This window comes from Macrotis lagotis, chromosome 1 (assembly GCF_037893015.1).
Source record: "Macrotis lagotis isolate mMagLag1 chromosome 1, bilby.v1.9.chrom.fasta, whole genome shotgun sequence".
NCBI classification, from domain to species: domain Eukaryota; kingdom Metazoa; phylum Chordata; class Mammalia; order Peramelemorphia; family Peramelidae; genus Macrotis; species Macrotis lagotis.
Window position 1 is genome coordinate 855554274 of NC_133658.1, and position 70989 is coordinate 855625262.

Sequence of the window (70989 nt, forward strand, 5' to 3'; positions counted from 1 at the left end):
GCTCTTTGTTTACCCATCTCTGTTCTGGTTACTGGAATTACAAAGAAATCTTAAAAGTTTTTTGCCTGAATCTGTGACACAATGAAAAGAACACCAGCTTTGGATTTAGAGATATAGACTTGCATCTTTCATCTGTCATTCACCACCTCTGTGACTTTGGCCAAGTCACTACTCTTCTCTGGGCGTCAGTTTCCTTTTCTGTAAAATGAGGGGTTTGTACTAGATGCCCTCTGACATTTCTTCCAGTTCACACTCTAGGATTCCATGGATCCTAAAGCACCATCTCTGCCTTCAAAGGACTTACACACCCCTGCCTTGAAGAATTTTGGATTTAGAAAAGAAGTACCCAAGTCCTTGATCCTTTTACATAAAGAAGAGGAAAGGAAGTTATATAGCCACAGTCAGGGCTGGGACTGGCAGAGGGCCTGGAATGCACTGACGGTATGAGACTCAGGCCTTGTGCCTATAAGGCAAGAGGTCATTGTTTGTCCTCCAAGAAGAACAACATGATAGCAGGGAGGCGATGCCACAGCATAGAAGTGAGTTGGATTTAAGGGAGGGGCTGAGTGCTCTGCAGAGTCACCAGCCTCACTCTTTCTTCCAGAACCATCTGGGACCAGTGGCCAGATATACATCAGGAAGACTGGGGATGGCTTTGATTGCAGTGGGAGGCCTTGGCTTTTTAAACTAAGGTCTTTCTCAGAACACAGTCTGACTGAAGCAACAACATTCAATTGGTCATTAAGGTTAGATAAAAGAGATGAGGCAATGAGGTCAAGAATGATCAGTCCAGGGGTGGCTAGGTGGCGTAGTGGATAAAGCACTGACCCTGGAGTCAGGAGTACCTGGGTTCAAATCCAGCCTCAGACACTTAATAATTACCTAGCTGTATGGCCATGGACAAGCCACTTAACCCCATTGCCTTGCAAAAACCTTAAAAAAAAATGATCAGTCCAAACAAAGGAGAAAAAATTGTTAGGAAGTTAAGACTCTAAAGGTATCTCAGTGGTTTAAGGTAAGTGAGAAAGGGAAAAAAAACCCAAGAGCCTCTTTTTGCATATAGTCAAAAAAAAAATCAAACACTGACCAAGTGGGCTTAGCCTAAGATCAATTGCTGGCCGAGCAAGGAGAGCCAGAGTGATTTGGAGCTTCTAAATCCCAAGAAATGTTACTAGGCCTTTGGATAGAGCACCCACAATTATAAGAAGATAAAGGAAGGAAGGGAGAAAAAGAAAGGAGAAAAGACAAGAAAAAGAAAGAAAGAGAAAAAATAGGAGCTATATAACACAACTTTTCAGCTTTGAGTTTGCTCCTATTATTCATGGAGGAACCATATTGCTCCAAGGGTCCAGAGATGGATGAGGATGACTGGAGATGTCCCTGGATACAGTAGGAGACCCTCACCTTTTAAGAGCTAGGTCTTTCCCAGGTCACAGTTTAACTGAAACCATACCCAATCAGTCATTAAGATTAGGTAAGAGAGAGATGAAGCAAAAAAAAAAAAATGGCAAGAGGCAAGGGGATTATATGGATCTTAGGTCTGCAAGAGATTCAAAAGCCATCTAGCACAGAATATTGGAAACATCAATGGATGGGTGAACTTGGATTTGAATTCTGGTTCTGCTGCTTACTGGGTGACCTTGGGAAAGTAATTTGTCTTCTGGGCCTCAGTTTTCTCAAGTATAAAATAAATGATTGAAGTATGATCGTGGATCCCTCTCATAGGGAATCCTAAGATTCCTGTATAATGTGATAAGATACAGTATCTCAGAGAGGAGAGAAATCTCTCTCGCTGGGGTATGTGGGAAAAACAATGCCAAGGAGGTGGATTGGATCTGGGTCCTAAAGGGAGAGATGAGCAGCAAATCGGCGCCGGGAAGCCTTCCTCCTCCCACATCACCTATCATTCAGGATACCCGGGCCATTCCTTCTTCAGCCTTGGGCCCTGCGGGCCAGCTAGCGGCCTTTGTGACCAGTTTGCCCGGCGGGATCCCAGCGCTCCGGGACCAGCGGATGCCACCCGGGGACTGTGGAGGGCCGAGGTCCAGGAGCCAGGAGCGGTGCTGGATAGGGACGATGCTGAGGTGTATGTCGGGGGGCAGGGTGTGGCCCGGGGACGAATGCTTTGTGTCGGAATCGACCAATAGGCTGGCGATGCCCTGTTGCCAGGGTTACGGGAGAGAGTCAGAGGAGGCGGGGCGAGGGGGGTCGTGGGGGGTGGGGGTTGGGGTATATAAGGGGAGAGGCTGGCGGGAGGCGGGGTGTGGAATCAGTCGCTGCTGCGGGCGGGCGGGGCGCAGGCCGCAGGGCCGGGCCGGAGCCGCGGGGGGAGCGGAGGCGCCGGTATCCGATTCACTCGCTGGGGAGACCTATGGGCAGAAGCCGTGTAAATGCGTTTTAAGGTGAGTGGGAGGAGGAAGGGGCTATTTCCCAGGGGATGGGGATAGATCGGGCCATCTCACCTCTCTTCCCTCTAGACGGGGCTTTCCCTCTCTTTCCCCCAATCTTGGACAAGTCCCTTACACTCTTTGGGGCCTCAGTTTTGTCATCTGTCAAATGGGAGGTTTGGACCAGACGGTCCCCTTCCTTCTTATTCCCTCTCCCCTTCACCCTACCCTGATTGGTTGCCCCCCTTTTTCCCCTTCCCCCCTTTCTCCGGAAGCAGGGGCCTCAGCTCCCCAGCAGCAGCTACTCCTCGGGGTGTTGCACAAGTTCTGAGCTCACCTGCGAGCCCCCCTAGCATCGCACCCGGCTCTGCCCCCCCCCAAGGAGGACGGGGCTCGGTAAGTGGGTACCCATACCTAGGGGAAAGAACACGTCAGGGAAGGAGGGGAGCACTCCAACCTGGTGACTTAGGTGTCACTAGACAGAATAGGGAGCCTGAGGCCCAGAGAGAAGGCAATGGAGGCAGAATGGTGACCAGGGCTCAGGTCACCAGATCTTCCCAGTTTCAGGGAGATGGGGGGAGGAAGTTATCTGACACTCATCATCCCTCCTGTACTGTGACAATATCCAGAACACTCAGATCTGGGCCCCTGAGGATTTAGTGGCTGAAGCCCAGACCGTTGCCTGCAATGGCGAGACCTATTCCTACTCTTCCCCAATGCATCCTATATTCCAAAGTATAGGCTGGGGTCTAGGGATGCTGAGGTCCCTGTGTGAGCTTATGGCTCCTGGGCCTCCTCCTGGGGCCTTCTCTTTTGGTCTTTCTCTCAAATCTGGCAGTGTGTTGCATACTTTCTACGGCGGAGGGAGCCAGTCCACCTAGCATTCCCTGTGGCTCCCAAGCATGGCTGGCTACCTGAGTGAATCAGACTTTGTGATGGTGGAGGAGGGCTTCACCACCAGAGACCTGCTGGAGGAACTGACCCTGGGGGGCTCACAGGTAGGAAAAGAGAAGGGCATTAAGCTGGTGCAAGATCCAGAGACTAGCTTGGAAAGTGGTTTGGAGTAGGGGGAGGGGTTAAGGCCTTGGTGATGAGGTTAACTGCAATATTATACTTTGACTTTGTGTAATAGACAGCAAACAACTGAATTCTATGTCTTTCTGAGGTAGACTGTCAAATCTAGTGCCTTAGCCATGCTGACCTTGTGAAGAGTAGACTAGAGAAAAAAATTATGTTATTCCCATACGAAGAGCTTTTCCAACACCTCTGAGAAACTTCCTTGAAGAAGACCATGACATCAGGGAGGTGATGCCATGACAAGTACACGAATTGGATCTGAGTGAGGGGGGAACTGTGCTAAGTCACCAGCCTCACTTTCTCGGCCAGTCATCTCAATACATTGACCAGACATCATTGCCATCATCATCATCATTATCATCATTTAGTTAGATGATACAGTGCTTAGAGTGTCAGGCCTGGAGTCAGGAAGACACATTCTCCTGAGTTCAAATCTGGCCTCAGACATTAACTGTGTGTCCATGGGCAAGTCACTTAATGTTGTTTGCCTCAGTTTCCTCATCTGTAAAGTGAACTAGTGAGGGAAATGGCAAACCATGCTAGTATCTTCACTAAGAAAATCCCAAATGGGCTCACAGTCAGACATGACCTATCTAGGCAGAGGATAAACAAGCTGGAGTGGAAGGCAGGAAGATCTCTAAATCTTTAGCGCTCTCTAAAGAGAAGAACTTCATTTGGTCCATGGATATAAAGTCTAATTACAAGAATATGAAGAAGAAACCTATCTGTTATTGGTTATGTTGGACAATTAACTCCATTGCCCTGGGACTTCACTTTTCTCACCTGTCAAAGAAGATTGAGTTTGATAATTTCTAAAATTTCCTTTCTCTAAATCCCATGTTCTTAAGACTATTCTCATTTTTTAGGTGGAGGAAATGAGCTCCAGGGAGGGCAAGCTTAAGCATTCTAGCCTTGCACAACTATTAGCCCAGTAATTATTTTAGGAATAATTAAATAGATGACCTCAGGACCTAGCAGTGATTGCTTTCCATTCTGGAAGGAGTGGGGGTAGTGATGCAATGTTAGGAAGTTTCTTGTTTGGATGGGGGGAGGGATGTGAGGAAGGGCAGAGAGCCCAGGGTCTCAAATGCTGGTTCACTCCTGCTCTCTGTGTAGGATGAAGGTGTCTCCTTCTTTGTGGCCGACCTGGGAGATGTGGTGAAGAAGCACCTTCGTTTTCTGAAGAACCTGCCCCGTGTCAGACCCTTCTATGTTGTCAAGTGCAATAGCAGCCCTGGGGTGCTGAGAGCCCTGGCAGAGCTGGGGCTGGGTTTCAGTTGTGCTAATAAGGTAAAGAGATACTCTCCCTTTCCCTTCTCTAACTCACTGTTAGAGTCCTATTTCATTGTAAGAGTTTGAAGCATACATTGTCAGAGATGGGAGGTGATCCCATAGGTTATTAAGCTGGAAAAAAACAGGACAAGGAGCCTTAAAATATCAGCTGATCACCTTTATTACTGTTATCATTTCAGTCCTGTCCAGCTCTTTGTGACCCCTCTTGGGGTTTTCTTGGCAAAAACACTAGAGGGATTTGTCATTTCCTTCTCCAGATCATTTTACAGATAAAGAAAATGAGGCAAACAAGGTTAAGTGACTTACCCAGGATCATACAGGTAGTAACTGTTTAAGACTGGATTTGAATTCAAGTCTTCCAGATTCCAGACTTGGTCTTCTATCCACTGCATCATCTAGCTGCTGACTTTCCAGAATGTTAGCTCTTAATGGTGCTGGGGATGCAAAGAAAGATAAATCTTTATCTTCAAGAAGGGTCAGTTAGGTAGTGCTATAGAGCACAGAGCAGCAGGCCTGGAGGCAAGAAGACTCATCTTTCTGAGTTCGAATCCAGTTTCAGTTACTTACTAGCTGTGTGACCCTAGGAAAGTCACTTAACTCTGTTTGCCTCAGTTTCTTCATCTGGAGAAGGAAAAAGTATGCTCACAAAGAGTTGGACATATCTGAAATGATTGAACAACACCAATGAAAGCCAAATGTATACAGGATAAATAGGAAATAAACAACAGAGGATTAAGAACAGCTTCCTGTAGAAGGTGAGATTTTTGCTTGTACTTAAAGGAAGTCAGAAAAAACTGAGTATTTCTGGCAATGGGAGACAGCCAATGAAAATACATGCAGACTGGGGGAATGGAGTAGCCTGTCCAAGGAATAAGAAGGATGGGATTGAAGAATACATTGGTGGAAAGGGATATAAGAATATTGGAAAGGCAGGTGGACCCTAGGTTATATGAATGCCAAACAGAGGATTTTTGTAAATTGATTTTGGAGGCAATGGTAGACCACTGGAGTTTATTTTGATCAGGGGAAATGACATAGTCAGATCTGTGCTAATTTAGGAAAAACCACTTTGATAACTAAATGAGGATATTGTTGTGGGGGGGGGGGAGATCTGAGACAGGCAGATCCACCAACAGCTACTGCAATAGGCCAGGCATAAGGTGATGAGGACCTGTACTAGAATCTTGGCAATGGCAGAGACCAGAAAGTGGGGTAGGATTGTATTCAAAAGAAGCTGCAAAGGTGAATCTGAAAAACTTTGGCAATAGATGGTAGTTTGGAGGGAAGGGAGATGAGAGATAACAATGTAGTTCATCCTCCTCCTTCCTCCTCTTACAATTGCAGGAGGCTGCAATCCAGAGAGAAAGAAAGTTAATGATACCCAATGTCAGTAGTGACACACGGGACTTGCCCATATCTAGGGCTTTTTACCAAGACTAAAATATGCCTTCTAGTTATTCAATCATTTTATTAAGAATCCGTTGTGTTATTAAACATTCTGGGCTAAAGATATGCATTAAAAGGGGAGCCAAGAAGTCTTAAGATTGAGTTGAAGTGTTTTTTGTTCTTGAGTCGTTTTGGTCATATCTTAATCTTCCTGAATCCATTTGGGATTTTCTTGGCAAAAATACTGGATTGGTTTGCCATTTCCTTTTCCAGTTCATTTTTAGAGATGAGGAAACTGAAACCAACAAACAAGGTTGTTATTTGTCTAAGGTCACGCACTTAGTAAATTGGTACTCTACTGTATCAGCTAGCTGCCCTTAAATGATATGAAGTGGAAGAAACTATAACTCCTCTCCACTCCCCAAAAAGACTCAGCACTCAGATTCAGGAAAGTTGAGGTTCAAGTTTTAAATTCATGTCATTTTCTAACTGTGGTCACCACACTCCAAGCCTCACTTAGCTGTTAAATGGGGATTAATGTTGTAAATATTGACTTCACAGGACTATTGTAAAGAAAGGTTCTTGCAAACCTTAAAAAAAATCATAGAATGGGAACTAAAATGTGAAAAGATGCCTATGCATAAAGCATCTGTTACTATAAGAACAATAAATATTTAATGCGCCCAACCATAAGACTTTAGAGGAGACAACTGGTGTATGGTGGACAGACATTTGGAGTCTGGAAAGCTGGTTGATACTATCTATTGCTCACTAGTTGTGTCCTTGAGTCCTTCATCTCTCTAAGTCTCAGTTTCCTCATCTGTAAAATAAGGGGATTGGATTAGATGATTCCTTAAGGTTCCTTATAGCATTTTAAAAACTGGAAAGGGATTTTTATTTTCAATTTTACTGATAATATTCATTTATAGAAACTTTGAGTTCCAGATTGTCTTCCTCCTCCAGCCCCTCTCCTACCCATTGAGAGAAGACAAGCACTAAGATACCAAATATATATGTGAAATCATACAAAATGCATTTTCATATTAGTAGTGTGTTGCAAAAAAGAAAAATAGAGTGAAAAATAATATACTTCTATTTGCATTCAGATACATCAGTTCTCTCTGAAAGCAGAAGGCATTTTTTCAATATAAGTCCTTTGAAACTTTGGATCTTTGTCTTGATAAGAGTAACTAAGTTTTTCACATTTGATCATGGTTATAATGTTGCTGTTACTATGTACAATGTTTTTCTGATTCTGCTCATTTCTCTTTTGAATCAGTTCATATTAAGTCTCCCCAGGTCTTTTTCTGAAGCCATCTACCTCATCATTTCTTGGGTTATAACAACATTCATTATTATCTCTTTGAATCAGTGAAGACTTAATGGAGAATCTTGAGGAGTGGATAGGATTTGGACCAGCCCAGGGGAACAGGGATGGAAAGATGAATCCAGATTGTGGGATACATTGAAGGAGATAAGACTTGGATGATGCTGAGTTTGGAGGTGAAATCTGGCCTTACTTGAACTATTGTAATAAACCTCCTTTGGAGAGCATTTTATTATTACTGTTCAGCCCAGAGTTGTCTTAGTTCTTTTTTTTTTAGGTTTTTGCAAGGCAAATGGGGTTAAGTGGCTTGCCCAAAGCCACACAGCTAGGTAATTATTAAGTGTCTGAGACTGGACTTGAACCCAGGTACTCCTGACTCCGGATCTGGTGCTTTATCCACTGCGCCACCTAGCTGCCCCAAGTTGTCTTAATTCTTACTTGCTTGCCTACTCTCTCTCCCTTGGCTGACTGAAGAAAATCCTCCTGGGGATTTTAGATTTTTGGACTCCTTCAGGACCCATTTTCTGGGTGGTGGAAGGGGAATTACAGGGTCCTGGACTTGACCCACTGGGTCACTGGCTTTATTCTTGGAGGTTTGTGGAAGGGTGGAGGGAAGTGAAGACCAGGGTTGGGAGTCTCTACTCTCTTTACATCAATGTTCCCACCTAAAACTCCACTTTCTAGTCAGAGCTAGATGAAGTGAATTTAGGAGCTCAATTACAGGAAATTCTGTGATAGCACCCAGTTTAGAAGCTCTATCTAGACTCCTGGTCTAGATAATAGAGAATGCCCCCTTGTGGCTATTCCTGGAGAACCATAGATATTCTTTAAAGAAAACTGATAGATTACCTTACTAATCAGTCAGTCAATAAGTATTTATTAAGCTCGGGTAGCTAGGTGGCACAGTGGATAGAGCACAGGCCCTGGAGTCAGGAGGACCAGAGTTCAAATTTGCCCTTAAATACTTGATATTTACTGTGTGACCTTGAGTAAGTCACTTAACCCTGACTGCTTCTCATCTAGAGTCATCTCCTATTGTTCTTGGACCCAGATAACTCTGGAGGAGAAAGTGAGACGGGTACCTTATCACAGTACCCCCTCACTCAAATTCAATTCACATGCTAGTCATAGCATCACCCATCTAATGTCATGTCTTCTTTGAGAACAAAGGACAAACATCATCATTATCAAGCTCCTATTGTGTATTCTGGGGTATACAAAGAAAGGCAAAAGACAGTACATGTCTCCAATACAGTTGAAGGGGACAACAACATGAAAATAATTTAACTGTACAAGCAAGATATATAATAGGTAAATTGGAGATGAATGGAGGAGAAAGGGTTCAGGAAAGATTTCTTGTAGAAGGAAGAATTTAAATTGAAACTTTAGGTGGAGGTGAGGAGGGAGAGCATTCCAGGCTTAATGAATATAGTCTGGAGATAGTGTGTCCTTGCTTATTTAAGGAACAACATGTCAAAGATATGGGATGGGGAAGTAATAATGTGTAATAAACTGGAAGGGTGGGGGAGGCAGATTGAGAAAGGGCTTTGAATGACAATAGATGATTAGATATTTGTTCCTAGGTGATAGGTTGATTGAGTAGTGATAGTGGTGGTGGTGGTGAGTAGTAGTGATGTGTGTGTTTAAGTGTGTGAGATCTGCACATTAGAAAGATTGATTTTGCAGCTGAGTAGAGGAGACTGGAATGGAGAGAGATTTTAGGAAGGGTTACAAACCAGCAAACTATTTGTAATGGTTCATCAAGGAGATGATGAGGGTTTTCACTGGGATAGTACTGGTGTTGCGAGAGAGAAAAGAGGTGTGTAAGAGAGATTTTATAAAGGTAAAATCTACAGGACTTGGCAACACATTGGATGAGGGGTGCTGAGAGAGTGAAGAGTTGAAAATGTTGCACCTAGTTTTGGCCATGGTGACTGGGAGGATGGTAGTGTCCTTGGTCATGATAGGGAAATTTGGAAGGGCTTATGGGGAAAGAAATAAGTTGCATTTTGGACATGCTTAATTTAATATATACCTTCCAGGATATTTAGTTTTAAATATCTAATAGATAGTTAGAAATGGAGAGTACAAGAGATCTACAGATTAAGAGGACTGGATAAATTATATCTAAGAATCACCAGCATAAAGATGATAATTGAAATGTTTCATGGGACCTGATAAGAGATCACCAAATGAAATAGTACAGAGGAGAGAAGAGGGCTTGATTGGACTACTAGACATACCCCTTTAGTAGGTGAGACCCAGATAAAAGATTTAGCAAAGGGGATTTAGGAGTAAAGGATAAGAGCAGATTCAGTATAAAGTAGTGTCATGGAAACCTAAAGAAAGGAAGATAAGAAGAAGATAGGTGAACAACATTGTCAAAAGATGCAGAGAAGTTAAGGATGAGGATAAGGTTTGAAAAAAGATCATTAAGCTTGATAATTAAGAGATCATCAGTAACTTTGGAGAGGGCAATTTTGTTTGAATGATGAACTCAGAAGCCAGACTGTAGAAACCTAAAAAGAGAGTGAAAAAAAGTATTGGCATTGATTATAGTTGACCTTTTCAAGGAGTTCAGCCATAAAAGGGAGAAAAGATACAGAATGATAACTGATGGGGATCTAAAATATGACTCCTATATTTATTAATAACTACTTTTATATAGATCTTAGGTACTAGGATATCTCTGAGTCTCTAGTCTGTACCATGAAGTTCTGAACCAAAGGCAAGTGGACTTTGCAGAGTGTAGGAAAGGTGAGAGATTGAGAGATGATACAGAATCATAATTGACAAGATCTGGCAACTGATTGGTTCTGGGAGGTGAGGGAGGAGTAAGACCTGAGGTTCTGAACAGCTGAGGATGGATATGAGGTTGTGAACCCAGGATATTGGAAGATTTGGGATCACTGCCTTCCACGACATCAAGAAGTGTTTGACAATGAGCTCCTTGACACTGGAGCAATTCATGTGCAATGTTGGGGGACCATTTGTTAGAGTTGTTGTAGGGAGTGGCTAGGTGGTGCAGTGGATAAAGCACTGGCCCTGGAGTCAGGAGTACCTGGGTTCAAAACCAGTCTCAGACACTCAATAATTACCTAGCTGTGTGGTCTTGGGCAAGCCACTTAACCCCAATTGCCTTGCAAAAACCTAAAAAAAATAAAAAAAAATAGAGTTGTTGTAATAAGGATTCAAGTGCTGATATAATGTTCCCCATCCTCCTCAAAGGCTTGGAGTTTCTAGAATTGTGTGACATTTTGCAACCTCAATTCCTGTTCCAAGTCAAAGTCTTGCATATACTTCTGTCTCCACCATGTCAAGTAGGTGCTGAATGAATGTCAACTAATAATCTTTAAACAATCACAGGGAGCAGAGTATTATTATAGATCTTTGCCTGAGTTGTTCAGATTTCTCTTTTGCTCAGATTCTTTGATTCTCCTTTGTTCAGAATTTAAAGTCCTGTATTTCTGCTGCCTGTACCTGCTTTCTTTTTTAATTTTTAAAATTTAAAAAATCAATTCATTTCATTTTATTTTTCAACTTTTCTTTTTAGCCTCATCTCATACTACTCTTCACCTGTTCTGAGCTATATCCTACCTGGACTCTATCCCCTACAAACATCCTTCACTTTCTCTTACTATGGTTCCTTATATCTGTAATCCTCCTCTCCCTTTCTTCCTCCCTTCTTTCTCTTCTCCTTCCTTTCCTTCCCTTCTCTCTCCCTTTCCTCTTCCTTCCTTCTTCCTTCCCTCCTTTTTTCTTCCTCTCTCCCTTCTTTCTTACCTCTCTCTGTCCATCCTTTTCCTTGATTCCTTCCTTCCTTCTTCCCTCCCTCCCTTCCTTCTTTCCTTCCTTTCTTCCCTCCCTCTAGGAGATTCTTGATGTGGAAACACCTTTTTTTTCCATACTGAGGCACTCAGCCTAGTCTTAGAGAGTTGACCTACGGGGCATCAAGAGAGTTAAGTGACTTGTCTAGGGTTAGATAGCCAGTATTATGCCTTAGAAGGTATTAGAACCTAGCTGAGTCTTCCTGATTCTGAGATTGGCTATCCATTAGGCTAAATTGTCTTTCATTGAATTCTTATCCAAAATGTAAGGTCTTAACTCAAATGCCAACTCCTCCAGGAAGCCCAAGAAAGACCCCAATTAGCCCAAGGGATGGTAATGGACCAGCTTGCTGGGGTATTACTGGTTTGGGGGCTCAGGATGAGCAAGGACAGCACTTATCTCTTACTCTCCTTGTAGGCAGAGATGGAGCTGCTGAGGCACATTGGGGTCCCAGCCCACAAGATCATCTATACTAGCCCATGCAAGCAGGCTGCCCAGGTGAAGCAGGCTGCCAGGCTTGGCATTCGAGTGCTCAGCTTTGACAACGAGGTAGAGCTGGCGAAGGTGGCAAGGTCCCACCCCACTGCCAGGTAGGCTGATCGTAAGAAAACTTTCCCAAAGAGTCATTCAGAGAGGCTGGGCTCCCTTAGGGAGGCAGGGATTCCCTAATACCAAATGTCTTTAAGAGGAAGCTGGTTGAGCATTCATGATGAGAATTCAGAGTATCATAGGCCCAGAACTTCAGAATTGGGATTGGGTCCAAATTTCAGATTAAGAATTGAAAGGGACCTTTTTAAAGATCATCTAATCTAACTCTCCTCACTTTTTCAATGTGAAGAAACTGATGTCTCAGCAAGATTAGTCTACTGGTCCAAGATCATACAAAGAGAAACTTGCAGAGCTGCATCAGGTTTGGAGAATTCTATGATACAGGCTGTTGTAGAGGTGTATTTCTGGGATTCTGAAACCTGGAGATGAGACCTGGCTCTGCATGCTAATAGTTGTGTGTGACCTTGGTGTAGTTATTTCCCCAGGCTGAGTCTCAGTACCCTCAGAAAATGAAAGTGTTGGATTGTCTTTAATGTTATTAGTAAACTTTCTTGATTCTATAACTAGATTATGAATTTTATTAAGAGGCAGGATAGATAGAGGACTGGACTTGGAGCCAGGAACCAGAAGCCTCAACAAAAAGGTTTAAATTATTATTATTTTTTTTTTAGTTTTTATAAGGCAATGGGGTTAAGGGGCTTGCCCAAGGCCACACAGCTAGGTAATTATTAAGTGTCTGAGACCAGATTTGAACCCAGGTACTCCTGACTCCATGGCTGGTGCTTTATCTACTGCGCCACCCAGCTGCCCCTAGCCTGTGTTCTTTAAAAGCATATATATATATAATATATATATATATATATATATATATATATATATACACACATATATATATACATCAACAATTAGAACAATAAATACTGGTTTACTCCTATGGACTCCATTTAGAATAAAGAGTTTATTTTGAACCTAGAAACTTGGGGCCAGATGGTGGAGAGTCAGGAAACATCAGGGGTGGGGGAAGAGTGTGGAGTGGTTTTTGAAGGGCAATGGGGAACCATTGAAGATTTTTGAGCAAGAGAGAGTGATGAGTTGAAGGTAGCCAATGAAGAAAGAAAACATATATTACTATCATCTTGTCATTAGTAGGAGAATATCTGGGCCATATGGCACCAATTATACTCTCCAATCCAGCCTACCTAGGATTTATCTGGACAGGATGGCCTTTGTGTCTTTGACACAGAATTATCTATGATCTGATAGCATTTGTTATCTAGAATGAAGGTAGGAAAGGAAGTCAAAAGGAAGGGAGAAGTAGGTGAAGAAAGAGAGACAACTTGAGCAGAGCACTGGCCCTGGAATCAGGAAGACCTGAGTTCAAATCTGACCTCAGATGCTTAATGCTTACTTAGCTATATGACCTTGGGCGAGTCATTGAACCCCATTGCCTTGCAAAACAAAAAAAGAGACAATTAGAAACTAGAGGATAGTGGCCCATGGTAAGAAAGTTGTGGGCAAATTAACTCAGTCAAAAGCCATTGTTTTGACACTCTCATTCTAGAGGTGTTGGGGGTTATATGCCCACCCCAGTTCATCTCCCAGTGATACTTGGTAGCTGAATGGTTCTAAGCTTTTAGGCTGTTGGCCCAGGTCCTGGAGAACAGCAAGCAAGAGGACCCTGTGGAGGGGGGGTGGATCTCCACCAAGCGGGGAGGGCGGGGTGTGCGTGTCTCCCCACAGGATGGTTTTACGCATTGCCACAGATGACTCCTGCTCTCCTGCCCGCCTGAGCATGAAGCTCGGTGCTACTCTGAAGTCCTGCAGACACCTGCTAGAAACTGCCAAGAAGATGAACATGGAGGTGGTGGGTGTAAGGTGAGTAAGGGTTCCTTCCAGGTGACCTGGCTCCTGAGGGCTTCTAGAATCTGGCTTCCTCTTAGTAGATGTGAATCTGTCAGACGGTGAGTTCCTAGAGTGGGTCACTATGTCCTGAATGTATGACCCTGCATAAATCACTTATTCTCTCCAGATTTTATTTACCCCATTTGCAAAATGAGGATGTTATGAAAATATGTTGAGAATAATGGTACTCTGGAAGTTAAAAAGTTGGTTCTTAGGCAAAACTAATAACCTAGTCAATTTTCAGCTGATATTCCTCTTTGTACTGATTGGAGCTGGTTTCTCTTATATTTATATTTATACATTAGTGTTACTAGGAGGAATCTGGGGACCACTCTGGAAGGAGGCATCTCAGAGACCTTGCAAGGATCACTAACTTGGTGATCTTTGGAGCCAGCTGACCTTTTCAGGGCAGGATTGAGAAAGGGCATGGGAGAGATTACTGAACCCCTCTACTTATACTCCTTCCATTAGTGATGCCACCACATGACTTTATGCTTATTAGCTGTGTGTTATCACTTCCTGGACCTTCACCTCCTCAGCAGTAAACTGAGGGAGCTATAGCTGGTGGCTTTTAAGCACCCTTAGAGTTCTAAAATTCTACATCTATACCTTTCCTTCCCCCTCCCCTGAAAAAGAATAAAACCAGTCACCAAAATATTTTTATTGATATCTTTTGTTTTTACATTGGTTAAAATTTCCCCACTTGTTTCCTCCCAGGGTACAATCCATTATATCCAATTAGTGGTAGACCCTATTTCTACTTTCTTGCTCTATGACCCTTGGCAAGGTTCTTTATCTCTCAGGGGTTTGGTTATTCCCTCGGTAGAATGGTACATGTTCCTTTTAATTCCAAGACCTACAACTCTGCGATTGGTAGGACTGGGGAAGGAAGGATCGATTTTACTATTCTTCCTCCTCCCCTTCCAACTTCTGCTCTCCCCCTCCTCCCATTCTCCCTGCCTCCTCCTTTGCCCGCCCCCCCCCCCCCCCCCAGTAAACTTATCTGCTTAGAGCAGGTTCCTTTCTCTTTAGTTTCCATGTTGGAAGTGGCTGTTCCTCCGACCCTCAGGCCTTTACTCAATCCATCGCAGATGCACGCTTGGTGTTTGAAATAGGGACTGAACTGGGCTACCGGATGCACATCCTGGATCTTGGCGGTGGCTTTCCTGGCACTGAGGACTCCAAAGTCAGGTTTGAAGAGGTAAAAACACAGTGACTTGAGAGCCCCCTCCTCCTCTCTCAGAGGGTCCTGGTCGGAGGGGAAATAAAATCCATCAAGAAGCCCAGCCAAGCCGTTATTTCAATTCAATAAACATCTGTGATGATAGATTCAGAGCTGTGTTCCATGATTATACTATACAAAGCCAAAGGAAACAGTTCCTACCCTCAGGGAGCTTCTCTTCTACTAGGGTTGGGGGGAGGGATACAGCTTTTGTACTACCTTCTGTATGATGCTTTCATGATCTCTTCTAATCTCTACTTTTGCCTTTCCTCCTTCCCCTTCCCCAAATTACCCTTGTATCTATTTTTGTTGATCTCTCCCAATAGAATATAAGCTCTATGAAGGCAGGCACTATTTTAATTTTTGTTCACATAGTGAATATTTAATAAACATGAAGACTGATTAATTAAACATGTGTAGATAAATAAATGCAGTGTTTAAGGAAAGTAATTTTAAGTTTGAAAGCACAACTTGAGGGAGATGGAGGGTGGGGATCAGGAAAGGTTGGACCTGAGTAATGTCCCAAAGAACAAAAGGGACTTTTTTTCCCTTCCCTGGAAGACAGGGAGGAAACAAGGGAGGAAATGTGAAGGGCAGAGCAATAGGAGAAAGCTGAAGAAGCCTAGATAGGCTTATATTCAGGACAATTGGATTTGAATACTGGCTTTTCATGGGTTGTGTGACCATTCGCAAGTCATTTAAGCTCTTTGAATCTGTTTTTCCCCTCATTAAACAGGAGAGGCTAATACTTTTCTAACCTGCCTGCTTCACAGGCCTCTTGCTAAGAATCAAAGAGTATGTGCAAAAGCTCTATCAATAGCGAATCAACCACAGTAATAAAATAATGATATTGGTAAGAATAATGTTTTGGCACTTCAGGGGACCTATGATTTCCTTTTCTTACATAGTTAGCAGCTCCTTTCTGCCTTACTCTGTGACCTTAATGAGTAGCTATGACCCTACAATAATATCCCCTAGTGCTATCCTAGCTACCCCTTCCTAACAAGGGCTTCAAGACCAATGCCATAAGAGTTTGTCCTTCATTATCAAGGAAAGCTATGACATCAGGGAAGTGATGTCATGACAAGAACATGAATTGGATTCATGTGAAGGGGGCTGTGCTAAGTCACCAACCTCACTGTCTCCTCTGGAGCCATCTGGGTACAATGGCCTTATATGAATCAGGATGACTGTGGATGCCCTAGATAGGAGGCAATCAGGACTAAGTGACTTGCCCAAGATCACACAACTAGTTAGTGAGGATGGATTAGAACTCCTGTCCTCCTGACTCCAGGGCCAGCACTCTATCCACTTCTCCACAAAACTGCCCCTTCCTAACAATCAGAGCTGTCCAAAAGTGGAATGAACTGTCATAGGAGATAATGGACTCTCTCTTAGACCCAGGGCAAAAAGGGCTTTAGAGGCCAATGCCACAAGGGCATTTTGGGGACCTGAATGAGGTTTAATCTGGAGAAGACTAAGGGGAGACATGATAGATAGCCTTATGTATTTAAAGATATCTCTAAGAAATTTGTCATAGAAAGGAGTGATTAGGTTCTGGAAAATCACAGAATTTTGACTTGGGGAAGATCTCAGGAATATTTTAATGCAACCCATATCTGAAAGGAGTTTTCATTGTTACATGCATACCTGACATGACCTCTCTGTTCATAGACTTCCAAAGAAAGAGAACCTATCATTTTCCCAGGCAGTTCATTCCACTTGGAAACACCTCTAATTGTTAGGAAATTTTTAATGTCAAGCTTAAATTTGCTTCTTTGCAAATTCTACTAATACAGGGGCCAAAGTGGTCAGGCTTAATACCTCTTTTGCATGTTCTGCTTGGCCCCAGAATTAACAGCCAGGGGAAGTTGGGTGATGGAGTTTCAAGGATTACTATTCTGACAGGGGTTGGATTAAATATTCACTGAACCCTCTACCAACTTTAAAAGTAGATTCTGATTTCCAGATGGAATGATTTCTGATCTGGGATATTACTTCTGAAGGGATCTGATGATTCCTTCATTTCCTTTCTCTTTCTTTCCTGGGTCTAGATGGCTTCTGTGATCAACTCAGCCTTAGATATGTACTTTCCTGAAGGCTGTGGAGTGGACATCCTGGCTGAGCCTGGACGTTATTATGTGGCGTCTGCTTTTACCTTGGTTGTCAGTATTGTTGCCAAGAAGGAAGTTCTATCAGAACAGGCTGGCTTGGATGGTAAGTTGACTGGGGGCTTGGGTGGTGGCGAGATGGTGAAGGAAGTGTGGGGCCCCTGCCCTTGGGAGGTTCCTTTCAGCCTAGCTGGGGTTGTCTGCAGACCCAATTTCAGAATGTGAACAGAATACAGGAACCACATGCAAAAGGATGTGAGATGACAACAGTGTTTAGAGTTGTCCAGAATAAAGGTGGGAAGGTTGCCTGGAGGAGGTAATTGTTCAACAGGCTTTTGAAGGATTTGTGACAATCTGGCATGACAGAGATGGGAAGAAACATTCTGATCATGGGAACCCAGATTGAATAGAGGAAATGGGACATTCTTCCTACTTTTGCTATTTGGTGATTCTAACCCTCTTCCTTCCCCTGCCTCACAAGCATATTGTGAAGGTCAATGGGACATTTGATACCAAAGGATATTTAAATGTGCAGACTTATGCTTGGGGTGGAGGAGGTCTTGCTTCCCTTTCTGCCTATCCTTGATCCATACATTATAGAATTTAAAGTTAGAAATATTATGGGATCATAGATTTAGACCTGCAAGGAACCTTAGAGAGTTTATTTAGTCCAACAGATCTCATTTTACAAAAGAGGAAACTTGTCCCTTGCCCATAATTGCAGAGGTAATTAGCAGAGCTGGTATTCAAACCTAGGTCCTTTGACTATTATAATCTAATATTTTTTCCACTGCTCTATGATACTTCCATAATCTCTCAGGAAAAGGACCTTAGAGACCATCTAGTCCAACTTCCCCATTTTACAGATGAGGAAACTGAGACCCAGGGATGTAAAGCAGCTTGCCCAAGGTGACTCAGGTAGTTCATCACAAAGTTGGGATTTGAACTCAGAGCCTGTGGCTCCAGATTCATTAATCTTTCTCCTATGCCATGCTGCCTCTCCCTTTGAGTGTGACTAGCAGTGGCCTGGTCTCTTGGAGAGAAAGGAATCTGGTCAGCCTGTAGGGACAGCCTATTGGGAGGGGGAATACATCACTGCCCTAACTCCAGAAAGGCCCAGGGAATTACCTTAGCCAGGGTTCTGACTGCTCTCCCTGACCCTCTGCTCTTCCCCTTCACAGAGGAAGACGGGGCATTTCCCAAGAGTATCGTGTACCATATTTCTGAGGGTGTCTATGGAGCCTTCAACTGTGTCTTCTTTGACAACGCTTGTCCCATGCCCATCTTGCAGAAGGTAAATGGGATAAACTGGGAGACTATTTTTTTCCATTAAAAAATTAACTTTTAAAAATATTTTTTTATGTAGATGGAAATAATGAGTCAGGTTCCTTGATAAAGATGCTGCCATGGTACAACTGACAGTAGTCCTTAGGAAGAGGTCCCCCCTATCTCTGTTTATTTCATAACAGAGTCTTTTGGGGGTAAGGTCAGGGGCACATGCAAGAAAAACACTTAAGACAGCACATTTATTCGAAATGTGGCTGGAATTGGAGTCAGGAGACCTGGGGAAGACTCTTGGCACTAACCCTGACTAGCTGTGTGACTTTGGGCAAATCATCCAAGCTCTGAGCCTCAGTTCTTTTATGTGTAAAAATATAAATAATGTACTCTCACAGGATTGACATGAATAAAGTAACTTATAAATCATAGTTTTAGAAGCACGCAATGCTTAGTACTGGAAAAGACATTGGAGATCATCTTTAATCCTCTTTATACCCTCCTTTTTTCTCTTCAGGTCAGAGGACCATAGCATTATAGATTTAGGACCAGAGGGGACCTCAGAGGATATTTAGTCTAACCATTTCTTCTATAGATGAGGAAACTGAGGCCCACCCAGAGAAGGGTAGTGGCTTGCCCAGGGTCACATAAGGATTCAGTGAGAGAACCCAGGTCTTCTGAATTGAAGTCCATTGTTTCTTTTTATTTTAATTAACTCCCTTAAAGTGCTGTGGAAACATGATCTATTTTTGCATGAATGAATAAATAACGCACTAATTAAACACATACTGTATACAAAGAACAACTTACAAATAAGATTGTTTCTGTTCTCAAGGTGCTCAGGTTCTAATGTGAGAGATATTTCAGAGACAAAATTTCAGGTGCAAGTTAGGTGGGAAGGTACCCTGATTGTTAGTGGTTACCATAAATTTGATGTAATGCTTCTCCCCAAATATCATTTTTACTGTATTTTATCATTTTCTGATGAGCCATTGGATAATGCCAAGAATTGTAAGAGCCAGGATTTGGGCATGTCTTCTTCCTACAAACCTAGTATTCCAGTACACATTAGGCTACTTCCTACTAATAGTGTGTAGACAAGGAATGATCCTTTCTTTGGGTTCATTTGTTTTCTTCTAGGGATGGCTAGGTGGCACAGTGCATAGAGCACCAACCCTGGAGTCAGGAGTACATGAATTCAAATCTGACCTCAGACACTTAACAATTACCTAGCTGTGTGGTCTTGGGCAAGCCACTTGACCCCATTTGCCTTGCAAAAACTTTTTTTTTAAAAAAAGGAGTGCATTTGTTTTCTACTGACTCCAAAGATGGCAAAGCATATTCTCCAAAGAATGACTAATCATGATGCAATCTCCAAAGAAACCTCCAGATGGCATTCTAAGCCACAAATTATAAACCCAAGCATCTTGGTGCAGGTGCCTAAAAGGTCTCTCTTCTAGGTCCCTTTGTTATTCTTCCTTCTTTCTTGAAGAGGATATATGGGATCATGAGGCTGATAATCTTTACTTGTGCAGGAATTGGATTTGATTGAGGCTGAATTGTGCAGTCATCCTCCCACCTATAGCCAGGTTAAAGAGATGAGATAATCCAGTAATGATTTGTGATTGATTGACTTGAATTCCCATGGTCATTAAGATTCTAGTCTCCTTCCCAACACTGTGCAACTTGAAAGAATTACTCACTCATATATGATTTAGAGAGATTACATGGATTAAAATAGACATTTGAAATGAAATGAACAATGTTAACTTTAAATTTCCTAAGTTTCTTAAGAGTTTGCCATTCTTGGTGAGTCTTCAATTGCCCAATAAACTGAGAGATTAAAGGGAGAATGGGTGAAATAATTTGTTTACCAGATGCAAAGTGTCTCACTTTGACTCCTAGAGAGGTAGCAGTCACTTCTTGAATGATCTGCAGGTAAAACTTGGAAGGGAGGTCATTGATTAGAAGTCTTTGGAGTTTCTGTATTCAGGAATGGCCCTTGCTTGGACTTGGGGGGGGGGGCTAATAAGTGGGCTGAGTAACCATCTAAGGAATTCATGCTGAGTCTCATTGTCTCTGCTGCTTTTCTCTTTGAAAGCATTTGGCACATTTTCTTTAAAGGGTGATTCATTCAAATGTCCCCATTTTGGGAAGACAGAGAATGATAGGCTCTCTTGAGAGAAACATTCTGCAGGCAATTCAACTTCATAATACATTGCCCATTACTTTGGGGTTTTCAATAAGGAGGGAAAGAAAAAAATTGTTCAACCTGATCACAATCAATTTATCATAATGAATAAAACATTATCAATGATAAAAGTAACTAATTAATAATGCTTACTATAAAGCATTTTTGCAAACTCCTATATGACATTAGCTCATTTGATCCTGTGAGCATAGGATGTAACCTTAATTTTTTCCTCATTTTTTCAAATGTGGGTTAAGTGATGTGCTTGTGGCTATAGATTTAATGAGTATGAAAAGTGGGGCTTAAACTGCACCCTCTTCTTACTCCAGACCTAGCACTCTCTTTACTAAAATGTGCTAGTCACATGTTGGCTCAATAGAAGTTATAGCTAAAACCAGAACTGGATGGAATGGGTGACCTTGACAGGGATGACTTTGTATAGCATCACCAAAAGAATATTAATATGACCTTGCATTTACATAATGTTTTAAATTTTGAGAAGCATTTATCTCATTTTATTCTCATAACCTCGGCAGAGGTAGGTATTATAATTATCTCCATCTTACATTTGAGACCGAAGCAGACAGAAGTTTGGACACTTGCCTGGAGTCACCCAGTACTAAGTATCTGAGCTGAATTTGAACTCAGGTCTCCCTAATTCCAGGCTCACTGCTCTATCCATGGTGCTACTCACTGCTTCTCTTTTTACAGTGAAATATTAAAGTTAAAAAGATTGGAATTATCAGAAGTATGATACAATTTCTCAAGTATAGTCAACTCATTGTTGTCATCCTTGACTTCACTTATTGTCCATCTTCAATGCCTGACCAAAGTATATGTACGGATAAAGTAACTCAATGGGTTGTCTAGCCAGCTGCATGACACAGACTAGACAATTTGTTGTTGTGGATCTCATTAAAGAGGTATGGAGGAGGGGGTGGCTAGGTGGCGTAGTGGATAAAACACCGGCCTTGGAGTCAGGAGTACCTGGGTTCTACCTGGGTTCAAATCCGGTCTCATACATTTAATAATTACCTAGCTGTGTGGCCTTGGGCAAGCCACTTAACCCCATTTGCCTTGCCAAAAACCTAGAAAAAAAAAAAGAGGTATGGAGGAGATGTGAGTCTTGATGCAATTACCATGAGATCATCTACAAATGGAAGCATCTTGAAGGAACTTGTTACCTGTAGGGAATCTTGCCTTACCTTTGGACTCTGTCCAAAAGAAGTGAGCTCTTTTGGTCAATGTTTATCTTCCCCTTTTAAGCTCTGATTGATATCTGTGATGATGATGACAATCACAGTTGTGCCCAAGGGTGTACTGGACCCAGTTGGACTCAATTGCCTCCTAGAGAGCTGACTGGTAAATTTTCAGTGTGAGCAATTACATCTTGGAAACTGGTGAACCCTACAAATCAGGGCTTGACTTACTGTTGATTGTCTAGATCTCAGGAAGTGTTAATGATGCAGATTAAATGTGGTTTGCGCTTTTTTCTTCTTCTGGAGAGCTTGCTGTTAAATGTTAACCTGCACACCCTTGCTTGTAGCTCTCAAGCCATCACTGAACTTACTAGTTTGCTCCCCTCTTTCCTTCTCTTAGCTTGTCTCTCCAACCTCCAATCTTATGTCTTAGCTCTTCCTCCTCAAACTATGAAAAAAAGTGGACAGGCTTTTTTTCCTGGAGGCATTTTTCCACCTTGCTGTTTCCAGAGGTTCCTGGAGACAGTGGCTTCCCTTAACCCCCCCTTAAATTCCAAGTACCTTCCTGCCCTCCTCCCTTGCAGAGAGCTATCCTTTTGTAACAAAAAAAATTAAAAAGAAGTGACAAAGAGGCAATTCAAGAAAACTAACCAATACATTTATCAAGTCTGATGATGTGTCCTACTTTCTTCTCTTCTTTTCTCTCTCTCTCTCTCTCTCTCTCTCTCTCTCTCTCTCTCTCTCTCTCTCTCTCTCTCTCTCTCTTCCCCTCTCCCTCCCTTCTTTCTCTTTCTTTCCCCTAGTAGTTTCCTTCTGTGACCTGCCTGATTCAATATCGACTTAGCACAGGTCCATCAGTGGTGTTTAATTTTATTCGGTTTGTTGAATGAGGAATCTCCTATTCAGAGCCATCTATTTATCACCTCTGCCCTGCTTTGCTCCTCTGACACCATCACTACAGAAGCAGAAGGGGCACCCATCAGACTGAGGGATATTTTGTATTTTTCTTGTTTCCAAGGGTTACTGTGGTCGGTGAATTCTTCCAGTGGCCAGTTCATTTTTGGTGAGCTATTAAGGCTAGCTAGGCTGACCTTTGGGTTACAGACTCAACCTACATTTACCTTAAATCAGAGTTTATCCTCTACTAACACAACCTTCATGACAACAGAATCATGACCATACTGTGATGAGGCCCCATGCTAAGGTCTGTGTAAGTGTGGTCCCTTGAGAGCTATTGATTCTGGGTTCACCAAGACCTCCGATTGCAATGTGGATTGCACTGATCATTAACTTGGGCAGTGTCAGTGGTTCTAGGATGGTAGGGAAATGGGAGGTGACCTTTGTGAAGGAAAAGGAGCTATAAACCTGTACAAGGGGATATGAACCAGATATCTTAGTGTCTCCCAAGATAAGACCATTCCAGACTCAATAGGGCCAACCCTCTTAGTGTGGGGGCCAAAGGGAAAGGAAAATGTCAATAGAATAAGATTCAGGGGTGAGGCAAGGCTTGATTGTTATCGAGGGCCATAGGTCAAAACAGATAAGATAGACACTTGATTCTGGGATCAAAGAAATCACTTAGAGAAAAAAATCAGATGGAGCCTCTCCACTCTCTTCTCTGGTTTTTGGCACTCAGGCTGTCAGGGTCCCAAGTCTGAATTCAGGCTCCTGAGTCAATTAAATCTGGAGGCTGATTTCAATACCTTTTAAGGAAAAACACTTAACATTAGAGATAAGGGCCTCTGACCACAACAATCCTAGTGGGGAATGTTCTAGCTGATGGAGATCTGATAAAAACCTCTTGTAGAAGGCAGGACTTCTGAGTCTTAAAAGTCTTAAAAGAAAGTCAAGGAGTCTAAGACTTGGAAATTTAAAAGGAGAAAATTCCAGCCTACAAAGGACCAGAGAGGGCAAATTCAATTCAATAAATATTTATTAGGCAGCTACTCTGTCAGATGTTGTGTCTAAGTGCTGAGAATAAAAAATGAGGTAAAAGTTCCTGCCCTCAAGGAGCTTACACTCTACTGAGTGAGACAGCAAGAAAACAAATATCTGCAAAACAAGGTGGAAACAGGCAAAACAAGGGATAATTAAGAGGGAGAGCACTGGAATTGGAGGGACTGGGGAAGGTTACCTGATGAAGGGAGATTTTAGTTGGGTCTTGAAGGACTAGCAAATTGGGTCACTGGATAACAGTGTATGAAAAAGAAGTTAAGTGTAAGACTAGAGAGGTAGGAAGAAACTAGTTTGTGGAAAAAAGCTGTTGGCATTTATTGTGATTAAGATCAGTGTTATTAGCAATTTTTGCTTTCCTGTTTCTCTTTGCTACAAGGGAAAGGTTTTACATGTAGGAAATAGTGGGACAAGGTACCTTCACATGACTGTGATTTAAAAATAATACAATGCGTTAAAAATTATAAGGAAGATGGGTTGCCCATGTTGATTGAAGTAAAGATAGGTGAAAAGTCTATATTGCTTCCCTGATATCCAAGACAAGATCTATAGAGATCTGTATAAAAACCCTGGGATACAAAGGATACCTGGGAAAGATTTCCACAGGGTAGACAAGCAGTTGGACAGGATAAGGTTGCCATCTGGATGTGTGGGAGGGGCTCAGATAAGACTTTCCAGCTTGAAACCTAGACCAGGAAGAATTTCCCTTCAGAGGAATCCTAGCTGAACTCCAGGCAACCTCCATAACTGAAGTATTTCTCATGTGTATATGGACCCTGGTCCTGAGTGTACACCTCATTTAAGTATTTCCATCCTGGTTTCTAGAATGGCTCAAAACTCAAAACTGGCCATCCTTGGACAGGTGTCTGTACTTTTCTCATTAGTGCTTTCTTTCCTAGCTACTCTTAAGTTTCCCATCCAAAAGGGAGTTAAATGATAGGATAGCATTTTGAACCCAAAAGTTCATCTCTAGGAAAAAGTGAGACTTCTTAAAGAGGGGAGGGGAATTATATTACTACCCTGATCTGCTGTGATTTATTATGTTGTCCTTGTATATTCTGTGGGGTGGAAAAATACCTGCCCTATGTCCAGTATTACCTTGAGTACAGGAATAAAGGACTCTTCCCCCCCCACACACACACACATTGTTAGAGACCTAATAAAAACTGGAAAAATCAAATTGATTCTATTTTATTGATTTCATTTTGTATCACTGGCAACATTTCTGTAACTGCCTAAGTCATGTTTCATTTGTCTCAGAGTTAAGTTTAGAAGTTCAGTTCCCTGCTATTTTTGCTTCAAGGAAACATGTTATCCTTGAAGGATTCAAGTGAATGTCATCTGTTATCCAAAGTAGTGTGGTCCACAATGGCTAAATTCTCCTCGAAGGTGAACTCCAACAACGAGCATTTCTGAATCCCCGTGTTTTTCCTTTTAATTATAGCCTATTTTTCCCTCTACAGTGCTTATGCTGTACATATTATTTGCAGGCTTTTTCTTTGCTAGATTGTTAGCTCCTTGAGGGCAGGGCTTGTCTTTTGCCTCTTTTTGTATCTTCAGCACTTAGTGTAGCCTGGCACATAGAAAAGTGCTTGATAGTTGTTGAATTGAATTTATTGAATAGAGGAGTTGTTGCTAACTCCTCATTTCCAATTTCCACCCAATCATATTGTTACTCACATTTATGATGCTACTTAGGATGCTACAAGGCTTCAGCCAATCGTGCTGTTTTCCCCACCAATAATGCTGCTTTCTTTTCTGTTTCTTTCTCCTTGTATCTATAAAAAAGTATTGTCCCCCTCATTAGGAGTCTTTTGGCTTACTGAGGAACAGAGAGACTTCTTTCACTGGTAATTGCTAGCCTTACCAATAATTTGAATATGCTTTAAACTTTTGTGCCTGTTTGTAGCCACTTCTTAAGTTCAATTATGCCTGTGATGAATCATGATTTAGACCTGGGAATGCAGTTGTGGAAAAAAATAGAGATTATTAAAGGAAGTTAGACACATAAGAAAGTATAGGAAAGTTAAGAGTTTAAAGAGAAGACTGTGTGGATTGCTAATTAATCTTGGCAGGGTCAACTGGTAGGCTCAGTTGAAGTTTGGAAAGGAAGAGAGAGAGAGAGAGAGAGAGAGAGAGAGAGAGAGAGAGAGAGAGAGAGAGAGAGAGAGAGAGAGAGAGAGAGAGGCAACCACCAGGCTTGGGTTAACCAGGCTACATGGTGAAGCCCATGGAGCTCCACATGGTTTAAGGAAGAGTCAGAGAGCAAGAGAGTTGAAGGGGAAGGGCTTCCGGGTAAGTACCTCTCCACTGTAGACTGGGCAGAGGGTGATGCTTGGGATGGGGTCTTTCACCTTGGAGCCAGGTAACTTCTAATGGCAATCTCCATGCTGGTTTTTCCTGTCTCAAGGTACTTGATGTCCAATTTTAACACATCATTATCTGCCTGCCATTGGCCAGGTCAAGGTCGAGTGGGTTAAGTGAAGAGAGAAATGGAGTATAAAGTACAAACAACAGGGTCAAGGGGAGACAGGATACAATCAACAGTGTCCAAGGGGGACAAAATCTCAAGAGGCAGTATCTTTACCCATTCAATAAATTTTGCTTCTGCTACATTCACAATTCTCTACATTATTTCCCTGCCTCAAGTTTCCCTTAACTTCAGTCATAATGCTAGACATAAGCTATATTCTGAAATTTACCGGAGATCATTCTGAGTGAGAGTAGTATGAACCAGAGGAATGATTTTTTTGGCAAGGTTCAAGATTGGATGCGGTTCATAATAGTTCAGAGCCTGAGGAACTGGACCACAGATTATAGATGGAACTGAGACTAGATAATTGTAAAATCTCTTAGGAACCATGTGACACACCAGGAGAGAAAATATGTTCATGGCTTTGTTGGAGTGGGCATATTTTTGCCAAGTATACGTAAAGAGAACAAATTATCCACATGGGGAGGCAGCCTGGGGAGATTGTATTCATCTTCATATCTTCTTTGGCTGTCTGGTTGTCTTCTAGCAGGGCTTGATACCCTCCTTGTCAAGGAATTAGTGTTCAGATACATACTGAGTTTGACGAGAGGTCTTCTAAAAGATAACCTAGACCATGATTGTGTAAGGGTCAGGGGTATGCCAGAGCCAACTCAAAGGGCATCAGAGAATTGATTGTTAAATTTTCATTGTGAGCATTTTCACCTTTAAAATGACCAGACATTACAAATTAGAGCTCTTTTGATGATTGTGTAGGCTTAAGAAAGTGATGGGGAAAGGTTAATCTTAAAATCTTAAAAGTTTATGATACAGCTAATCTTAAATTTATTGTACATCCATTCCCTCCCCCTCCATGAAGGCTGGCAGTTTAGGACAATGGTGATTGATCTGTGTCTTCACCTTTTACTCTCAAGGGTATGCGTGAGGGCTCATAGAATAGTGAGTAGGATTTGGATCAGGCTGGTGGTAATTAGGGCAACCTTGAAAGGGAGAATTCTGAGGTGAGATTGGAATGTGTGTGGTGAATGCAAGGAGAGCCTGGAAGGTGGAGAACAGACATATATTTTGGGAAGGACACTGATATACTGGAGATGATCCAGAAAAGGGCCCCAGGCTGCCTGGGAGCTTTCAGATCATGCCATGAACTGGGGATGGTTAGTCTGGAGAAGAAGGGGTGGAGCATGAATCAAGTAAAGATAGCTGAAGCCCTGTCATCTGAATGGTGGAATAGATTTATTCTGGTTATCAATTAGGTGATGTGGTGGATAGAGTTGTTGGGTATGGCTTTAGGAGGACCTGAATTCAACCCTGATTTCAGACTCGTACCAGTTGTGTAATCATGAGCAAATCATTTAGTCTCTGACTTCATCAGTCCTCAGCTGTAGAATGAGCAAAATAATAGCACCTCCTTTCCAGGGTTGTGAGAGTCAAATGAAATAATATTTTTAAAGTGCATAAATACAATGTCTGGTACAGTAATGAATACTCACTCTTTCCCTTGCATCCCAATTCTTACCCAGAAGTTGAACCTGGAGCAATGGTTGAAAAACATAGGCTTGCCAACTAGGAAACAATTCCTAAAAGCTAGAGCTGTTTGTAAGTCGATTGGGATGGCTTAAGAAGTCAGTGGATTCCTCCTTCCCAGAGTTCTTTTTTTTAATTGAAATTTTACTTTGTTTTTCAAATACATGAAAAGATAATTTTCAACATTAATCCATTTGCAAATTTATGAGTTTTTCTATCACTCTCCCTTCCCTCCTCCCTCTCCATTGTGGCAATGTGGTAAAAGTTGTAAATATACAATCATGTTTAACATATTTCCATATTAATCATGTTGTGAAAGAGATATTAGAACTAAAGGAAAAGAAAAAAGTATGAGAAAGACAGAAAAAGAAAGAAGGAAAGAAAGGAAAAATAAAAGAAGTTTGAAAAAATTAACATAATAAGCTTTGCTCTGCATTCAGACTCCATAATTTGTATTTGGACGTGGACAGCATTGTCCATAGCAGGTCTCTCAGAATTATCCTTGACCTCTGAACTGCTCGCATGAACAGTTTATGCAAGTCTTTCCATGCTTATCTAAAATTCAACTGCTCATGTTTTCTTATAGAACAGTAGTTACCCATAATATTCCTGTATGATAATTTGTTCAGTCATTCCTTGATTGATGGACATCCCCTCATTTTCCATTCCTTGCCTCTATAAAAAGAGCTACTATAAATCTTTTTTGAACACGTGAGACTTCCCATTTTTTATGGTTTCTTTGGGCTATAGTGCAAATATTGGTATTGCTGGATTGAAGAGTATGAACAGTTTCATTACTCTTTGGGCATAGTTCCAGATTGTTCTCCAGGATGGCAGGATCAGGTTACAACTCATCAACAGTGCATTAGTGCATCATCAGTTCACAACTCATCAACTAATTTTCCCATAGTTCCCAGAGCTCTTGAAAGACTGTCCATTGGATATGGTTCAATGAAGGTTCTTTTGTTTTTTTAAAATCTGGATTGGGGTACAGGATTATTGAGGTTTTTTCCTATTCAGAAATTCTGTGGTTCTGTCATATAAGCTGATTCTTATGAGAAAAGTTTTCCATTGGAAAGAAATGTGGGCCAAGTACATGGGGAGGACCAGACTTGGGATTGTGAACTAGAAAGGACTTTAGTGCTGTGTTCATCTCCCCTAACACAAGGGAAGTATGAGGCCTGGAGAAATGATTGTCCAAGGTCATGATTCTAGGAAGTGTAAGAGCTGATATCTAAACCTGATATGTGTATGTTTGTGCCTGTGTGTGTATGTGTGTGCGTGTTTGTGTGTGTATGTGTGTGTGTGTGTGTGTGTGTGTGTGTGTGTGTATGTTTGTGGCAGGGAGACTTGGGAGCCATGTGTGCCTAGAAAGGTAAGGTGAAAAGAAAACTTTGAAATAAGAGATCATTTTTAGGAAGCAGCCATTTTAACTCTATCAATCTTGCTTTTGTCACTAATAAAATTGTGTGATCTTGGGTATGTCACTAAACCTTAGTCCTAGCCTGAATTCTATTTGCCCAGAGGAGATGGAGCTCACTAGACTGATGTGGGACCCCAGTGAATGTTCTCCAACTATTCTAGCCTTGCTCTTCCTACCTACATCCCAAGATTCCCCTTTCCCAGAAATGTGTCCTAAAGACCCTGAGCCTTTCCATCTTTCCTGTATATGAATTCTCCTCTATATATCTCCTCAATGCAAATGTAAGCTTGTTGAGGTCAACCAGACTATCTCGTCTGATTTTCTATTTGTATTTTTACCGCCTCCCACCTTTTGTTGTTCACCTGTGTCTGATTTCTCATGATCTCATTATTGGTTTTCTTTGCAAAGATACTGGAGTGTTTTGCTATTTCCTTCTCCAGTTCATTTTATAGATGAGGAAACTGAGGCACACAGAGTTAAGTGACTTGCCCTGGGTTACACAGATAATAAAGGTCTGAGGTTGGATTTGAACTCACAAAGATAAGTTTTTTTTCTGACCCCAGACTTGAAGCCACTGTGCCACCTAGCAACCCTTTCCAGTCCTTGCTATTTTGCTTATACATAGTGAACTCCTGATGAATGCTTCCCTACTAGTTTCTTCACCTGTAAAATGAGGAACTCTCTGAAGTCCCTCCTAGCTTTAGATCTGTGATTCTGACTCCCATTTCACAGATCTTGCTAGTCCACTCTCCCCTCCCTTAAGTCTTCTGGCTTCAATGGGGATGACTGGATCGTCTCCATTATCTGCCAGATCCCTTGTTTGACCTATGTTCCCTTTAGTGACTGCTGCCTTTTTCCCCACCTCATCTGTAGAAACCATCTCCTGATCAGCGGGTGTATAGCAGCAGCCTCTGGGGCCCAACCTGTGATGACTTGGACCATGTGGCTGAGGGCCTCTGGCTGCCAGAGTTGCAGCCAGGCGACTGGCTCATCTTTGAGAACATGGGAGCCTACACCGTGGGCACATCAGCCTCCTGCAGTGGACACCAAACCTTCCAGACTACTTACGCCATGTCTAGAGTCACCTGGTAAGGGGATTGGGGGCAAAGAGAGGCAGCTGGGGCAAATTACCTGCCATGAATAGGGACCAATCATCCTGGCTCTGTCAGTAACTAATTCAGTGGATTGTCCTTGGACAAGTGATTGAACACAACCAAAGAATCCAATATTCAGCCCTGTATCAGGATGCTCCTCTATAACAACTTTGACAATGAAGATCTCCAGGGAGGGGGAGTCCATTCAGGATTTGGACAGCTCTGTGGGGAAGATATCCTTTTCCCCCCATGACAGCCCTCTGAATATTTGTTCCTGCAAAGTTTGTTGCAGTCCTGTGCTTCTCCCAATTGTCATAGGCTTCCTAAAACTATTCTCAGAGACCACTCCAAATATGGTCTGACCAGGGCAGAGTATAGCAGAATAATCATATTGCTCTTTTGGGATGCTGTGACTCTCTTAATACACCCTCCTGGGGCAACTAGATTGTACAGTAGATAAAACGCCAGGCCTGGGGTCAGGAAGACCCATCTTCCTGAGTTCAAATTCTACCTCAGACATTGGACAGTGTGACTCTGGGCAAGTCATTTAAATCTGTTTGCCTCAGTTTCCTCATCTATAAAATGAGCTGGAAAAGGAAACAGCAAACTGTTCCAGTATCTTTGCCAAGAAAACCCAAATGAGGTCTCAAAGTGTCAGAAATGACTGAAAAAAACTACAGAATAACAATAATTGTATTAAGAGAAAGTTTTATCTGCTCTATGACCCTGTTGACTTTATTAAGTTTGTAAGTTCATGAGACCTCTGTATCTTTTTTATATATACTATTGTCTAGCTGCACCCTACACTTGTAATCTATGCAGTTAACTAAAAAAAAAATAATGCATCTAGGTAGTTCAGTGGATAGAGCACTGACCCTGGAGCTAGGAGGACTTCAGTCCTGATTACTCCCCCCCCCAAAATATGTTCTAACCCATCAGAACATTTTGGGATTCTGACTGCTGCCTGCCCAATAGTGATGAGGCTCACACCAGGACAGATGGACGTTGATTAGTCTTACCTCTCCTTTATTAGATTTGCATCAAGGTGATCCCTATAGAATCAAATCCTCCAACCTTCTCTTTTATGGAAAGAGGGCAGAGGGTGAGGAGGCTATAATCTCTCCTGGATTCTTTTCACTTAGACTGACTGGAGAACTCAATTCCAATTAAAACATTTATAAAAGACCAGTTGTAACGTTAAACATTGTGCCAGACACTGGGGAATACAAAGAGAAACCAAAGAAACAATTATTGCCCTCAAGGAAGTAACAAATTCCTGGGTTCAGGGCAAAAACAAGGACAGTGATCAGTCAACACAAAATATGTAAAAATGCATGTATTTTTGATCGTAGTGGGGAGGTAGAAGGATTCTCAACTGGGGGACTAGGAAAAGCCTCATGCAGAAGGTGACTTTTGAACTAAACATTAAAGGGAGCTGGGGAGTTTGAAGAGGCAGTGCTGAAGAGGAAATAGGAGCCAGGCCTTGGAGCAAGCTTATACAAAAGCCTGGAGGTCAGGAGATAGAATAGGTTGGCTGGAACAGAGTAGTTTCCGCCTTCTGGGGACCCTTTCATAATAACCATTTCTGTGTTCAGTAATAGGAGAATTTGGGGAAATTTAAGCATACTCAATCATTAAGACAGATTTAATGCTAGAAAACTTTAAGACTATGGCAAGTGCCCCCAAAAGGAACTGGTGCAGTATGGTCCCTTGGACGTCAGGTGCATTTCTGTCAGTGAAAACACCCTGGGAGATCTTTACCTGATTCTCCTTCCCACCCTCCTTCAGCCCCTTTAATCCAATTCTTTTCTTTTTCTGACCTCCTTGACACCTACTCTGAAGCTTTTGGCATTGATGACTTCTCTCTTCCTGGATATTTTTTCTTATGCTTCTCTTGCTTTTTTTTTTTTCACTTTTTAAATCCACTTTTATTTCTCTTCCTCCTCACACAAAGAGCTTAAGGTGTCTCCACACACCACAATTCTTGCAGAGTTATAAATCACTTTTGGTTGGTCAGGTACCTTTTTATCATTTGATCCCTAAAGGTGTGTTGGCATTGAGATAATAACAGTTAAACCAGTGTTAAATCAATAAAATATTTACATAGCATGGCACATTAAGCTTTATAGACACTTGGAAATAAAACCACATTAGAACAGAACAAGACCACCATTATTCCATGTTTTCAATCTGCTATTTACAGGTCCCTAATAAAACATGTCTATGTCTTCACACTGGTCCAATTTATGCTTCTCTTTTAACCAATTGTTTACTTCTTCAGTCTCTTTCATCATTCTTTGCTTCATCTTTCAAAGCATCATCTTTGCTATTTTTCAAGACCATCTCAGACTCTCTTAGTAATCTCATTGGCTGCTTCCTGGGGATCAATTAGGATCTCTAATGATTCCCAAATTTATATATCCAGCCTTAGTTTCTCTCTTGAAACCTAGGCTCATACCTTTATTTGGAAAGCAGTTCAAAGGTAATGAGTCCAAAAATGGGACTGGACCTCTTTAGCCCCAGACTGGTTTTCCCATCAAACGTTTTTTTTTTCTGCATAAAGTCATCATTATCCTTCAAGTTGTCTAGGATTTTATAACCTCAGGTCATACTTGGCTTTTTTCTCTCCCTCATTTCTCCCACTTAGCCATCAGTGGGGATTCTAACTTCCCACCTCTTATATTCACATTTTTAAATTAAAAATATCTTATTCACATTTGGAATAATCCCTAGAATAGCAATCCAAAATTATAGAATACCTAGATTTACTGATTATTACATATTTTATAAGGAAACTATATTTTTCCCTGATAGAAACTGGGCAATAGATCACTGCAGCTTGCAAAGAATTTAGAACCTGTTGAATACCTAGCAACACATGATTAGTTTTTCAGAACTATATGCCAGTAGCTCTCTAACATTCACAAATCTAATAAATATTTTTCAAAGGATGAGGAGAATGAGATAATAAAATGGCCAGAATTATTAATTATAGCTGAAATTTATTTATTACTTTTAAGATTTCCAAATATTATTCACTTTTCCTCAAAAAAATCCTGTAAGGCAGATTTTCCATCCCTTTCCACTTATGTGGCTACCACTCTAGTTTAGATCCTTATCACCTCTCCCCTTGGGCTATTGTGATAGTTTCCTAATTGGTCTCCTTTCCATTATCCATCCTTCTTACTATCCCCCACAACTTGAGGTAGTAGTTATGCAGTGGATCTGTAGTAAGGAAGTCCTGAATTCAAATTTCATCTCAGACACTTAGTAGCTATGTCAAGTTGCCACTTTAACCTCTGTTTCTTCTATCACTTAACTGTTTCCTCAACTGTAAGATGGGGATAAGGACAGCTAGATGTTGCAGTGGGTAGAGCACTGGCCCTGAAGTCAGGAAGGCCTGAGTTCAAATCTGATCTCAGATGCTTGGCAGCTGTGTGACCTTGGATAAGTCACTTAACCCTGATTGTCTCACATCCAGGGCCATATCCTGATTCATGTTAGGCCTCTGGACCCAGATGCCTCCGGAGGAGAAAGTGAGACTGGTGACTTAGCACAGCTTCTCTCACTCAAATCCATTTCGTGTACTTGTCATGGCATCACCTCCCTGATTTCATGGGCTTCTTCTAGAGTGAAGGGCAAGCATCATCAGAATAGGGTATTGCATGCTTGTTGAGAGGAACAAATGAGATAATGCCCAACTCATAGTAGATACTTAATGATTTCTTGCTTTTTTCTTGCTTTCATCCAGTTGCCAAAATAGTCTTCCTAAGGAGCAAGTATGACAATGTCAATTTCTTTCTCACAAACCTTCAGTGACTCCCTATTATAAACTCTTACTTCCACTATGGGTTTCCTATCCATTCCTTTATCCATCCCTTCATCTCCGTTCACATAAGCAATATCCTAATTCAGTTCTCATTCCCTCATCTGTAGGTGTCATAACCTCCTAGGTGGTTTCCCTGTCTTTCTTTTCTCTCTTCTCCAATCCACATCCCACACAGCTGTCAAAATACTTTTCCTTTGCCATGTGTCTGTTATGCTGCTCCCTTGCTCTAAACCCTATCACTCCCTATTGCCCTGAGGGAAAACTACAAATTTCTCAGACTGCTGCTTAAGGTTCTCCACAGTCTGGGTTCAACTTTCTTCCTTAGCTATTTATAGTATTATTCCCCTTTTTGAACTTTTATCTTCCCATCCTCTTGGATTATTTATCTATTATCTGGAGTGAATTTCAGTTTTCTGTTCTGCATTTTCTCACCAGCTCTCCCATTTCTGGAATATACTCCCACATCTTCACTGCCTGTTAGGCTTTAAGGCAGGGGTGTCAAACTCTGAGTTGATAAGATTAAAAAGCAATTGAGAAATAGTTAAATACACAACAGAACAGAGATACTGTTAATATATAGTTTACTAAGCCAATATATACTCCATGGTAACTTTATGAACAGTTTATAATGCTTTCTTGTTTCTCAAATTACTTATCTGTGAACATACTCTGCTTAGGATTGTAGGATTCCAGATCCCAGAGCTGCAAGTGTCCTTAGAGTCTATCTGTCCCAATCCCCTCTATCTAGACTTGAGGACCTGGGGCTCAGACAAGGGAGGAAGTGACTTGTCCAAGGTCACACAGGCATCAAAGCCAGCACAATAGAAGGTACTCAAGAGCAAGACTATGGGTAAAAAGTTCCCAGCCTGGTATTGAGCACAAGCTAAAGAATGTGACTGTCAGTCGATGAACATTTATTTATATTAAGTTCTTAGTGTTTGTCTGATACTGTTAAACTCTGGATAATAATCAATGGGATGTGGTAGGGTGGAAAGGTCGGAGGAATTGACTTTGAATCCGGGCTCTGCTTACATGCTACCAGTATGACCTTGGATAAGTCACTTTCCCCGGGATTCCATTACCTCAATGATGGAGTTAGAATAGATGGACTCTTATGACCCTTTCTAGCTCTAAATCAGTGATGCTCAAATGATGTCTACAGTCCCTTCCTACTATTAATGACTTAGGCAGATAGGTATCCCAGTGGAGAGAGTGCTGGCAGTTTAGAGAGTGAAGACCAGAGTTCGAATCACCTTTCTCAGACTGTTTTCTCCTCTGTCAGACCCGGATAATTAGAGTACTTAACTCCCAAACTTGTGTGGGTATCCATTGGTGTTAATATTGGTAAAATGTTATAGAAATGCTAGTTTTTGTTGTTATTATTGGACCTCTCTCCCCACAGGGAAGCAGTGCGAGGCAGGCTTTTGCCTCCAGAAGGGGATGCAGAGGACATGTGTAAACCCCTGTCCTGTGGCTGGGAGATCGCAGACACTCTGTGTGTGGGCCCCGTCTTTGCTCCCACCAGCATCATCTGAGCCTCCTCTCAGTCTTTCCTCTATCTCTTCTTGGCCCTGCTCCCCTACCTGAGAACGGGTCGGTGTGGGGGGGGGTGGCGGGCTGAGGCAGATGGATGCCTTCTGGGGAGGTGGGGGGAGGAAGTGGGGAACCTCTTTGAGGAGGCAAGGACTCTTGTGACCTCTGGGCCCTGTCCCCCAAACCCCGCCTCTAGTGTTTCTGCCCTGTAAGTAGGCCCAGTCTTACAATCGCTGTAGTTAAAGTATGCAACATAAATCCTGTCCCTTCCAATGGTGTCTGTGTCCTCTCCAGCGCCAGTCAGGTCTGTCTGTCCTACTGTCTGCCTGCCTGTCTATTAGTCTGTCTGCCTGCCTGCCTGCCTGTCTTCCTGTTTATCTGTCTCTCTGCCTGCTTGTCTGTCTGTCTGTCTATCTGTCTGCCTTCCTGTTTGCTTATCTTCCTGCCTGCCTGACTTTCTATCTATCTACCTGCCTGCCTGCCTGCCTGTCTGTGCCGTCATTCCTGTCTGTTTGCCTATCTTCCTACTTGACTGCCTGCCTGCCTTCCTGTCTGTCTGCCTGTCTGTCTTCTTGCCTGCTTTCCTATCTGTCTGCCTATCTGCTTGTCTTGCCTGCCTGCCTGCCTGCCTGCCTGTCTTCCTGTCTGTCTGTCTGCCTATCTGTCCTGTCCTTCCTCTCCACCTGGCTTTTCCTGCTGGCTCCCACTAGCCCTTTTCTTTGTAAATACGCACTAATAAATATTGAGGTTTTACTATCTTGAGCAGAGTTGTGTCTGCCACTGTCTGGGGCGGGGGTGGATGAACTTAGACCCTTTATGATCTCAGGTCAAAATATGGCAGAGCTCTCTCTCCTGTCTACCTTGTATTCATCCTTGTCCAAAGTTGTGAAACAAGCCTGGCCTACTTGATTGGACACTGCTCAGGTGGGATAGTGCAAAGATTTGACATAAGAGGGACCTGCTGCATGTGTGACATGGGGCAAATTATGTTCCTTCTTTGATCCCCTTGTTTCCTCATCTGTAAAATATACTTATATTTCCTACATCCTTTCCTTTCCATGATTCTGCAAGGTACACAGATTTTTTTTTTAAAAAAATAATTTCTCACGATTAAAGAATTATATGCAATTATGCCTTTGTAAATGACTTCAATTGCCGTGGAACAGAGATAGGGAGGAGTTTTCCCTCTGACATGGAATCTGAGTGGACAAATCCACATACTGGATCTTTAGCCTAGCTCACAAAAAGGACAGAGCTAAGAGAAGAAAGACAGCCAGTTCTTTGAGAGTCTCTGTGGTTGTCCAAAATTCTTTCTGATGTCAAATGACATATCTTAATTGGGAAGGAGGATGTACCCTGGGTTGTCAGCATCAAGTTTTTACTGAGTATGATTAAACAGGGATGGCTAGATGGGTGCAGTGGATAGTGCTGAACCTCAACTGAGTGCAAATCTCACCTCAGACACTTACAAGCTGTGTGACCCTGGGTAAGTCACTTATTCCTGGTTGACTCAGTTTTCTTATCTATAAAATGAGCTGGAGAAGGAAATGACAAATTGTTCCAGTATTTCAGCCTAGAAAACCCCAAATGGGTTCATGAAGAGTTGGATACAACTGAAAATGACTGAACAACATGGACAGGCCAATGTCCATAGCACTACCTGGTGGTTACTCATGCAAGGCAGGCTTTCTCGCTTACTCTCCTGCTGTCATACAGACATTGGACTGTGCCAACTTTGGTAGGGAGACTTTTATTTCCTGACTCCTCAGGAACTATGACTTTCAGAACTTCCAGAAACATTTTCAATGTTTTTTTCTGAATAGAGGAGGCATGCACACTCCCCATCTTTGTCCCTTCTCAACTTCCAATCCTTTATGGTACCATCCTATAGTGTGGATTCCTCTTTGGAAAGGAAACCCACTTTGGGTTAGTAGATATGAATATACCAGGAGATAAAAGATTCAAAGTCCCAGATACCACCCTGTAACCTTGTTGTGGAAGTAGGTAGCTCTCTGTATCAACTATTGAGTTTTTCAAAAAAATAAATCACAATTAGTGCAAGATAGAAAGATGTGATTATATGACATTTTGTGCTGAGAAGATGCAAAGTGTCTTTGTGAGATTTAATCCAAGTCAAAGCATGGTACAGCAGCCAAAAAAAGGAAACAGATACAGTGCTATGTTTAACAAATAATTCATTTGATCCTCAAAGCTAATGGAATATTCTACATTAATAGATAAATAATGCACTTAGCATTCTTTATCTCTCCAAGGGAACCTTGGGTAGATTTTTAGGGAGTCTATGAAACTTTATTTTCACTAACCATTTCCTTGTAATCCTGCCATTAGATTTTATGCATTTAAAAGCACTTTTCTGAGAATGGAGTCAATAGACTCCACCAGATAGAGGTCCATTACACAAAGATGATTATGAACCCTTCAGGGAGATGATGGTTTCACTGGCCTCTGCCCTGGTTAGACCACATCTGGGATAGTGTGTCCAGGTCTAGAATGCCCCATAACAGGAAGAAAAACAAGAAAAAAGATGTGGTGCATCCTATGGAAGGCAATTAGGGTGAAGAAGAGACCTAGAGACTGTCCCTTGGGGTGACTGAAGGAAATTGGGGTAGTTTCAGAAGAGGGGCAGCTAGGTATCACAGTGGGCCTGGACTCAGGAAGACTCATCTTTGTGACTGTAAATCTGGCCTTGATCACTTACTGGCTTTTTTGACCCTGGATAAGTCATTTAACTTTGCTTCAGTTTTCACTTCTGTAAAATGAACTGAAGGAGGAAATGGCAGACTACTCCAACATCTCTGTCATGAAAACCCCAAATGGGGTCACATAGAATCGGGCATGACTAAAACCAGCTTGACAAGAAGATTGAGAAGAAGAGACTGGGGGTGGGGAACATGAACTCCATTTTCCAGTATTTCTGGGGCTTTTACTTGGAAGTGCCCCCAAGGGCAGAACTAGGAACAATAGGTGGGAGCTTCAAAATATGGATTTATTTAGGCTTCATGTCCAGAAAGCTTTCTAACAATGAGAGCATTCTAATAAAGTGGAACAGGTTGGTCTTTAAGCAAGGACTAGATGCTCATTTGTCAGCAATAATATCTTGTCTGATTTGTATTAGACTAGATGACCCCTGAGATCCTTTTTTGACTTTGAGATTCTGATTCAAGCTTAACTTAAGATTCTGATTTGAGGTGTTGTTTACATCTTGGATCTATGACTATTTTCCAGTGGCTCTCATCTAGACCCTAGGTGACTCGTTTTGACCTAAGACCAAACAAACCTAGTTCAGCCTCAGCTCAGTTCATCCTTGTTCAAAGTGCCTTATCTAGCTCAATGCCTTAAAATCTATCAGAATCTCAAGTCTATGTGCAATCCAATTTTAAACCCACATAGATGGTCTTACATTTTTAATTTTGAGTTATGTATTTCCCTCCCTTTGGTGCCCCTCTCCCCATTTTGAGAGCAAACAACCTGGTATTGATTAAACAGCAAAACATTTCTATTATTAGTCTTGTGCAAGAAAATACAAAATAAAAAATAAAATAAAAGTAAAATATTCTTCACTCTGTATTCAGACTTCTTTCATCATGGGTCCTTTGGAATTGTCTTGATTATCTTAAGAGTAGTTAAATATTTCACAGTGGATCAGCCTTACCATATTACTAATATCATGTACAATCTTCTCCTGGTTCTGCTCATTCCACTTGATAAGAGTTCATATAAGTCTTTCCAGATTTTTCTGAAACCATCCTGCTCATCATTTCTTAGAGTTCAAGCCACATATCACAATTTGATTAGCCATTCCCCAGTTGATGGGCATCCCCTTGATTTCCAATTCCTTGTTGCCACAAAAGAACTGCTATAAAGTATCAAGAAGAGGTCTTTTTCTTTGATGTCTTTGGGATACAGACTGAGTAGTGGTATTACTGGGCCAGAGTTCCAAATTGTTCTCCAGAATGGTTTGATTAGTTCAAAACACCAACAGTGAAATTAGTGTCTCAATTTTTCCACATTCCCTTCCATAGTTGCCATGTTCTTTTGGGGGCATGCTATCCAATCTGATAGGTGTCAGGTTGTATCTCAGAGTTATTTTTTCATTTTTGGAAATCAGTGATTTAGAATATTTTTTTCATTTCATTGATTCCTTCTTTTAAAAATTTCCTGTTGGGGGTCTAGGTGGTGCAGTGGATCTAGCACCAGCCCTGGAGGCAGGAGTACCTGAGTTCAAATCTGACCTCAGACACTTAATAATTACCTAGCTGTGTGGCCTTGGGCAAGCCACTTAATCCCATTGCTGTGCAACCCCCCCCCCCAATTTCCTGTTTAACCATTATCAACTGGGGGATGGCTCTTAATTTTCTCTAAATATTTGAGAAATGAAAAAAAAATTGAGAAATTTTACCAGAGAAGCTTGCTGCAAATTTCTACCCCCCATTTCCTGTTCTAATTTTACTTTTGACTGCATTAGTTTTGTTTGTGTAAATCCTTAATTTCATGTAATCAAAATTATACTTCTCTATGCCTATGTTTCTGTGAAACTGCTTTCCATTTTTTTCATCAATTTTTGTCAAATGATAGCTTCTTATTCCCAAAGTTTAGATCTTTGGGTTCAACAAATACTAGAAATTATAGTCATCTATACTATGTATTGTGTCCCTGATTTATACCACTGATTCACCATTCTATTTTTCAACCAGTACCAGATTGATACTGCTAGGATCTGGAACTGCTAGGCCACTTTTGTATTTTTAAAAATTTTGTTCCCTTCTGAACTTTCTTCTGTCTTTAAAAAAATACCCTAATGACCCTTTCCTTTATTTCCCTTTTTTGCTAACACTATTTTTACCTCCTCTACCCCCAAAACCTGCTCCCAATAAAAAAAGAAACAGCTCCCATAAATGTAGTTAAGTAAAATATACCCACACATTTGCCATGTCCCAAAATGTGTATCTTGAACCCATCCTTCCTCATTCAAGAGATGGGTAACATGCTTCATTGTCAGTCCTTGGGAATTTGGGGAGGATATTGCATTGATCTGAGTTCTTAAGCCTTTTAAAGGTTTTTTTCCCTTTATAATATTGCTGCTACTGCATCAATTGTTCTTCTAACTTTGCTTACTTCACTCTAGATCATGTCATGAATTAAATCTCTGTAAAAAAAAGAAATTGTCACAAAATTCTAAGCATGATCAGTTTAATAGCAAGGCTAGCAATTGCCAATAAATGAGATCCAAGACTCCTCAATAGTCAGGTATCCCCCTGACAGGCAGAATAATCCCTTTATGCAATTGTATAGAAGCACAAAATGGGATGCAAACTAAATTAAGACTGTGGTTGATCTAACATGATGATGGAAGGTGGGCTTACATTTGACTTGGCTTTTCCCCCAAGATAATGGGGGAAAAACAGTTGACTCATATCCTCTGGAAAATCTAATGGTGTTCAAACATCCTATGACTAGGTTGGTTCACATCCCCACTCTGGTCAGCAAAAGCTCACAAATTCAAGTATTTGTGATCAGACTGTAGACTATAGGAATGTCTTACAAACTCTTACCACTGAGACATATATAATCAAGTCTCAATCTGATCCATAAGTATTATTACATTGATTAGACACAATTTTCAATCAATAACTAATTGTAATTAAATAGTACTAATAAACTGCTAAATCTCGATCTTATCTAGCTCCTGTGGAATAAATAGCTTGTTTCCCCATTTTGCAACTAAGGAAACACAGTCAGACCCATATTTATCTGAGTTGGGATATGAACTTGGGTCTTCTGACTCCAATGTTCTTTCCACCATTTGAAGTTGCTTCTCCTTATTAGTTAGTATATAAAAAAGTCAGAACCACAAGCAAAGCATGGGCCTTGGCCTGAAGTGATTTTAGGGTGTAATATTTCTCTTAGCCACGAGATGATGCTCCAAGTTCTGAATAACCTGCTCTAGGTCCTTTGTATGACTTTTTTCCCCCACCTGGTCTAGATCCTGAATACATGGAAGGATGACCTTGGTTTCCAGACCATTCTTTTATTACTTTGACCCAGGTTGCCTCATCTAGTCTGGGATAATGAAATATGAAAATACCCAGCAATAATTCATAAATTATGACTTGTTTGGCTTATACTCCCAAACCTTAGATAGTGCATGATCTGAAATGATTACCCTTCACGTGTATATTTACTAATAAAACCAAGATGAAATGAATCATGTTTTTTTTAAATTTATTTTTATTCTCATTTTGTACAAAATTTTTTTTGCATTAATAAAATATTCTTGTTTACAAGTAAACAAAATACCCCTCCCCCATGAATATAGATAGACTTGCTTGGGCGAAAAAAGTAAAGGGGAGAGGAAAAAAAATTAAAATTTAAAAAAATAATAGTAATAATTGTAGGTATGGCAGGTGGCGCAATGGACAAAGCACCAGCCCTGGAGCCATGAGCACCTGAGTCCATATCCAGCCTTGTAAACCCAATAATCACCCAGCCATGTGACATGCAAGCCACCCAATCCCCACTGCCCTGCAAAAACCAAAAAGAAGAAAAAAAAAGACCCCAAATAAAATGTAATAATAGTAGGGGTGGCTGGGTGGCAGACAGAGCATTGGCCCTTGATCCAGGAGCACCTGGATTCGAATCCGGCCCCAGACACCCAAAGATCACCCTGCTATGTGGCCCCAGGTAGGCCACCCAGCCCCACTTGCCCTGCACCCTCCCCCAAATAATAATAACAAAACATGTGCTTCAGTCTTTGTTCCAACACCATCAACTCTGTCTTGGGTGAATCACATTCTTTATGATAAGTCCATCACAAAAGTTACTTCCATATTTTTCCAAGGTTGCCATTGCTGATCACAACTCCCTCCTTTCTTATTTCTCCACTACCATGTACTATATTTTCTTTCTCCTTTCACTCTGACTCTGCTGTAGGGTCGCTGAGTGGCGCAGCAGACAGATCCCTGGTCCTGGGGCCAAGAAACCCTGAGCCCCCATAGCACCTCTTAGGCCCAGAATCCACCTGGCCCTATGGTCCTGGGCAGGCCTTCCAATCCCAGCCCCTTGCAAGAAGTAAAAAAGAAAATGTATTATATCTGACCACTCTCCCCCCACGGTCCATCCTCTCCTGCTTTATTCACATCCCCTCCCCTTCCCCCTGCTCCTCCCTCCTTCTTACTCCAGTTGTCTATACCCCATTGAGTATATTTGCTGTTTCCTCTCCTAGCCATCTCTGATGAGAGCAAAAGTTCCCTCATTCCCCCTTGCTTCCCCCCTTCCATATCATTGCAATAGCTCATTGTAATAAAAAAATCTTATTATGTGAATATCTTGGACTATTCCCCCTCTCCTTTTTCTTTCTCCCATTCCATTTCCCTTTTTTTTTCTATTGACTCCATTTTTACACCCTATTTTATCTTCAAATTCAGCTTTCTCCTGTGCTTCAATTATAAAAGCTCCCTCTACCTGCTCTATTAACTGAGATGGTTCATATGAATATTATCAGTATCATTTTTCTATACATGCAGTTCATCCTCATTAAGTCCCTCCTATTTCCCCCCTCCTCCAATCTCCATGCTTCACCTGAGTCCTGTATCTGAAGATCAAACCTTCTGTTCAGCTCTGGCCATTCCAAAAGGAACCTTTGAAATTCCCCTGGTTCATTGAAAGTCCATCTTTTTCCCTGGAAGAGGACATTCAGCCTTGCTGGGTAGTTCATTCTTGGCTGCATTCTAAGCTCTTTTGCCTTCCAGTATATTGTATTCCAAGCCCTATGAGCTTCCAATGTAGTTGCTGCTAAGTCCTGTGTGATCCTGACTGCAGCTCCACGATATTTGAACTATGTCCTTCTGGCTGCTTGTAATATTTTCTCTTTGACTTGGGAGTTCTGGAACTTGGCTATAATATTCCTGGGGGTTGTTTTTTTGGGATCTCTTTCTCTGGGGGATCAGTGGATTCTCTCCATTTCTATTTTGCCCTCTGCTTCTAGAATATCAGGGCAATTTTCCTGTAGTAATTCTTTGAAAATGATGTCAAGGCTCTTTTCCTGATCATGACTTTCAGGTATTCCAATAATTTTCAAATTATCTTTCCTAAGTCTGTTTTCCATATCAGTTGTTTTTTCAATGAGATATTTCACATTTTCTTCTAATTTTTCATTTTTTTGGTTTTGAAGTATTGATTCCTGATTTCTGGTAAATTCATCAATCTCCCTGAATTCTATTCTTTGTCTGAAGGATTTGTTCTCCTCAGAGAGTTTTCTTATCTCTTTTTCCATCTGGCCAATTTTGCTTTTTAAAGCATTCTTCTCCTCAACTTTTAGAATTGTTTTATCCATTTGACCTAAGCTAGTTTTTAGCATGCTATTTTCTTCAGCATTTTTTTTGGATTTCCTTGACTAAGCTGCTGACTTCATTTTCATGTTTTTCCTGCATCTCTCTCCTTTCTTTTCCCAGTTTTTCTTCCAACTCCCTCATTTGATTTTCAAAGTCTTTTTTGAGCTCTATCATAGCCTGAGTCCAATTTCTGTTTTTCTTGGAGTCTTTAGATGCAGGAGCTTGTGCTTCCTCATCTTCAGACTGAGTATTTTGATCCTTCTTGAGCTCATTTGCAAAATATTTCTCAATGGTCTTCCTCTTGTTTCTTTGCTTGTTCATTTTCCCAGCCTAAGCCTGTTTTTAGGGTGCTTCCTGAGCTTTTGGGACACTCCCACAGGGGTCTCAGTGTGTGAGGTTCTGTCCTCCCTCCTGGTCTGTGAATGAACATAAGCGCCCCCCTCTGCCACGGGGCCGAGGTGGGGGGGCCCTGTTGTTCTATTGGGGGGGGCCTAGACTGCGATCAGGATCTGAATATGGTCAGAGCCCCAGAGTCCTGTTCCAGGGGCAGAGGACAGAGCTCATCAGTCTCTCTCTCTTCACTCCCCTACCTCAGCTCAATGGGCTCATGCCCTGGGGGCTCCTGCTTACCAGCTCCACCTGCTTCTCCTTCCTGGTCTGGGCTGCGGAAAGACCAAGCTGCTGGCTGTGTGCCCTGAGGGCTGGGCTCCATGTGCTCGCTCTGGCAGAGGTCCCCCGCTGTTCCCCCACTTTATGCCGGTGCTCCCTGGGGTGCAGCTCAGGAGACGCCCCCACTGCTGTGAGCCTCGGCTTCCAGCACCCTGGGGCTGCCTCCGGGAGGCTGAAGTTCTTTGGCTCTGGCGGGCCACCCCTCTGGCAGGCCACCTCTCCGATCCTGGGGAGCAGAGCCTTTCTGCTCTTTTCCAGGTTACCTTGAGTAGGAGAACTGCCTCTCTGGGTCCCTTTGTGGGTTCTGTCTCTCGAAAGTTTAGTTAGAGTCCTTAGTTTATGAGTTTTTATCAGAGAGCTCCTAAGACTCGATCCCTTCATGTCGTCATCTTGGCTCCACCCCCGAATCATGGTTTTATAACTCCTAAACATCTGACAAATTACCACTGAGAGTGAGGGACTGAAATCTCAAGTTTCCCACTCACTCTTCTGTGTCTGGTGTCTCCAGAGGTATACTCATGGACTATTGGTTGGGTGATAACTTTCCAAGCATTTTGATATCAAAGATAAAAGAAACTGGGAATGTTTAGGTCTCTTCTATGAAATAACCCAGTTATTATGTTTAGAGGGCTTGGGGATTTCTTGAAGGATATTATAATTCACATTCCTTTTAAGTCTCATGGTGTTTTTTCCATTCTGATGACATTAAGGGGTACAAGCATTATGTGCATTTTGCAGAAGAGAAAATTGAGACTCAAGAGTGGTCAAATGATTTGCCCAGGAGCACATAGTTAATTATTGGAACTGAAATTTGTTCCTGTTATTTTATTACAAGTTTGGCATTCTTCACACCATTCTTTGCCACCTTTTTATTAGGATACAGTGCCTCCTTGCTCTATACTCCTATACACTGGTGTCTTCTTCCCCATCCTATCTCTCCCATTCCCAATAACTCACCTTGGTCTTAAAGGTAGAAGTAGAGGTAGAAAGGTTACTGCAGAGATTTCTAATTGTCCTTGGAAGGAATGTATCTCAAGTTCACAAGGAGACACTAAAAAAACCCAGCCTTGATTCTACATTCCGGAAGGAATTAATGGAGACTGTCAAAAGTATTAGAACTAGAAGAGAAGTTAGTGCATGCAATAAATATCAAAACTGGAATGGACATAAGAATACAGACTGTCAGAATTTGAAGCTACCTCAGAACATGGAATTTCAGAGTAAGGAGAAATTTAGAACATAGAATATCAGAGTAGGAAGGGACCTTAGAACTTAGAATATAAGAACTGGAATGAACTTTAGATCAGATAGTGCTACTTTTTAAAATTTGTTTTATGTTTTTTCTTCTGGATTTTTCTCTTTTATTTGGATTTGTCTTTCTCAACAGGATTTAGCATGGAAATATGTTTAACATGATTGCACATGTATAACCTGTATTATGTTACTTGCTGTCATGAGTGATGGGAGAAGGAAGGGAAAAAATTGGAACTCAAAATCTTACAAAAAGTGAATGTGGAAAACTATCTTTACATGTAATTAGAAAAAATTGAAATTAAGAAAAGTGTTAGGCAAAAAAAGGACTTTGGAACCTAGTACCAAAGAAAGGAGTATAGAATATTGTTGTTGATCCTTTGTGTTTGAAGAGAACTGATGACATCATGTAAGTCATCAAAGTTTAGTGGCAAGGCAAAGTCAAGATGATGTCCCAGTGGTGGCCAGGATGACCTTGGCATCTGATTAAGCTCTAAGCTCTCCACCCTGCCTACTTCAGTCAACTTCATGTTCATTGGAACAAATTTGTTCTCATGCATCCATTCCATTGAGAGAAGTCATCACATGCTTGGGGTAGAAACCCCTCTAACTTGCTGATGGATATGAGGCCTGCTGGTTACCCTCAATTTAGTTTAGACCATCTGCCTAGATGATTTTTACTGTGTGTGGCCACTGAGCATATTACTCTTCTTGGAGTCATAGGTGAGAACTAAGTGGCAGGTGGACATCAAAAGTGGATGAGTTGCCCCCCCCAAATCTCAACAAACCCTCACACCAGAGGCGATAGCCTCCCTTAAACATTTCAAAAACCCCACTATAGAACAGAATTGTCAGAGTAGGAAGTGACTTGAGAACATAGAATAAAGTTAGCATTTGAAGGAATCTTGAAAAATAGACATTGGAACTAACAGGGACAGCTACAATGTAAAATGTCTTGGGAGCTATAATTTAAAATGTCAAAACTGGAAAGAACTTTTTCATATAAGAATGTTAGGACTAGGATGAATCTTGGAGCATAAAATGCCATAGCAGGAAAGTACCTTGGAAGACTGTCAGACAAAGAAGGCTCCTTAGGATTTTTAAAATATGTCAAGGGAGGAAGGGATCTTATAAATATAGAATATTATAACTGGGAGGGATCTTTAAACTGTGTCCATAGACTGTCGAGGAAGGCAGTCAGGGTGTCAAAGATGACAGAGACACTGGTGATTCATAGTAGAACTCATTTTCTTCATAGAAGAGAAAGATGGGAATTAGCTATTATGTGCTAAGTATTGTGCTGAGAATATATAGACAAAAGAGTCTTCAAGGAATTGAGAGTCTTAATGGGGAGCATAACATGCAAACATATATATGAGAAGTAGGGGAGGTCAATGGTGCAATGGATGCCAGACTGGGCAAAACTAACCTCAGACACTTACTAGCTGTGTGACCCTGGACTTTGCCCTGTTTGACTCAGTTCCTTCATCTATAAAATGAGTTGGAGAAGGATATGCAAACAATTCCAGCATCTTTGTCAAGAAAACCCCAAATGATGTTATGAATAGTTGGACTTGACTGAAAATGACTGAAAGCAATAGTATGCATGACTAATAGGAAACAATCAACAGAGGGAAAGCAACAGCTTTAAGGATCTGGAAAGCCTGTTTGTAGACTTGAAGGAAGTCAGGGAAGCTAGAAGGCAGAGGTAAAGAGGAAGAGTTTTCTAGGCATGGGGGACAGCCAGTGAAAATTCCTGAAGATGGTAGATGGATAGCAAAGAAGCCGGTGTCACTGGATTGCGGGGGAAGAGGTTTGTCTGCTCTAGATTAGAGATACAGAGAAAAGGAGGAAAGATAGTAGTCCTTCATAAGGGATCAGGAAGGGGTAAGTATAGGCCTGGAGGCATGAGATGGGATTTTAAAAATTACCTATCATATCTATGGGTAGAAAAAAATTATTGATCAAACAAGATGGGGAAGATCATGGAAGATAAAATGGATATTTGATTACATAAATTTTAAGTTTTTGAACAAACAGATCAACAAAAATAAAATGTAAGTTTAGAAAGGAAACAAATAGCTAGGGAAAAATGCTTGTAGCAAGTTTTTTCTGATAAGAGTTCTCCTTTTGAAAATTTATGAACTGAGTCAAATTTAGAATAAAAGTCATTTCCCAATTGATAAATGACTTAAGTACTTATCAAGGGAAGAAAGGATACCTAAAATCAGAATAAGAAAAATACTCTAAAATAACAAATTTAGAGAAATGCAACTTGAAACATTTCTGAGGTTCTGCCTCACACTGATTAGATTGACAAATCTGACAAAAGAAAATGAAAAATTGGAGGGAATGTGCTAAAAATGGGTACACTGATGCTGAACCTGTTAATGAGTACAACCATTCTGAAAAAATAGTTGAAATGATACAAGAATGATGCATGTCCTTCATCCCATCTATACATGGAAAACTTTTCTACCTTGAACAAAGAAAACGCAGCCAGTCAGTCTTAAAAAGGTAATAAAGTCTATGAGGAGCTATATTTGCAGAGCATGAAACAGTAGACTCAGGTTGATTTTTTTTTAAAGAAAGATTTTATTTATTTTGAGTTTCACAATTTCCCCCTATTCTTGCTTCCCTCTCCCCCCCCACAGAAGGTATTAGTCTTTTACATTGTTTCCATGGTATACATTGATCTAAGTTGAATGTGATGAGAGAGAAATCATGTTCTTAAGGAAGAAAAAGAAAGTATAAGAAATTGCAAAATTACATATCAAGATAATGGTTTTTTAACCCAATATTGGTCTTTGTTCAAACTCCACAATTCTGTCTCTGGATACAGATGGCATTCTCCATCGCAGATAGCCCCAAATTGGTCCTGATTGTTGCACTGATGGAATGAGCAAGTCCATCAAGGTTGATCATCACCCCCATGTTGCTGTTAGGGTGTACAATGTTTTTCTGGTTCTTCTCATCTCGCTCAGCATCAGTTCATGCAAATCCTTCCAGGCTTCCCTGAATTCCCATCCCTCCTGGTTTCTAATAGAACAATAGTGTTCCATGACATACATATATCACAGTTTGTTAAGCCATTCCCCAATTGAAGGGCATTCATTTAATTTCCAATTCTTTGCCACCACAAAAAAGGGTTGCTATGAATATTTTTGTACAAGTGATGTTTTTACCCTTTTTCATAATCTCTTTGGGTTATAGACCCAGTAGTGGTATTGCTTGATCAAAAGGTATGCACATTTTTGTTGCCCTTTGGGCATAATTCCAAATTGCTCTCGAAAGGTTGGATGAGTTCACAGTTCCACCAACAATGTATCAGTGTCCCAGAGTTCCCACATCCCTTCCAACATTGATCATTGTCCTTTCTGGTCATATTGGCCAGTCTGAGAGATGTGAGGTGATATCAGGTTGATCTTTTACTAAAAGATGTTGTGGACTGCATGGGAGTTCCAGCTCCCCTAATCTTTTTTTTTTTTTTGCAAGGCAATGGGGTTAAGTGGCTTGCCCAAGGCCACATAGCTAGGTAATTATTATTAAGTGTATGAGGCTGGATTTGAACTCTGGTACTCCTGACTCCAAGGGTTTGTGCTTTATCCACTGTGCCACCTAGCTGCCCATAGCTCCCCTAATCTTTCTGAGCTCAATTTAATTTTTTTTTTGTTAATTAAGATGAATTAAGAATTCTGAGCTCCTAGCTAGCTCAGACCTACCATTTCCTGATGCTGGGTTCCCCTCAGGCTGGGGTGGAATGAAACTTTTGAAATATTTCCAGGTTTGGAGAGTCTGGGCTAAGAGAGGGAGATGAATGATGGGTGGGAGGAACCTTTGGAAGCAGGTTTACAATCTGAGTCCTTACTAATTCTCTTTTAGCCACCTTTGGGAAACTCCCTGTTTTTTCTGTCATCCCTTCCTATCCCAAAGCATTTGCCTTCAATTGCCATACCAGCTTCCTTGACCCTACCTAAAGAATTTGTCAGGACTACTTCAAAGGAACGAAGGCCAAGAGGTGATCAAAAACTTCTTAGATGATGATAAGAGGTAGGTTCCAGGGACTGAGTGGAGGAACTTCATAATTTTTTAGAATATAGGAGAAGGACCAGCAGACTTTCTTATACTAGAAAAAGGCTTTCTTTGAGAGCAACTTTCAGATATAGTGTGATATGGTATAATGTGCTTAAGAGCCCTAGACTCTGGTTTGAACTCTGTCACTAGTTTGCTTTGTGACCTCAAATCCAATCATTGTCCCTCTCAGTTTTTCCCTCAATAAAATGGGAGATACTTATATTATCTACTTCACATGGGGGTACACAAGCTTTTAAACAAACTTACACACTGCCTTACTGTGTCATCATACATGAAATGGGTTGTAGAGAAATTTTATCTTTATGGAGTCAAGTGGACAAGATTCTCCAGTCATCTACCTAAAAAAAGAATAAAGTAGGATCACCATCTGGGTGATGGAACCATTTGATTTTCAAAAGCCTTAACTAAATCATGTCTAAACTCTCCCACTTGATTGCTATTTTTTCAAATGAGAGATGTTCTAAATCACTCCTCCCCATTAGGGCATGCTTTCATTAATCTTTGTTCTAAAGTTTTGCTCTATTATTTAAAATTTCTTAAAAGTCCATCCCCTCACTAACTCTTCTCCAAATCCATTCCACTAGAAGATACTCCTGGGGAAGAAATATGAGCAGGGTTGAAATAGGGTAAATGTGAAACCAACTGCTCTAATTCCCAAACATGATTCCCCATATCATCTTGATAGTTTTCAATTTTAAGAAAGTCTTTAAAGAATTCTCTTGGGTCTTAAAACATTCTTTCTTCCAAAGTTTATTTCTCTTCCTCCATTAACTTTGACCTTGTCACCTGGGTAGTCAACATATTCATTGAGAGCTTCTCTGACTTTACTGAATGATTTTTATTTTGCAAGGCAAACGGGGTTAAATAGCTTGCCCAAGGCCACACAGCTAGGTAATTAGTAAGTGTCTGAGACTGGATTTGAACCCAGGTACTCCTGACTCCAGGGCCAGTGCTTTATCCACTGCGCCACCTAGCTGCCCCTTTACTGAATGATTTAAAAAAATTAAAAACTCATTTACATTTGTCTCTAATTACTTGATCTTTAAAGGCAACTTTATGTTCTTTCTCATTGCTTTAGCAGCATTAGCTTTTCTGTAGTGATCTGCAGTAGCCAAATAGTGCTTTAGACCCTTTTTTGCTTTTTTCTACAATATGTTCTAACAATTCCACTGGGTCAGTAGGAACCTTTTCCTTTGGCCCAAAAGGTTTCTTGAACTAAAGATGATCTGGAATGTACATTCAGAAGTCACACACACAAAAATGCAAGATGCTTTCTCTCCCTCTTCCTTCTCCTCCTTCTCTCTCTCTCTCTCTCTCTCTCTCTCTCTCTCTCTCTCTCTCTCTCTCTCTCTCTCTCCTCCCCTAATCCTCATGCTAAATCATTGTTCATTTTTGGTCTCTGATATTGGTACATTATAAATACTTAACAAATGTTTGTTGGTGGCTTCAATATTCAACATGTATTGAGCACTAAATGCGAGACTCTGTGTTGAGTACTGGGGCCTTTCCCTATCCTCCAGAACACACCTAGTTGTATGTACTTCCTAAGGTCCAGGAATACAAGATTTCAGGTGAGAGTTTACAGATAGCAATTTTTTTAGCCACCAAGTGATGTGTTGCTTGTCCTTGATTCTTGAAGAGGACCAATAACATGAAGGTGATGTCTTGATGTAAATGTGAGTTGGATTGAAATGAGGCAGAATTGCACACAGTCATCAGCCTCACTTTCTCCCATAGAGTCACAGAAGTCCAGTGATGAGAAAAAAGTCATCTTGACCTTGGTGACTGGTGGTGACCTAGGCCTCAGGGAGTGTGACCTTAGAGCTCAATTTATCTGAAACAATTCCTATTCAATGATTAAGGAATTAAGGTAATAAATGGCCTAGTTTACCATCAGAAAAGTTTCAGTCATAGAAAGGAATATTCAGATTTTTCTGGCCCAAGTGAGTTTTGGGAGACAAGAGACTTAACTTCTGGCACCAGAAATCTTAAAAGCTTAAAATTTGACTTGGGGATTTGAACTATAAAGGGACCTTTCTAAAGATCTATCAGCCCCATCCAGTACAGGCTGAGTGTGGAGTAAGATGAGTGTGGATGTGATTGAGGTGGCATTAGTTTCTATATTGTCTTAATTTTTACAATCTTCCACAAACAGAAGTGGAAAAGTTATGAAGCCTCCTGGTACACTGCCTTCCTCCCTTCAAGGGTTAGGTCAGAAGTTAGCTTCTGGTTTTTTGAGAATTGGTAGCCAGTCTCAGAAAAGATACCAGAACCCAATCACAGGTCAGAGATATCCTTAAAGGAAAATGGTGGAGTCTGAAGGGATAAGATTTAAACTTGTAGAAAAATGGAAAGCAAAGCTCTAACTATAAATGTGTTCTAATTGGCAAGAAGTTGGATTAGGGGCAAAGACATAGTGGAGAAGATGATCTAATTGGAACTGGAAAAAAGGAAGTAGTCTTTCATTGCCACTGGTCCTTATAGGCTGGTGGTTTGGTGAAGGGATGTGAGACAAGATATGAGGACATCATTGTCTAGCAGGAAGTATCTCTTCCACCTCTGTCACTTGATAGTACCCTGGATAAAATTTAGTTCAATCTGTGCTAGTTATAATATTTAAGTTGAAAGTGCTCTTAAAGGTTATCTCAGAACTTTATATCTAATCAACACTATGTAGAGCTTCCTCCTATTTAACTACTCCACCAGGGCTTAGCCACCAAGGTGGCCATTTTGACACCTGCCTTACCATTACTCACTAGCCCTCACCATCCCCGTCCCAATCCCTTAATACAAATGCCTGTCAAATAACATTTCCATTGCTACCTGAAAGGACATGTAGCTGTTTTGGCCTGTGACTCCCTGGAATTTCCATATTCCTGCATCCTTGTGATATTCTTAGTCATAGATGACTTAGAGTCTCTAGATCACAGTTCTCATACTCTTACAACCTATATGAACTATTGCTCCCTCAGTTTATCCACTCTTACCTTTTCCCTCATATTGTGCCTTATGAAGTTGTATTTTTAACCAAATGCCCTTCATATTAGAACTTTTTATTTTATACTTCCTCCATTTTCTTAGAGACACAGAAAATTGACTTTCTGTTGAAGTTACCACTTCCCTGGCTTCTTTCTTCAACATTGGAAATACTTTCTTTCATGCTCCAATACATTGAACCAGTGATGGAGAGTAGACATGCCTCTTCACTTCCAGTTGCTAACCCTCTCTAACTGATCTCTCTCTTCAAGAAGATATATTATTCCTTCCACAACATGTTGGCAGTAACCTAGGGATCCCCAGGTCTTTCCTTCTTTATCAAGGAGTCCATCCAGTTCCTGGCTCACAATCTTCCTTTCCACCCCACATCTGCCCTTGTACTCAAGGACTTCAATTTACCTTTTGAAATGCTCTAGTTTTCCAATTTATTAACTTAGTTTCAAGGATTTTAATTTTCACTCCAATTAAGATACACACAGCAATGGTTTGGAAGTCTGGAAATTGCAAAAGGGAACATCTGACAAAGGCTGATTAGGGAATTTCCCCCAGAGGGGAGATGATCAGGTCCTCAGAGGTGATCTTTCTGAAGAGGATAGAGGAGCTGGCTGCCTGAATTTCTGAACTGCACTAACAATCTTTTACAGAGAATGAGGCTTTGTGGACAATAGAAGCATTGGGGAGCTAGGAACATCATATATTTTACTGTAATTGCTTAAGTAAAGTATCGGCTTGATCATATAGAGGCATACCTCAAAGGTAGTGTGATTTTGGTTCTGGATCACAGCAAATATCAATATAAAGCAGATCACATGAATTTTTTTGGTTTCCCAATGCAAATAAAAATTATGTTTATGCTATAGTCTAATAAGTGTGCAAAAGTATATCTTTAAAAATGTATATACCTTAATTAAAATATTGCTAAAAAATGTTTCATCTGATAAGTTGCATTCTTTTTTCTGGTGGAAGGTTTTGCCTCTGTGTTGATGATGGCTGTTGACTAGTAAGGGTAGTGGTGGTTGAAGACTGAGGTGACTGGGGAAATCTCTTAAAATAAGACAATAATAAAATTTGCTGCATTGATTGAGTCTTCCCATCACAAAAAATTTCTCTGTGGCACAAGATGCTATTTGATAGTATTTTACCTACCATAGAACTTCTTTTAGATGTGGAATCTGTCCTCTCAAACCTTGGCATTGTTTCATTTTTATAATAATCTTTACAAAGATTATGTAATATTCTTTAATATTATTTTCTCTCAGGGGGTAGGGACACACCAAAAAAGGGAGAGGAACAAGGAGAATGACCAGCTGATAAGAGAAGTCAGAAAATAAATAACATCTTTCAATATCAAAGATTATGTAGGTGCTGTTCATGCCATCTCAAAACAGTGACAAGAGTAACATCAAAGATCATTGATTATAGATCATCATAACAGATACAATAATTAATAATAATAATAATAATAATAATAATAAAGTTGTGTATGTTATAAGAATTACCAAATGTGACACAGTGATTCAATGTGAACATATGCTGTTGGGGAAATGGTACTGACAGATTTGCTTGATGCAGGGTTGTCACAAATTTTCTATTTGTAAACAATGCAATGTCTGCTAAGTGCAATGAAGCAAAATGCAATAAAATGAGATGGGACCCCAAGTGTCTTATTGAGTCAGAACAGAACAGGTTTGAGTCTTGATAAAGACAGATAGACATCTTCTTATATTGTGTCCTCTGAGGTGTCCCCTTCCTCCCAAATTTTCACTTTCAGGGTTGAGGATATAAAGGAAAATTAGGGATAGCCCTGTGAGAAACCATTCTCCTAACACTATCACCAAATGACCCTGCCTTATTGTGCTTCCTTCTAATGATCAACCAGTAGCTAATTGGTTTTAGTCAACTACTAATATGTGTTAGCAAGGACAGCTGATATAAACACTAAGTGTCTAGGGCCAGGTCCTCCTGACTGCAGGCGTGATGCTCTCTATCCACTGTGCCACCTAACTGCCCCTGAAGATGATAAGCTTTGGTCCATATTTAAAGTCCACATCTCCTTCCCCGATGGTATCTAAACCCAGTTTCCATAATAAGTCTTTGATTATTGTGCTGCTGAATTGTACAAGTCCATCATAGTTGATCATCTAGTATTGCTGTTAGTATGTATAATGTGGTTCTGGTTCTGCTCACTTCACTCAACAGTTCATGCAAGTCTTTCCAGGATCTTCTCAAATCCTGTCTCTCATGATTTCTTATAGAACAATAGTGTTCCATCATATACATATACTGTAATTTGTTTAGCCATTCCCCAATTGATGGGCATCCCCTCAATTTCCAATTCTTTGCTACTATGAAAAGATCTGCTATGAATATTTTGGATTCTTGCCTTCCTCAAAAGACAGTCTTTCTACATTGGTGTGTTTTTAGCAGAGTCTCTCACATAATATGTTCTTCCTAAATGTTTATGTATTGATTGATTCTTAGTATGTCTCCCTGCTACCAGATGGATATATTGATTCCTACCTAAACAATTGCTCCAATGACAAGGACAATGGAGTGAGACAGAGAGGAGAAGACAAAGTCAAAAAGTCTCTTCCTTTCCTCAACTCATAATTTATCCTCAGAAGTGTGTTCCTCTACTTCTGGCTCCAGATCTTGAATTGGTAACTACAAATTGAAACTCTTTCTCTGTTGGACTGCTAAATTTCCAAACTCATTTGCTGTTATTATACTTAGACCCAGTGGTATGTCTGATTCTTCCAATCAATCATAAGTTGCTTCTTGTATGATGTCAGTTGACATTCCCCCAAAATGGAAGTCCTATACTACATAGATATAATAGAAAAATTCCTTAATAACTACTACTTTGTGATTAAATAAGAGGAGCAGAGGCTAGACAAAGTTATTTGTAGGTAAAACCCAATCATGTATGACTACCCTTACACTGAACACTGTGATTACATTCTGGGTCCATTGACTGATTTATGTCTGGATCTGCTGTAATTACATTCAATTCAATTCAATAAATATTTTTTAAGCATTTGCAATGTACAGATGCTGTCCAAAAGCACTGAGGATATAAATAAGAAAAAGACTGTCCTTGCCCTCAAGGAGTTTTAATCTAATACAGGAAGACAATACAAAAAAGAAACTGGAAAATGGAAAAAGGGGAGAGGGAAGAGGGAGAAGGGACAGACATTAGGCATGCCAGTATGGAGTTGAAACCAAGAGAAGTACAGGTGGAAAATGGAGTGAACTGCAAAGTGATCCTGTGCTCTATAAAGGAAAGCTTTGGGAAGAGTTCAGTGCTCTGCTCTCCATCCTTTATAATGAATGACCCCCCCCCCCAAGAAACAAACTTTTATTAATCAATTTATTAACTAGGCTAGTCAACAATCAATAAATTTGATGGTCAATGATTTCTCTTGCTAACCAAAATTGCTTAAGGAAAATCCTGAAAGCCTTAAATCTTCTGAAAGGAAATTCCCTTGACAAATGAAAATCAATGCTGACTGCTGTACATTTATGAGGAGGTGGACTTTTAGCTCTTCCTCCTGAGAAAGTGACTTGATCATGAAACTCTGGGTCTTCTACATTATGGCCAGAGGAATTCATGTCTATTCATACCACTCTGGTTGGTTTTCTCCTTAAGGAGCTGGGTCAGTCTAGGCTTTAATGGAAGGGAATAAGGACAAGGGCTTCTGTCCCCAGGGTAAAAACTTGCCCAGACTGGAAACTAGGTCTCCTGGTAGGTGGGATCTCCCCCCTATTCCAAGACTGAAGACCATGTATCCTGAGGTCTAAGGATAATCTCAATCAGTAATGACCTTCAGAAACTGACTTTACAAGAGTTGGATCTTACTGAGGAAACCACAGAGAAAAGTCTAAATTCCAATTTAATAATTAGTTATTAATATAATAGTAAAATAACAATTTCTCTTATCTCCAATTAGAGGAGAGAAGATGTTAAGGGGAGGGAAAGATGTTGAATTATCCAAGATTGAGTTAAAGAACATAATGAGATTTCCAGTGAACATTAATTTGTAAGTGGGTAATGTCTCTTCTCCCAATACACACACACACACACACACACACACACACACACACACACTCTTTATCATATCATTAACAAGAGTTTCATCTCCATGACTCTGAGATTTCTGTAACTGATCATACTTCCTAACCACCACAGTTTCTACTCAAAACTTCTTATTTCTTCTCAAATAACCTATAGTATCAATTCCCACCTATCCCTCAGCAGACAGCTTCACCTCATACTTCATAGAAAAAATTACAACTATTCTTCCAGACCTCTCTTTCCCAATTTCATATTTCAAATCACTTAAGTGTTGCCCTCATCCTCAACTCCTTTGACCTAGTCTCAGAAGTTGAGGTGGCTCTTCTTGCCAATGTCACCTCCTGCCCTTGATTCCATCTTGTCTTTTCTAGAAACTTTCCATTTAGATTATCTCTTCCCATTGGCTAATTTTTAATTTCTCCTTCTCCTTCAATTATTTTGCTGCCTACAGAATGTACAGATCTCCACTATTCTTAAAAACCCCCAAACTTCCACTTGATCCTATTATCCCCTTTAACTATTGTCCTATACCTCTTTTCCCTTGTAGAGTCATTAAATTCCTCAAAATTCCTCTATATTCCTTGCCTTCACATTTTTACCATACCCTTACTTCTCAACCTCTTGTTATTTGATTCTGTGTCTGCCTCTCAACTGAATCAACTCTTTCCAAAGTCATCAATGATCTCTTTGTTGCTAAATCGATGAGTTAGAAGGGAAATCAACAGTGAGCCTGTGACTTCTTAAGATCCAATGGACCTTTGAAGGGACTCTGGCTAAAAGACTTGAGGTGGAATTATCCCTCTAGGTTAATACTGTTTTAGAGAGTAAGCTTTATTTAGTCTTTAACTTTTGAAACACTATATCCCAAGATTTCTTCTCCTTTTTAATGGTAGATGCCAGGACGTGATTGATTTCTGGCTGCAAAGTTCCTTTGTACTTGAACTCTTTTCTTTCTGACAACTTACAGTAGTATTTATTATATTAGCTTGAAAACTGTAGATTTTGGCTATGACATTCTTAATGATTCTCATGTTGGGGTTTCTTTCAAGAGGTGATTAGTGAATCATTCTATTTACATTTTACCCACTGGTTCTAAGACGTGTAGGCAGTTCTTATTTATAATTTATTGAAATATGATAGTCAGACTTTTTCCTGGTAGCTTTCAGGTAATCTGATGATCTCTCCTTGATCACTTTCCCAAGACAGATATTTTTGATAGGATATACTTCACATTTTTTTCCCTGATCTTTTTGTTTTGTTCTAATATACTCACATTTGGAGATTGTTAGGACCTGTGATTTTATACTGAGGGGCACAGAGGGAGGTATAAACTTTAACAAATGTAAAATAGATGACAAGGAGATTTTAGTGCACCAGCATCCTGAGATCCATGATAAGCAGACCCCCAAGTCTCTCTGAATGAATCATGAATATTGGTAGAATTCCTTGCATGTCAGGTCTATATTTATGGATTCATCAACTATTCTAATTATTTCTGTCTACATATTCAAACTCTCCCCACTAAGTTAAGGGGATTCTTTTTTTTTTGCAAGGTAATGGGGTTAAATGATTTGCCCAAGGTCATACAACTAGATGATCGAATTTGAACTCAGGTCCTATTGACTCTGGGGCTGGTGCTCTATCCACTGCATCACCTAGTTGCCCCAGTTAAGGAGATTCTTAAACTGTGGTTTGTGAACTAGTTTTAAAAAAATATTTTGATAATGCATTTTATTGTGATTTTCTTCCTTTTTAATTCTATACATTATTTTCATACTTTTAAAAGTATGATTTTAGGAAAAGTCATAGACTTCACCAGACTGCCAAAGGGGTACAAGGCATCCTGGTTTAGGACAAGGTGCTTAAACTAAACAACTCACATCAAAGTATATGGCCAGCATCACAGGTATGATTTTCCTTTGCTTGCACTGGATGACTTTTTGTCTTAACCTCATCCTGTTGGAATTCTGAGATTTCTTCAAGATTCAATTCAAGTGACAACTGACCTCCCCCTCCCAAACATTTCTGGCTTGAAATTACCTTGTTATCTAGTTTTCATATAATTTTATATACACCAATGTAGTCTCCTTTAAGTTAGGGACTGTTTAACATTTGTCTTTGTATCCCCAGCACTTAATATAGGGCCTGGCATACATTAGGCCCACATCTAATAAATGCTTGTTGATTGATTGATTGACATTAATGAACTTTTAACCAGAAGAAGAAAAGATTTGTAGGTGGCAGATAATCACTGTCTTAAAATATCTGAAACCTTGACGTGTGAAAGAGGGAATAGATATTTTTTTTACCCAGAGGAAAACCATAAAAGAATGGATAGAATTACAAAAATATAGCTTTTGGCTCCATCTAATAAAAAAAACTTTCATACAATTAAAAGCTGTCCTAAAGTGCAAGGGATTACCTGAGGAAGTAAGTTCCTTATCATTGGAGGTCTGCAACTGAAGCCTATATAAACACTTGGCAAATATGTTTTAGAGGGGAATCTTGAGGAGGGAAGGGTTGGATAAAATGTCTGGGTTTCTTGGATTAGCTTTCTGTAATCCAACCTGGTAAGTAAATTCATTTTGCAGCTTCTCCTAATACCTCCCTTCCCTTAAACCTTGAGGGATTTCTGGGAACTATTATTGATCATCCCTTTTGGAGTATGTGGGATAATGAGTTGGAAGGGAAATCAGATAGATTGATTCAAAAGTTAAAGGTATCCAAACGAGAGGAAGATCCTGGTTTCTGAAGCACTGGCAGGAGTTACTTCTTTGGAATTCTCCCTCAGCTTTTCTCCTGTGCTGCTCCCTCCCCTCCCCCTGCAAGAAGAGCTGCCCTACTTCCCCTCAGACTGTTAGACTCTCTGTATATGGCCTTTTCACCTCTTTCCCAATGCTTTGAGATTAAAGACTGAAAGGAAGAGGAACCAACTAACTGTTTTCCTTTAGATTCCCAGAGCAGATCTGGTCTCTATGTCTTCCTCCCACCAACTTTGCCTTTTGATTCAATTGACAGCTTTGAATTATGAAAGACACAGTGCCTTACTGTCTATTGCATAACAGAAAATTAATATGAAAATTCTAATCTTATGTAGGCATCTTGGAGGTGACTTAGTAAACATATTCTTCATTTTCATGTTCATTTTCATAGACAGCTCCTGGGCACAGCAGCTGGATTTTAAGGAAGACATGTTCACAGTGGGAGTTTTAAGCAGCCTGACAGGCCAGTGAGGGACAATTTGAGGAGTGTGGGAGAGGAAACTGACATCAGAGACTTTGGGTACATTCTAAGTCATACCAAGCATCTCTGATCATATGTCTTGGCACAATTATTCAATATATTTTTTAAAAATTTTACTTCAAATTGACTTGGGGGACTAGAATAGGATGGAGGGAAGGGCTGGGAGAGAAGGACTATAATTGTATAGCAGCTGGGTATGTGAAAAGACTTCCAAATTTGGGATTTCAATTCTAGTACTGTCACTTCCTTTCTGCTGCTATGGGAATCCTTAATTTTCTTAATTCCAATTCCTTCCCTCCTTTGATTATCTCCAATTTATTACATAAAATGTTTGCTTGTACATAGTTGGTTGCATGTTATCTCTCCATTAGATTGTGAATTTCTTAAACTATCTTTTGCCTTTTTTTGTATCCCCAGCATTTAGCACAGTGCCTGACACATGGAAGGCACTTAACAAATGTCTAGTGATTGTTCTAAATGAAGAGATATAATAAGTTATCTTTAAGTTATCTTCCATCTCTGATGTTTAATAACTAGGTTCAGGTACTCAGAAAAATAAACACTGCTCCCATTTCTCCTAAATGTCTATCTATGCCCATTTCAAAAAAATCAAAACTCTAAACTCCCATTTTTTTCTTACATCATGGTAGTTTCTAATTCCTAGCATATAATTCTAGGGCAAAAATATAGTCCCTGCCCTGTGGGAGTTTATATTATAATGGGGGAGACACCATACCAAAAAACTAGGTGAAACAGTGGATAGGGACCAGGACCTGAAATCATAAAAAAAAAAATTCAAATTTGGTATCAGCCATTTACTAGCTGTGTGATACTCCAGCAATTCATTTAACCTGTGCCTGCCTCAATTTATTCATCTTCCAAGTGGGGTTACTAATATCTACATCCCAGGATTGCTGTGAGAATAAAATTACTTAATATTTGTAAAGTTCTAGTTAAATTCTAGCTACTATTAGTTAGCTACTAACTATGTCATGCAAGATAAATACAGTATAATCTCAGAGGAAAGATACTTGCAGTAGGTTAAGTGGCTGATTCAGAAGGAGCCCTTAGGGTGAGAAGATCAATAAACAAAAGGAAGTTATGAAGTTTCTAGTCATCTTACTACATGCCCCCCAAATGGAAGAAAACTCATGCCCTTGAAGGAGCAATCCAATATTCTTTAGACTCAGATAAGGAGACCAAGTCAAACTCTACCCCTCAGGAAGTTCTACAGAAGTGGGGATATTATTGTCTGAGAATTAATCAGAACTTTGGCCAGCTGTAGAAAGGAAACTCAAAGTATATTGTTAGTTCAGCACTAGAGTTGTGGACAGCACCAACCAGAAACTTTGGCAGCACTGAAATAAAGGTGAACAAGCATCAACTTTGCTTCATGGGATTGAAGAGACAGAATAGACTGTAACTGGTGCCGGTTTATTTAACTAAGTGGTTCAATTTTGTTCTTAATCTGACTATGACCAGGAGGCTTTGGGGCTGCATGAAGGAAAAGTAGAAGGGATATCAAAAGCTATTTAACCAAACATCTTTACAGATAAGAAAGCAGGCTCAAGGGGTTTAAGTGACTTGTCTAAATTGACACAGATGGTAAGTTTGAGAAGCAGAATTTTAAAATCATTACTACGGCTCCAGAGTCAAGACTTAGGGTGTTGTCATAATCTTTACGATATCTGGTGAGAAATTTCTCTGATATGGATTTCTCTCTCTCTCTCCCTCTCCCCCCCCCTTCCCTTAATGAATTCTGAATGGAGGAAATTAAAGAACTACTTATATCTATATGTGGCAAGATTTAGTTTCATTTTTGGGGCAGTAGGGAAGGCTGTGATGATCAAGCCATTCAGAGAAAACTCAGGGTGAACTTTTCTTTGACTCTGATACTGATACTCACCCTCTTATTGCTACCCAGGAAGTTCAGTGGGTGAGATTTGAATTGGTGAAGAGAAGTTGGAGGAGATCATAGAAAGTGGAAATCTTAAAACAAATGGTAGCTGCCTGGTAGCTATAGATAAAACAACAAAATGGATCAGACAGGATTAGGATTTGTAATTTGGGGAGGGTGAGAAACAAAGTTAAATAGATGTCTAAGTGGGTAGACATATAGGATCAGATATCCAGGACTTGGATCTAAGAAGCCTTAGAGATAATTTATTTTATCCTTATTTTACAGATGAATAAATGAGGCCCCCCAAAGTGAAGTGAGTTGGTCAAGGTCAAAGAGCTTGTAAGTGTCAGAAGTGGAACTACATGGACATGAAACTGAAAGGAGCAGAGATTGTGCATCAGGAAGGATGAGAAATAAGGCTATGTGGGTATGTAGGTAGGTAATACTGATGAGTAGATCATAAGACCTTAGAGATGATTTAATTAAATAATAGAGATAGAGCTGAAAGAGGCCTCAGGTCATCTGATCTAGCTCCTTTATTATAGAGATGAAGAAACTGAGATGGAGAAAATTCCTGCAGATGTGAGGTCCTTCAGATGGTTCTGCTTGTGGATAATATTATGATGATTGCATCAAGTATGAGACAAAGCAGTCCTTGGAAGCGATATATAATCAAACAAAGGAGTTTGGACTGCTCATTCGCTCAAGAAAAACCTATTGAATAAAGAATGTCTATTGCCTAGATTTCAAGTTTCATTTGGATGGATACCTTATAGAACATATCTAAAAGTATACATATTTGTAAAAGATAATATAGATGGACAAATAATTGGGCCCAAAGTTGGACAGGAGGAGGAAATTAGGTTGGATTGCTTTTGGGAAATTGCAATGTTGTTTACTGACTTCAAACTTCATTATGAATGAAAAGGATCATGTTTCCTTTTTTAAAATTTTATTTTATTTAAGGCATTGGGGTTAAGTGACTAAGTGTCTGAGACCAGATTTGAACTCAGGTCCTCCTTACTCCAGGGCTGGTATTCTATCCACTGTGCCACCTAGCTGCCCCAAGGACCATGTTTACAATGCTTTTTGACTGACTTTGAGAAGTGGAATGAGACACAAAAGTTTTGCCTTTGAAAAACTAAAAATGAGTTTTATATAGAGGATAATGGACAGGTGTGTGGTGGGCATGAACAAGCTGCAACAAATAATCAGTGACAAATATTTAGAAATAACATGGACAAGATTCATATAGAATGTAAAGGCATTAGGTATTACCATCTGCATTGTTGGGTGGTGTGATAAGTGAAAGCTGAAGAAATGGAGAAAACAAAGACTAGAGCTACTGAGTTCATTGAGTTATTAAGCTATGTTGCAATTGCATAACAAATTTGTATCAGGACTCCTCAGCTGGACTGGACTGCAAATGTAGAGGGAGACAGATTTTTATGCATTGAAAGGGAACACTTAACAGGATATAAATTACAATACAAGATTTTAAAATATGATTTCTAATTGGAGGAAAGATTGGGGTTTTATGAGGGGAAGAGCAAACAGGTAATTCCTTGAAATTAGAAAGACATAACACCTCCCCCCAATGTTTGCAATCAAAGGAACAAGGAAATAGCAACTGACTGACATGTATGTGGCCAGTTTTCAGATAAGACATATTAGGATGTATAATTGTAAGAAAACACCTTGCCTCAATTTTCAGATTTTACTGGGTTTCTGTCAAAATAACCTAAGTCCTTGGTTAAAGGTCTCTAAACAACAGGTAGAGTGATCCAGCTTCTCAGTCATGTAGGGCTAGGTTCAAACAATGCTATGAAATTTTCATATGATTCCCATAATTGAATAGCATTTTCTAAAAAGATAGAAATTAAATGAGATACATACTGAATAGAAAAGAGAACCAGATCCAAAATTGAGTCACAGGATGAACTAAATGCAATTCACTTAATTTTTGCTGCTCTTTCAGAGGAGGGGACTCTTGAATCAATTATTTCACAGATCCATTCACACATTTGAGTATTCATTAGATACAGTTAATAACTTTTAAAAAAAATCTAACTTATCCCTCCTTGGTCCATGTATAAGAACAATTTTACTCTTATGACAGCTTTGTTTTGAAATTTTTTTCCAAAAATTGAGGTGAAATATGTCCCTGAAACTTATACCTAAGACTTAGTCCTGTCCTTTGAGCCTAAGAAATAGTTTAATTCCTTTTCTTTATGATATCCCTTTAAAAATGTGAAGAGAGCTATCATCCCCCTTACCCCAAAGCTTCTCTTCTCCATTATAAAATTCTTCAGTTCTTTCAGCTGATCCTTGACATAATGAATTTCAAGTCCTTAATTTATCCTTCTCTATATACCATCCATCTTATTAATGTTCTTCCTAAAATCTGGGACTCAAAACAACAAATGGTCTGATCAGGGATATGAGTATCATCATAGTGTAGGACTAAATGCCTCTCTTAATGCAGCTTGTAATAGCATTACATTTTTGATTGTCAGATCATATTTTTGATTTTCTTTTAGCTTGCTTTGCATATAGTCTCCAGATCTTTTTTGAGATGAATTGCTATCTAGCCTTGCTTCCCCTTGAAATCAACAGTTTGAACCAAAGAAGAGAACTTTATATTTATCTCTATTAAAATTTAGACCTTTTTATTCAGTTCATTGTTCTAGTCTTTTTAGATGTTTGGATGGAGCTTCAGAATGAAATAGCTTCATGGTTATGTTGTGCGGAGTTCAGTTGAACAGAACTGGTGTCATTTAGCCTGATGATGTTTTAGAGAAGATGCTATCCCTGAGTTCAGATATTGGAATGGCAGTCATGTGAAGGAGCAATAAGGATTTTTTTTGGGCTTGTCCACAGAAGGCAGAACCAGGAGTAATAGGTAGAAGTGCAGAGAGGCAGATTAAGTTTGATGTAATGAAAAACTTTTTAACAATTACTATCTCAAAGTAGAATGGACTACTCTAGAAAGTCAAGAATTTTCCCTTCATGATAGTACTTCCAGCAAAGACTGGACAATCACCTGCTAGACATATCATAGGAGAGATTCTTTCTCAGATATGAATTATATTAGAAAAGTGGCCTCTAAGGTTCCTTCCAGGTTTAAGATTTTATGTTATTACCATATGAAGAGCATAGACAGATTTCTGGGGGAGATAGAAAGTATAAACAAAAATCTCCATCCTCATGGATACTTAATCCAGTGTACCTATAATAGACATTTTTATTTAATAAGCTCCTTAGACAGGTACAAGAAAGATACTATGCGATGTCAAAGCATGAAAAGTCATTCTTTACTGAAAACAACTGGGAATACTCTTTTGAGGAGGTAGCATTTGAATTGGGCTTTAAAGGTTGTCCAAGAATTGAGCTAGGCAGAAGTGGAAAGAGGGTAGAAGCAGAGATTTGCTCAGAGGGCTATAAAACCTATAAAAGGTTTCAAGTTGACCTTGTCTGATTCCCAAAGCGATAAAGGGAAAGAGAAAAAGATATATTGGTACAAAAATATTTATAGCAACACATTTTGTGGTGGCAAAAAACTGGAAACCAAGACCATCAACTGGGGAATGGCTGAGTATATAATTTTTATGTAATACTATTGTGTTATATAAGAAATGATGGTTAGCATAGTCTTCAAAAAAATGCGAGAAGACTCATGCAAAGTGAATTGAACAGAATCAGGGGAACATTAGATGCAATAATAGCATTATTATAAAGATGGACAACTATGAAAAACATCACTACTTTGATCAAGACAGTGATCCAAGACAATTCCAAAGGACCCAGAAAGAGAACTGATGAACTCTGAAGTACACTTTAAAAAACTTTTTTATTATTTTATTTTGTTTGTTTTGTATGACTTCACATGTATATAATATTAGATTGCTAACCTTCTCAAGAATCAGGGAAGGGTGGAAGGGAGGGAGAGAATGTGGAACTAAAATTTATTTTTAAATGATTGTTAGAATTTTTACATGTAATTGAGAAATATTAATGAAATAAAAATAATTTAAAAGAAAACAAAGGAGCAGGGGTGAGAAAGCATAGTGTGTATGTGGGGGGGCACTGGGTGGATAGATAGGGTGGAATCATCTAATTTGCCTGAAGTGAATAATATATGGAGGAAAATTGCATAAAGGAATCTGGAAAGGTACAAAAATCCCAGATTGTAGAAATCTTTGAATATCAGATAGAGAATTTTTAATATTGAAAGAAAATAGGAGTGCCATAGAATTTTTGAGTGGAGAAGGGATATGATCCTATCTAAGAAATGTTAATCTGATAATAAATTATTCCCCTCTCAAACCCAACATATATAGGCTAGATAGATTTTTCCATACTTCTTTACATAAGTAACAGTCTCTGTTCTGCCCTCTCTCACATATTGGATAAGTCTCCTACCAAACCAGGCAGGCTCTTTTCTCATCCTTTTCTAGTTCTTCTAACACATAGGACATGTCCTTCTATGTTCTTCAAACACAGAAGATTTTTTCCTCCAATCTCAGTACATACATGGACTATTCTTCTTTATATCCTCTCACATACCAGAGTCCTATTTCCCTCTGCCTCCTATGTAACATGTATTTCCTAACCATTCTCACACTCAAGTTGGCTCCTTTCTCAAATATAGGGTGGGTTCAGTTAAAATTCCTCATAAAGAACATCTTAACTCCCATAAAACAAGTTTTCAGGTACACACTCCTTTCCACAATATTTTTTACAAATTTTTTTGGGGGGGTGGGTGGGGAGGAGAAAAAGGGCATTGATATATGTGGGGCAGGGCTCTCATATTTCTGGTCATTGCTTCTATACAGAAAATTTACGAATTTGTTTATATTACATTATCCAGTGCATAATCATTCATACACTTTATAAGCACATAGTTTTCAAAGCTGAATTTTATACAAAGTTCAAAGTAATGTCAACACCCATCAATAAGCAACACTTCCTTTCCTCAAACCTGAATAGCTACAATCACTTATAATTATTCAATCTCAAGGGTTCCAAGTAAATGATGCCTTTAGTAGATTCTCACTGAACAGAGCTGACTATAGGTTTCCGTTAGCAACTTACAACTTTTCTTGTATCTCTCTATAGTATCCTCCAGGTGGCACCCTTACTTTTCCTTCCCTCCCCCAAACCCCCCAGTGTAGATTTCATGTGTTTTATAATTTTCCCAAGCTCCCAACAAGTGGCACCTGTTCCTTATGCAGAGAATGATATGATGGTGTCTTATTTATTCCCTTGCAGCCCCACCAGATGGTGTCACTAGTCCCTTTCTCAGAGAAAAGGAGGGGCAGAATGATAAAGTAGTAAGAGCACTGAATCTAGAATCAGAGAAGCTGGTTTCAAATCCCAATGACTGTCACCTGTGTTACCTTGGCCTTTAGTTTCCCTTTTGGTAAAGTGATGGTTTTGGACTACATGATCTCTGAGGTCCTTCAAACTCTGGATTTATCTATATCTATCTCTCTATCTCTATCTCTATCTCTATCTCTATCTCTATCTCTATCTCTATCTCTATCTCTATCTCTAGATATATCCTTCTACTGTAGGACCTTGTCAGTTAAGTTTGGGATAAAGATAAAATCTAGGGGGAAGCTAGGTGGCACAGTGGATAGATCACCGGCCCTGGAGTCAGGAGTACCTGGGTTCAAATCCGGCCTCAGACACTTAATAATTACCTAGCTGTGTGGCCTTGGGCAAGCCACTTAATCCCATTGCCTTGCAAAAAAAAAAAAAGATAAAATTTAGAGTCAAAGGTGGGTGTGACCAGACCTAGGTACCTTCTCTCTGAAGACCCTCCCTTGTACCAAGATTCTACTGACTTCTGACGACATGCAAAATTTCACTAAATATTTATAAATAAACTTTTCAACTTTGACAGTGACATGAAATGTCTTCTTTTTTAAACTCTTGAGTACAGTATTTCCTTCACATGTCAGTACTTCCCAAGAGTCTAGAAGTTTGACAAATCATATGAATTTCTAATTGTTCCTTGCACCTTCAAATATTTTTCTGAAAAAAATGAGTTGCGTGATTCCCTAGGTCCTGAATTGCAGTAAGAGTCATACATTAAACACATGACCCATGAAGATTGAAATTTAATTCCTCAATACGTAGCTATATCATGTGTTGCTATTCTGGAGCTAGGTTTTTTTTTTTTTTTTCTGTTGGGTTGGGCTAGGATCAGAAATAACTCCTTCTGTTCCCCATACTTTTCTCCTCTGACACTGTCACTCCCCTTGAGTAGTCTGTCATCTCCAGGACTTTTGCAACCAACTTTTGGTTGGTTTCCCTGCCTTAAGTCTTTCCCCACACTAGTCTCTCCTCCATTCAGTTGACAAAATGATCTTTTCAAAATGCAGATCTGACTGTGTGACCCCTGAGTCCCATTCAATAAATTCTTGTCATTCCTTATACTTTTCTTTTTTTTGCACTGCGCCACCTTTTGCACTAGCCGCCCCTCCTTCTACTTTTCAAGATTAAACATAAAATTCCCCTAGCCTTCAAATCTTTTACAATCTGACTCTCTCCTACATTTCCTGTCTTCTTACACCTTAACTGAACTCCAATCCCCAAATACATATTTTATGATCCAGTGACTTTGGCTTCCTGTATCTTCCTTATGCAAGATACTCTATCTGCTTATTCTGACATTGCCATTGGCTGTGCCCATGTCTGAAAATCTCTCCCTCTGGATCTCCAGTCTTGTTTTCCTTCAAGTCCCTGTTAAACTCCTACTTTCTATAGGAAACCTTTCCTGACCCTCTTTAATATTTCATCCTTCACTCTGTAGATTATCTCCACTTTATCCTATTAAACTTATTTGTATTTTATTGTTTGCACGTGATTTCTCCTATTAGATCATGAGCTCCTCTAAGGCAGGAATTGTCTTTTGATACCTTGTATTTCTAGCATTTAAAATAGCACCTGGATCACAGTTGGTGCTTATCAGTGCTGGTGTACTAATTGGGTGTGCTCCCCACACCCAAACCAAATAGTCTTTATTGTCTTTATTCCCTCTTTGAGCCTGTATATGTAGGAGGGCAAGTGTATCTCTTTTATTCTGATTTAGAATTTGAAGTTTCAAGGGACTTTTGAAGTTATCACATCTAATGTTCTAATCTTACTTTTGAGTTCATTGAGGCTCAAAGAGGGAAAATATCCCTTGGTTATACAGAATGTAACTCCAGTCTCCAAAATTTATATCAGGTGCCCTTTCCATTATATTACACTGTGTCCAGGTCTTGTCCTTCTCTCACCCACTCAGACAGCCTAGAGCTAGGGGAGTTGATGATTAATGCCCACATGCTCCCTTCTTTTTCTGTGCCAGTATCTCTTATCCATGAGAGGTCAGATTGGGAACTGGGAACAATTTGTGTCTGGAAACATTCTAACTCTGATTACAAACATAAAGACTGCTTATCTACTAGGTACCATAGCCCTCCAGTTTTCCAGATGCTGAGGCAAAGTTAACATCTTCTGCCCTTGTTCTATGAATTTTTTAGGATAAAATCACAGGACTGTGAGTATTATGAAATTATCAAATAGTTTTGGGAAAGAAAGGAGAATTTGTGTGATAAGAATAACTCTAGTCTAGGACTCAAGAGAAATGGATTCTAGTACTGGTCTTTCCACTTTCTAGGCAGGCAATCTTGGGAAAGTCACTTTATATTCTGAACTTAAGTTTGTTTCCTCATTTATAAAATGACTCTATGCTAGTGAAGTTCAGATGAGAGAATGGATGGGGAAGTACTCTCTAACCACAATAAAATTCCATAAAACTTCGAGTAATTTCTTCCTTTCCCCCTTCAATTTAACTTTTTAATTGAATAAAGTTTATATATAATGTTGTTGTTGTCCAATCATTTTTAGCCTCTGTGACCCCATGTGAAGTTTTCTTGGCAAAGATACTGGAATGATTTGCCATTTTCTTCTCCAACTCATTTTATAGATGACAAAACCAAGACAAACAGGGTTAAGTGACTTGTCAGGGCCACATAACTAGTTAGTGTCTGAGACTAGATTTAAATTCAGAAAGAAGAATCTTCCTGACTTCAGACCTAGGATTTTATCCTCTGAGCCACTTAACTGTTCCTATATATAAAATACTAGTACTTCAACATTAAAGATTTTTATCAATGACCTTCATAAAAATCAGAGAAATAAAGGCCACATAAGTGGATTAGAAAGAGCATCTCTTTTTAAAATTCTGAACTTAAGAAATAAGACTATCATTTCCATAAACAAAGTCAAACAGATAAAAATATTTGCAAAACTGTATTCTGTACAACTTGTTTTTCTTTTTAAATATAAAAGTTATTGCATAACTTTCATTTTTATTTTTTTCTTCTCTCCTCCCCCTTAGAGATGGTTACTATTTTATATATACATCCATATGTATATATAAATGAATAAAACTGTACTAGGCATGTTTCCGTTTATCAGTTCTTTCTTTAGATAGAGTGTTTATTAAGTGCTTACACTATATCAGATCTAGTAGTGAACATACAAATCAAAGCAAGCAAGGAAGTCCTTGCCTCAAGTCACTAGCATTCTAATAGGGGAAGACTACATTTTTCTTTTCTTTTTTTTTTTTTTTGTGAAAGCAATTGGAGTTAAGTGACCTGTCCAGAGTTTCACAGCTAGGAAATGTCAAGTGTCTGAGGTTGGATCTGAATTCAGATCCTCCTAACTTCAAGGCCAGTGCTCTAACCACTGTGTCACCTTGCTGCCCCCGGAAAGACTACTTTTAAAAGGGGAGCCGAAGGGACGGGGGAGGCACAT

At 40.2% G+C, this 70989-nt stretch overlaps 1 protein-coding gene across 1 annotated transcript; it reads left to right on the forward strand.

Annotated features, from left to right (window-relative positions):
• Positions 1 to 2259: 2259 nt before the first annotated feature.
• Positions 2260 to 35870, forward strand: AZIN2 (antizyme inhibitor 2). The gene is made up of 11 exons (XM_074217752.1): positions 2260 to 2402; positions 2666 to 2783; positions 3226 to 3385; positions 4581 to 4754; positions 11716 to 11888; positions 13588 to 13722; positions 14782 to 14950; positions 17026 to 17188; positions 18264 to 18376; positions 30015 to 30229; positions 35467 to 35870. The coding sequence occupies exons 3-11, from the start codon at positions 3290 to 3292 to the stop codon at positions 35597 to 35599; spliced, it is 1371 nt and encodes a 456-aa protein (XP_074073853.1). The 5' UTR covers positions 2260 to 2402; positions 2666 to 2783; positions 3226 to 3289; the 3' UTR covers positions 35600 to 35870.
• Positions 35871 to 70989: the final 35119 nt, after the last annotated feature.

Bases quoted from the DNA above. Each gene is read 5' to 3' on its own strand.
- AZIN2 (XM_074217752.1), top strand. From the start codon at position 3,290: ATGGCTGGCTACCTGAGTGAATCAGACTTTGTGATGGTGGAGGAGGGC. The intron at 3,386-4,580 runs GTAGGAAAAGAG...CTCTCTGTGTAG, and splicing joins TGACCCTGGGGGGCTCACAG to GATGAAGGTGTCTCCTTCTT. The intron at 4,755-11,715 runs GTAAAGAGATAC...CTCTCCTTGTAG, and splicing joins GTTTCAGTTGTGCTAATAAG to GCAGAGATGGAGCTGCTGAG.